The sequence below is a fragment of the Somniosus microcephalus genome, chromosome 8, assembly GCF_052327205.1.
Source record: "Somniosus microcephalus isolate GS21.2 chromosome 8, FLI_Smic_1.0, whole genome shotgun sequence".
Classification (NCBI taxonomy): Eukaryota; Metazoa; Chordata; class Chondrichthyes; order Squaliformes; family Somniosidae; genus Somniosus; species Somniosus microcephalus.
This window is the reverse complement of record NC_140994.1, coordinates 179666259-179738347: the sequence shown is the minus strand read 5'-3', so window position 1 is coordinate 179738347 and position 72089 is coordinate 179666259. Positions and strand designations below refer to the sequence as shown.

The 72089-nt window shown below is 46.6% G+C and overlaps 1 pseudogene; it reads left to right on the top strand.

Moving 5' to 3' along the window:
• The first annotated feature begins 27587 nt into the window (after window positions 1-27587).
• LOC147113956 (gastrotropin-like) lies at window positions 27588-55075 on the top strand (annotated as a pseudogene).
• The last annotated feature ends 17014 nt before the right edge of the window (window positions 55076-72089 follow it).

Genomic DNA, 72089 nt, shown 5'->3' with positions numbered 1-72089 from the left:
CTGGATACACTTCCCGTACACATGGTCATCAGGGACACAGGAAGTGTCCCTGATTCCCCACATAGTGCAGGAGGAGCATACCACGGCACCGAGCTGTACTGCCATGACTTACCCTTTAATTAATTCAAATTAAATTAAGTCAAATCAATCCCACCATTTACACTACAATTAAATGAAATACTCAAGGGCCCTTGTTTACCAGCAGTCCCCGCTACACAGAGACCCTAGAAACTATAAACCACAAAATTTAAGTTTGGAAAAATGCGAGAAAGAGAGAAATACTCACCAACCAATCACTTACCTGCTTTCTGATGACGTCACACTTCGATTACTTTTTACTTCTCTCTCTCCTCTCACTGACTCTGTGCCTCTCGCAGGTGCGCCACTCAGCTCCGGTCCCAGGCCTCCTCTCCGTGCTCTTTTTATCCTCCTCTCGCTGACTCTGTGCCTCTCGCAGGTTCGCCGCTCAGCTCCGGTCCCAGGCCTCCTCTCCGCGCTCTTTTTATCCTCCTCTCGCTGACTCTGTGCCTCTCGCAGGTTCGCCGCTCAGCTCCGGTCCCAGGCCTCCTCTCCGCGCTCTTTTTATCCTCCTCTCGCTGACTCTGTGCCTCTCACAGGTCCGCCGCTCACCTCCTTCCTTTTATACTCTATGCCTCTATTCATGAAGCCCAGGATCCCATATGCCTTTTTAACAGCCTTCTCAAGCTGCCCTGCCACCTTCAACAATTTGTGCACATATACCCCCAGATCTATCTGTTCCTGCACCCCCCTTTAAAATTGTACCATTTAATTGGTACAATTATTGTCTCTCCTCATTCTTCCTACCAAAATGAATAATTTCACACTGCCATGTGTCTGCCCATTTCACCAGTCTGTCTATGTCGTCCTGGAGTCTGTTACTATCCTCCTCACTGTTAACCACATTTCCGAGTTTCATGCCATCTGCAAAATTCAAAATTATGCCCAGCGTACCCAAGTCCAGGTCATTAATATAGCACAAAGAGCAGTGGTCCCAACACTGAGCCCTGGGGGACACCACTGCACAGTTCTCTCCAATCTGAAAAATAACCACTCACCACTACTCTCTGCTTTCTGTCCCATAGCCAATTATGTATCCACGCAGCCACTGCCCCTTTAATCCCATTGGCTTCAATTTTGCTATTATGTGGTACTTCATCAAACGCCTTTTGAAAGTCTATGTACACAACATCAACAGCACTACCCTCATCAACCCTCTCCGTTACTTCATCAAAGAATGCAATCAAGTTAGTCAAACACAATTTGCCTTTAATAACACGGGTTAAGTTTCATTTGGAGGTCAGTGGCGGACTCCTTAGCTACGCCACCAACCGCAATTTCTGGGCCAATTTTATTTTAAAACCTACGTGAGTAAATGATAACTGAACTAACTCTGATCTTCTGCAGCTTTAAATGATGTACCTTTTGACCATGTACAAACAGCCTCCCAACTGTGAATGGTGGCAGTTAACCACACCCAGTAAAGTTTTTTCCTCTTTATCCAATATTATGTATTAGCCATTGCAATGAAACTGCAAGCTGTAAATTGGTACTTTAACAGGAAGCTACTTTTGTGCTCTGGAATTTTATTGGACAAAATTAAAAGATAGATGATGGTGTCCACTCATTGTTAATTCAGGCAGGTAAAACCTAACATTGATCCTTCCTTAAGTTTGTGGCTTTCTGTGTGTTCTAAATTCATTTTATTTTAATGTAATAATCAGATTTAGCATCAAGTTTTGGGACTATGGCACAATAGTGTAAGGTTTAGTAACCATGATGAATCCATGTAAATAATAATCAATAGTTTAACCCCATTTTATCCCATTGTTCTGATGTGTCACAATACTACTACTGGTTTAGCAACTGCAACACCAACCTTAAAGTTAATGATAAACACTTGTAACTTTTGGAGAACAGAAAGCTATTGATGGAGACATAGTGCAAGGACTTTGCAGACGCTTTCTCTCCTTCCCTGCACATTTACAGTTATGGTTATTGTCATCAAGATAACACACATTCAAAAGTCATGGTTTAATATCTTTGATGTGTAATTCACCTGCATATAAAATATAAAAATATCCTGTTACATCCCATACCACACAGTGGAAAATCCAGTATAAGATTTGTGAAATTCTATTTCAATTTCTTTGATGTGTGACTTACCCGCATATAAATTAGAAGGAGAACTAGAGGGGAAATGAGGAGAAAGTTATTTATACAGAGGGCTGTTAAGATCTGAACGCACTACCTAAAAGGGTGGTGGAATCAGATTCCATAGGAAATTTCAAAAGACAATTGGACATGTACTTGAAGAGGACTAATTTGCGGGGTTATGGGGAAAAAGCTGGGATGTGGGACTAAATTGGACAGCTGTTTCAAAGAGTCAGCACAGTCGCCAAATGGCCTCCTTCTGTGCTGTAAGATTCTATGATTCTATAAAGTATAATAATGACCCACACAGTGGAAAATCCAGTGTATGAAAAATACAATACAAAATCAGGTAAAGCAGAAATAATAAACACATAAATTAAAAAACTAAGTAAGAATTAAGTCAGCTTAGTTAAAATGTCAAAAGGTTATGATTATGGTATATTATAAAAATTAAGTGTTCCTATTTGTCAGCAGAGTTTTTTGGCGATTATACTTTACCCTGGTTTTCCATAAAAACACAATATATATGTTTTGTACAAAATAAATATTTTTTATAAAGCCATTTGGCTCAGATTACACCTGGTACAATCATATGCACGGTAGTCACTTTGGTTTCCACCCCCGTCACAGTACTGAAACAAGCTCTTACCAAGGTCACAAATGACATCCTAATTGACTGCGACAAAGGTAAACTCTCCTTCCTTGTTCTTCTCAAACTGTCTTTGACACGGTTGACCACAAAATTCTGCTCCAAAGCCTCTCCAACGTCACTCACCTCGTTCCATTCCTATCTTTCCATCCGTAGCCATAGAATCACCTGCAATGGCTTCTCTTCCTGCTCCCGCACCGTCACCTCTGGTGCCCCCAAGGATCTATCCTTGGTCTCCTCCTATTTCTCATCTACATGCTGCTTCTTGGTGACATCATCAGATGACACAGCATGAGTTTTCACAAGTACGCTGATGATACCCAGCTCTATCTCTCCTCCACTGTCTCTATACAGTCAGGATGCTTATCCGACGTCCGACATCCATCCGATGACCAGAAATTTCCTCCAATTAAATATCGGGAAGACCATTGTCTTCAGTCCAGCTTATCTGCTGCTGAAACCCTCACCCATGCCTTTGTTACCTCTAGACTTGACTATTCCAACGCATTCCTGGCCGGCCTCCCTAGATCTACCCTCCAAAGCTTGAAGTCATCCAAAACTCTGCCACCATTGTCCTAACTCACATTAAACATTGGCTCCCAGTTAAGCAACGCCTTGATTTTAAAATTCTCATCCTTGTTTTCAAATCCCTCCATGGCCTCACCAGTCCCTCTCTCAGTAATCTCCTCCAGCCTTACAATCCCCGAGATCTCTGCGTTCCACCAATTCTGGCCTCTCGAACATCCCCAATTTTAAATCGCTCCATCATTGGCAGCGTGCCTTCAGCTGCCTAGGTCCCAAGATCTGGAATTCCCTCCTTAAACCTCTCCACCTCTCTTCTTCTCTTTCCTCCTTTAAGATGCTCCTTAAAACTTACCTCTTTGACCAAGCCTTTTGGTCATATGCCCTGATATCTCCTTATCTGGCTCGGTGTCAAATTTTGTCTTTGATAATATTCCTGTGAAGCACCTTGGGATGTTTTACTATGTTAAAAACGCTATATAAATGTAAGTTGTTGTTGTTGTTACTGCCTAACTTGAAATTGTTTTTATAATTAGAAGTTTTGTCCTAGATGTCTTTAATGAACATTGTAATTTTAACATTTATATGTTATTGTTGGCCTTGCCGCCTTCTGAGATAGGTGAATTATTCTACCTCAGTTCCATTCTCCTGTCTAGTATCTGCTTCATAGCAATTATTCAGTTAAAACTGTGTACCTGGGTTTACATTTGTGTCTGGGTGATGTCAGCCTACCACTATATCTTGATTTACCGCATCTATTACCTACTGTTTTCAAACTTGATGGGCACCTTGGCCGTTCATCTAGGTTTTGTAGGATTTTTTTAAAAACGGTATTAGGATCATTTAAGAGAATTGAGATTTCATAACACAAATGATTGAGTTTTGAACACAGTAACTACTTTGGTATAAAAGCAAAATACTGCGGATGCTGGAAATCTGAAATGAAAACAGAAAATGCTGGAAATACTCAGCAAGTCAGGCAGCATCTGTGGAGAGAGAAACAGAGTTAACGTTTCAGGTCGATGACCCTTCGTCAGAACTACTTTGGTATGCTGTATCTAATAGCCGCTAGGGGCTTTACTTGAAAAGTAAGGAAATGCTAGGTGTATTGAGAGTTTAACAGAGCACAGTTTGATCTTAATCTACGTGAGTAAACTGTGAATGGTGTCAGTTAAGCAGGTCAGTTACTGTGAAGCTGCAGCCTGTAAAAGAGCATCGTAACAGGAAGCTGCATTTTAAACTCTAGAATTGCATTGGGCAAAATTAAATAGGGATAATGGTGTCTTTTCATTGCTGAGCTAGGCTGATAATTTCTAAGATTATGTTTTTGTGTGTTTGTAGTTCATTTTATTTTAATATTTATCATTCGGTCTTCAGGATTGTGGCAAAATAATGTTAAGTTTAATAATCACAAAGATAAATCTATGCAAATAATAACCAGCAGTATACTATATTACAGCATTGTAACCCATTGATCTGGTCCCACCACTCCCCTCGTTCAATTGGAATCTCCAGTACGATTTGGACAGGTTGGGTGATTGGGCAGAAACATGGCAAATGCACTATAATGTGGATAAATGTGAGGTTATCCACTTTGGTGGCAAAAACAGGAAGGCAGATTATTATTTGAATGGCAATAGATTGGTAGAAGGGGAAGTGCAAAGAGACCTGGGTGTTCTTGTGCACCAATCGCTGAAGGTAAGCATGCAGGTGCAGCAGGCAGTTAAGAAGGCAAATGGTATGTTGGCCTTCGTAGCAAGAGGGTTCGAGTACAGGAACAAAGATGTCTTGCTACAGTTGTACAAGGCCTTGGTGAGACCGCACCTTGAGTATTGTGTGCAGTTTTGGTCGCCTTACCTGAGGAAGGACGTTCTTGCCATGGAGGGAGTGCAGCGAAGATTCACCAGGCTGATACCTGGGATGGCAGGAATGACGTATGAGGAGAGATTGTGTCGATTGGGCTTATACTCACTGGAGTTTAGAAGATTGAGAGGGGATCTCATCGAAACCTATAAAATTCTGTCAGGCCTGGACAGACTAGATGCAGGAAGGATGTTTCTGATGGCCGGGGAGTCCAGAACCAGGGGTCATAGTCTAAGGATAAGGGGTAAGCCATTTAGGACTGAAATGAGGAGGAATTTCTTCACCCAGAGAGTGGTGAACCTGTGGAATTCTCTGCCACAGGGGGCGGTGGAGGCCAGTTCATTAAATATATTCAAGAAAGAGTTGGATATATTTCTTAAGGCTAAAGGGATCAAGGGATATGGGGAGAAGGCAGGGTCAGGGTACTGAATTTAGATGATCAGCCATGATCTCATTGAATGGCGGAGCAGGCTCGAGGTGCCGAATGGCCTACTCCTGCTCCTATCTTCTATGTTTCTATGTTTCTATGTTAATGGTTCATCTCAATAAAACAACTTTAAAATAAATGATAAACACATAGATTTTGCAGAATACGCTGCAAGGAATTTGAAGACGCATCTTCTTCTTTTCCCCCTGCAACTTATTTTATGGCCTCGAAGGTTCACGGGATGTGGTCCCCGTATCACTGCTGGGATCAGGCCTGCTGGGGCCCTCTAACACGGATCCAGTCAGAGATTGCAGGCTATGGGGAAGGGCGCCTCGTTCCCTGGGGGCTGGCAGGTGCCGCACAGAGGCATCTCAGGTGCCCACCTGTCCTCTGCCACCAGAAGGAGCCTGGGCACTATTGGAGAGGCGGGAATGACAAGTCAACCTTCCCCGCCACACCCCCACCCCTCGCAGGCTCCATACTGTCCCCGTTTGGCCCCTGAGGGCCCATTTCTTCCCATCCGAAGGCTGGCATTCTGCATCTCACTGAGATTTCCTAACAGGATGGAGAAGTGGGAACTCCTAGTTTGAGAAAGCCTGGAGAACAATTGTGGCCGGAATCTTTATTTTGGAGTCAGGTCGGTGCATGCAGGCTGCATAGCGTGTCAGGAACCTGAAGATTTGAACAGCGCGTCCTGCACTGTGCGTTTAACTTAATGGCGCATTTCCTGGCCCAATTAAATGGAGCGGGTCTGATGACATCACCGATGCCTCATTTTCAGCATGGATATTTAAAGCAGGCTTGCACACATCTTATTTGAAGGTTGATTCAGGAGTGTAGAAGGTGGTTTCAAGAGCTCTAATTTGCAGAATAAGACTGACAAATCTGTGGATCATGGAGATAAGACAGAGGTCAGCGCCAAGATTCACAGATGCCTCCCTGGAAGTGCTGGTGCAGGCAGTAAGAGCACGCAGGGAGGCCCGCTCCCCTGGGGATGGACAAAAATGACAACCCAAAGAGACAAAAAGGGCATGGCTAGTGAACGCAAAGGAGGTCAGTAGCGGGGATGACATGAGGAGGACGTGGATCCAGTGCCGCAAAAGATTCAATGATCTCATGAGGTCAGGAAAGGTGAGTGCAATGCCACACTCACCTAAATCCTGATGTATGTGTCACCCCAATCCCATCAGTCTGCCTTCCCAAGCCTACTTCTGCACGTCACTCCTCACACCAATATACCTTCCAGGTGCACCCATCCCTCTCTGTCTATGTACCTACTCACATCCCCATCTGACTAGCCACCCCTGACACTCACCCTCATCCTAATGCAATCATAGCAAGTAACAGCACAGAAGGAGGCCATTTGGCAATGTCACACCACTCCCTCATAGTCACCCTCTACCCTCTATAGCCCATCCATTCCTCACACTCATTCCATCATTCTCACTCAAAGTTCTCTTCTTTCCCTACTTGCAGGAGAAGAAAGCCCAGAACTATTGGAAGGGGCAAAGAACCGGAGGTGGCCCTCCAGTCTTCAGTAATTTGACACCAGCAGAGGAGGAGGGGCGAGAAATCTCTGGAGTTGCAGAGCTGTTGGCGGTGGGAGACGGAGAGAGGGGGGCCTCTCAGCAACCTGGTGACAGAATTAAATCTCATACAGCCACATGGCATACAGCAGTCACTCATAGTGATTGATGTCAGCAGCCAGTGAAATGTCATCATGTGAATAATGGTAATGTTACCCATTCTTATCATAAGACTTCTAATTCATCTCTTTACTCTCCCACAGGTCCATCAAGTGCTCCACCCACTGTCCAGCCAGAGGAGGAAGACGATTCCTCAGAGGAAGCTCCATTCTCTGAAGGAACAGCGTCAACAGACCCAAGCACACCCAGCACCAGCACAGATACACACACCTCGGTGGGTCCTGTGAGAGATCGAGTAGTGTTGTCACTTGATGTCTCACACATCACAAGTGAGCAAGAGCAGGTGGTGTTGACAGGGACAGCAGTGGAGATTCCTTACCGGAGGGCGCAGGACACTCCCAGCTCTGCTGAGCTGCATGCAGACGCTGAACCTCGGGGGCCATCGAGAAAGAGGGTGATCTTGGAGGGGCAGCAACAAATGCGCGAGGCTCTGACAGCTTTTGCAGCCTCAATGTGTGCGACTGTACAGAAAATGGAGGAGTCAACATGAGCAGCACCATCTTGCAGGCATTGGCGATGATGTGCTGTTCCATGGAAAGGATGACCACCAGTATGGAGCAGCTAATGCGCCAGTCCAACGAGAACATGCTTGCTGTGAACAACAGATGGCAGACACTCTTTGACCTCATCTCAAGGAGGGATATTAACGTAGACTTGGGCCTTCATCGCCCCACTGATGTGCAGCAAGGTGCTCTCCAGCTCCTTGCTAGCAGGGAAGTGCGGGTGGCCCATGAGAGGGATGATGGTGAGAGGGGACATGGAAGTGGGGGCTCTTCTCAAAGTGCTCACACTTCTCCCCCATTGCCTCCCCCTCAGTCAGAGTCCCACATGCTTCCTCGGATCCCGATGGCCAAGTCTGCCCTGCACAATTGTCAGAGGAGCAGACTTTGCTGTTGCCCTTACAGGTTCCAAAACCCAAAGGGCATCCGCCAAAAGTGTCAAAGCAGTTGGAGCAGGGAAGTGAGCAGCCTGTCTCTACCTCTGCTGAAGCCACATGGGTTGCATCTCGTAGATGCTCGCAGAAAAGAAAAAAGACACAATCCTAGATGCACAAGGGTATGCATGTTGGTGTATGAAAATATATTAATGTTAAGTTTCAGTTCTATTTATGATGCACATAAATTTATTTCTTTGCCCAACTTTCCCGTCTTGTCCATTATTGCCTGCTACTGTAAGCATCAACGCAGGCCCAAGGATTTTTTTTTGTATCGGACATTTTGAATGACTGTTACTGCCTGTTTGGAGAAGATGGGAGGGGCCCAGGTGTTTGTGATGGACAGGAGGTTCCAGCCAGGCCTACAAACTAATTATGGGAGAATGTCTGGGCAGCCAGAATTCTCTGGGAAACAATGGGCCCGGGTAGATGACACATACAAACGAGCAGCTAGATGCCCCGAAAGGCAGGAACTGGACAAAAGAGGGCCATTGTAAATTAATGGGAAGCCACTTAACCCAGGATCAGGTGAGAAGTGCGGCCCATCATCTGCCATTAAGACCAACACTAGATGGGATAGCCCCGAAAGGCAGGAAACCAGACAAAGAAGACAAAGAAGGGTGATTAAAAAGACATCACTGCAACTACACAGACCTGAATGAACTTTTAGGATATAGAGAAGGCAGCTTTGGCCATTTCTCTCTCTCTCTCTCTCGTTTGCTCTAAACCACCACGAGCGACAAAAGCCTTGCCTTGCGCTTCGACTGTAGGAACGAACCTCGGAAATGGGACTTGGATACCTCATCGGCGATACGGAACCAGGAGGCATGTTCGACACAGGAGAGCAGCGAGCAAAAAAAATGGACAATTGGGGTGAACATTGTCCAAGCCCACGTGCATCCTTAAGACCACCGGTACTGTGTGAGAGGGTATTGTGTGTCCCAACCAATCCAGAGGGGCTTAGTGGGGAGGTTCTGTGTGTATTTTATACTCTGTACGCAACACTGTGTGATTTTAGGCATCTTAATACGCGACAGGGGCCTGTTCGACAGGCCAAGTTGTATTGTTGTACTGTTTGTTTTACACCACCAGGCATTTTACATACTGGAGGCAGATGTGTGTGTTAACCTTATTAAACACCGTACGGTTGAGTCTGAAAAGCTTGTCTGTGTCCCAATCCTGTTCACCGTAATTCCTGTCGTATAGAACTAAGTAGGAGTGGTGATTTGGACCACCAAGGCAAACCACCTACAGTACCTGGGAAGTGGCTTTGTCACTTGGAGTGAATGGTGAGACATTAATTAACCTCAAGCTAGGGGGGTTTGGGTGAGAGGAATGGCTTGGTAATTGTGAGACTGCTTTGTGGTGTTATTGCGGGGGGTGGGCGGGAGGGCTGTAAGGATTCGCAATAATTTACAGTTCTGAAGATTAATTTTTTTGATTAAAGAATCCCTGGGCGTTGTGCTTTTAAATTTCCAGGGATAAAAATGGCTGTCACACCACATGGCCGAAGACAAAGGACTTGGAAAGCAGCTTTCTGTGTCTGGAAGTAAGATTCAATGGAGCTGCCAATCAAAGGGGAGTCCCCACCCCCCCTGCAGCAGGACAATCGATGCCTGTTTACAAAACGTTCTACAATGTTGACTCTAAGATCGAGTGCTTGAAACTGCCAGCATGAACAAAGGAACTTTGTTTGCTAAGCACTCAAGACTGTCAATCAATTGTGGTTCCAGATGACCACAGGACAATGCTTTGTTTACAAAGCAATTGAATGCTATTAGCATTTGTTTGTATATCGAGTGGATACATCTAAACTGCAGAAGAGACTTTTGGATCTTGAATGGGAACCGTTTAAGAACTGAATGGGCTTAAATCACCTAGCATTCTGGACAATAGAGCAGTTGTATTTCCCTTTTGTTTCAGCCCAGGGAGCTCCGGAAGACACATTAACCCAGTCCAACCACTCTGAGTTAGCCAATCACAGCTTTCTCTTGTGTATTGGACCCTTTGGGTGGGAACTTTGCACACAGCCCTTGCAAGGCAGAACGGCAGGACCTCACCAGGTATATAAGATAGCTGCTGAGAAGCTATCTCTCCCTTTTACTTCGCTGGACCACAGGTGAGCAGGGTGTTCTGACTCCTCGGCAAGGCAACCTAGCAGGAGTTTGGGGTGGTGATTTAAGGGAATTGCTAAGATTGTTTAAATAACATTGTAGTCATTTTATCCCTCGTTTTCGCCGTCTGCAACCCCCTGTTATATAGTTTTACTGTAATTACTGTGTTCATGTGGAATAGTTTATTCTTTGATTATAGTTTATTTAGGTAATAAAACTTGATTTTCCTCTCATCCAAACCACTTGTCCGTTTTAATATCATTAATTATAAGTTCCTCCACTCAGAGCTGAAGGAGGGGTAGCGATTCGAAACCGCTGTTTGTAAATTGGTTTAGAGTGCAGCAGCAAAAGGCTGCTGACCAGGTGAATTACCATAAACCAGGTAAAAGGTTGGAATTGGTCAGAGCTCAGAGGCAAAGGCTGCTGGCCAGGTAAATTACCATAAACCAGTTAAAAGATGCCCCCCTTACAAATGGCAAGCCAGGTAGGAGTGGAGGCAGTTTTTGATTTAATAAGTGGTCTGGATCTGGAGAAAGCATCAGCTTTAGTTTCTCTCATTTTCAGTATGTGGGTAGCCCTGCGGATGTTAGCAGCAGCGTGTAGGCTGACCTATCAGGGTATAGGTGGCTGGGTTAGGAAGGGTGAGATGAGCGTGCAGGAGGAGGTTAAAGAGGCCAAGAATCGGGAGTCCCAGTGTGAAAAATGCCAGGCGGAGGTAGAACACCTCATAAGAGAGGTGGATGAGGCCAGAGCTAGTGGGATGAGGGTGCGGGAAGAAAATGCACACCTCACACTAGGGGTCACGAAATGCCAGGCATTTATAGAGCACCTTGTGCAGGAAGTAGCAGAGGCTAGGGACAATGAGATGAGGCTACAAGAGAAGAATGCACACCTCACCCAAGAAGCTAGCAAGGGAGAGAGCCATGCGAGAAACAAGACAGAGTTCCTAAGGTATCAAATCATAGAAGCAAAGAGGAGCGAGATGAGACTGCGGGAAGAGAATGCCCGCCTCACCTCAGAAGTAACAGAGCAGGAGGAGAAGTTTAGGGAAGTAAAGGCAGCTTATAAGCTGGCCTCCACCCTAAGGTTTGAGGAAGCAGATTATGGCCCCTGTAGGGCAGAGATAGAAAGCCTTAACATGGCTTTAAATGCATCAAAGGGGATGATTTGTCTGATCAGCCCGAAGGCAAGTCAGCTGGAATTTACTGGCAGCCCAAGCAGAACCATCCCACAGGCAGCACCCAGAATGGTGCTGGATTGGGAATTAGAGACCCCAAGACCGCAGCCCACAGCTCCGAGTCTTGAGGAACTCTGGCAGTGAGGAGGGGTGGACAATGGGGTGGTAGGAGAACACCAGCAGGTCCCGCTAGGCAGGCGGGGACCAGGACCAGTGTACCCCCTCCAACAACGGAGGTACGGTCCGCCCGTGAGGAGTGAGCCTGAGAATAGGAATCCTCAGCCCATAGCAAGTTCGAGTTCACAGGCAAGCACTGTGGCTTGTGTGGGGGGAGGAACCATTCATGTTCAGAGTAAGCTGTTTAAGCCAGGGAAGGAGAGTTCTGGGACCCCTATAGAGCAGGTCCAGTAGCAGAAATCCGGGACAAGGGAGGCACACAGGGGATAGTTTTGGCCCAGATGAAAGGCAGGTCCAAAATTCCCCATTTAAAGCCACCTGGGTGAGGGAACATGAGTTTGCTGTCCATGCAAGTTCAAGTTCACAGCGTACAAAGACAGGCAATGTGGCTTGCTTCCAGGGACAGGTTGTCCTGCCCACAAATTGGGACACTTCCCCGCCCCAGTGGGACCTAAATTTTGGCAAAAGCTCAAGTTCGAACCAAAGTTTAAATTTGAGCAAGTTAGGTGGCTCAGAAACAAAGAAACAGCAGCCTAGGATTAGAAATCAGCAGGCTGCTGCCCATTTCATTCACTGAAACTGCCCGCGCATGCGCAGGCACTGGTCTGGAGACAGGAATCCCCCAGCCTTCCGAATAGCAGATTCACGCAGGTGCAGTGGCCTGTTTAAAGGGACCAGCTTCTCAGCCAGCTTCTAGAGTGGTACCCCCCATGATGTGGGACCCTGGTGGGCAGGGATAGCAATCCCTCTTGCAGGAGACATAGGGAGGAAGCTGACACCAGGTTTTAAACATGGGGAGGAAAATTTCCAGCCACCAGCAGCGGGTGGTGAGAGTATACCTGCCCCCAGCACAGGAGTGGGCAGGGAAGAGCAGACAAACCCAGAGAGAGATTTGCACCGGCAGGCTGCCAGGTACATTATACAGTGCGGGCTATTTGGGCATGGGGGAGAAGGTTCCCAGCCAGCTGGGGCTGTGACCCAAGCTCAGGGTCCGCCAGCCAAAGTTTCCCCCATAGAGACACCCCTCAGAAGGGCTCAGCGGGTGCCCCAGCCTAAGAAAGCATGGTCACCCACTTTACAGTGGAGTAGGGCAGTCTCCCGAGCCAGGGAGAAGCCAGAGAACAGAGGCCCCCACTCAACAGCCATAAGCTGCGAGGGACCAGAGACAGGAGGCAGTCCAGCTTCGCTGCAGCCAGCAGCAATCTGCGACAGTGCCAGAGATTAGCCTGGCCATCCAGAGACGGGCGGCATTTGTATTATAGCTATGTGTGTGCATATAGCTTGCTTTAAGGTGTAAATTTTAGTTTCATATAACCAGTTTGAAGTTTAAGTTTAAAGAGTTTAAGTTTACATGTGTGCCGAATGTTTGTATTTTGGTCCAAGGTCAAGGGACCCGACCATGTCTCCACCTAAGGCAGCAGGTCAGTGAGACCTGGCTGCGTGTCCTTTTAAGTTTTGCAGGAGATTGGACCATGAAGCAGCCATGTTCGCCCAGCCCGAGCTGGGCATCGAATGAAGATACGGATACAGAATGTTGGGGATCACCTCGCCACCGGACGAATCCAGGAGACCCCGCAGCGATCTTCGGGAAAAACTGGACAGGGTCCAGAGGAAGTTGCCTACTCCTCCTACGGGGAGGAGATGGCCCCAGCTGGGTGGGGCACGGCCCCCAACCCAGCACCATCCTGACTGAAGTTCACTTGCGTGAGACCTCGCTGTTGAGTCATGATGGGGAAGCGCGGGCACCTTGTCATAGGGACGCGTTCCCCGGGGGTGGGTGGTGATGGCCCAGGAAAGATTGTATAGGGAGGGGGAGACCCAAGAGTCACGTGGGTGTGTTTGGGGAAGGGAGGAACTCACCTGGGGGCCCACGGGCAAAGTTAGAGTGTAAGTGTGGCTGGGGAGGATGAGTGGGTGGCCGGATCTGGGATCCAAGGTTGAGTGTGGGGCCAGGGAGAGCTGCCACACAGGCACCCATCATTCTTCTGCAGCCAGTCAAGGGAAGACAGGAGGGGAGGGACTGGGAGTCATGAACCCATACTCCCCGGTCTCGATCTGTGCCAGGGAATTTTAAACATGAGGGGGTACCCCACCTCCACACAGGGACAAGGGAACGGCTCAGGGCTGGTGGAGCAGGCTGGTCTGTAAATCCATTCTGCCTGTTTTTAAAGTTTAAGACGATCAAAGGGGGGTGGAAGGTACATTTACTGCCCGGGTGGGAGGAGAAATACCCACTCGAATTTTGCAACCCATCATTGGCACATGATGGTCGGGGTTTATTTAAGCATGTTGTTTCAAATGTTTAATGTTTTTTTGTATTTTGTGTTACAGCCCCAAGTTGAGCAGAGGTGTAGGATCCTCTCTGTGCTTGGGATCATTTTGTGACAACTCCAAGTTGAGCAGAGGCATAGGACCCTCTCCATGCTTGGGATCATTTTGATTACATTTTGTAATAAGTTATAGTGGAAAAGGTGTTTGTAAATTTGGTTTACATTGTATAATTTTACAAGCGTGTAGGGGTATGAGACCCCTTATTGAAAACTGAAGTATCTGTAAGGTGCCTACCATACCATGGTTTTTTTTCTTGAATTTAAGGGGAATAGATGGGACTGGGATCAGTGGCAGATAGCTATTAGGTAAATACAGGGGATGGTTGTTTGTGAGGGGTCAGAAATTATTGCTCATTTCTTCAAGAGGATACTACAAGCAAGCTGGAAATATCCAAGGGCGGACTGTAAGGATTCGCAATAATTTACAGTTCTGAAGATTAATTTTTTTGATTAAAGAATCCCTGGGTGTTGTGCTTTTAAATTTCCAGGGTTAAAAATGATTGTCACACCACATGGCCGAAGACAAAGGACTTGGAAAGCAGCTTTCTGTGTCTGGAAGTAAGATTCAATGGAGCTGCCAATCAAAGGGGAGTCCCCACCCCCCCTGCAGCAGGACAATCGATGCCTGTTTACAAAACGTTCTACAATGTTGACTCTAAGATCGAGTGCTTGAAACTGCCAGCATGAACAAAGGAACTTTGTTTGCTAAGCACTCAAGACTGTCAATCAATTGTGGTTCCAGATGACCACAGGACAATGCTTTGTTTACAAAGCAATTGAATGCTATTAGCATTTGTTTGTACATCGAGTGGATACATCTAAACTGCAGAAGAGACTTTTGGATCTTGAATGGGAACCGTTTAAGAACTGAATGGGTCTAAATCACCTAGCATTCTGGACAATAGAGCAGTTGTATTTCCCTTTTGTTTCAGCCCAGGGAGCTCCGGAAGACACATTAACCCAGTCCAACCACTCTGAGTTAGCCAATCACAGCTTTCTCTTGTGTATTGGACCCTTTGGGTGGGAATTTTGCACACAGCCCTTGCAAGGCAGAATGGCAGGACCTCACCAGGTATATAAGATAGCTGCTGAGAAGCTATCTCTCCCTTTTACTTCGCTGGACCACAGGTGAGCAGGGTGTTCTGACTCCTCGCAAGGCAACCTGGCAGGAGTTTGGGGTGGTGATTTAAGGGAATTGCTAAGATTGTTTAAATAACATTGTAGTCATTTTATCCCTCGTTTTCACCATCTGCAACCCCCTGTTATATAGTTTTACTGTAATTACTGTGTTCGTGTGGAATAGTTTATTTTTTTGATTGTAGTTTATTTAGGTAATAAAACTTGATTTTTCTCTCATCCAAACCACTTGTCCGTTTTAATATCATTAATTATAAGTTCCTCCACTCAGAACTGAAGGAGGGGTAGCGATTCGAAACCGCTGTTTGTAAATTGGTTTAGAGTGCAGCAGCAAAAGGCTGCTGACCAGGTGAATTACTGTAAACCAGGTAAAAGGTTGGAATTGGTCAGAGCTCAGAGGCAAAGGCTGCTGGCCAGGTAAATTACCATAAACCAGTTAAAAGATGAGCCCCTTACAGGGCGGGGAGGTTAGTCCAGCATCTGGCAACCATATGGGTGCACTGGTGCAAGTTAAGTAAACCTGACCATTATGAGGCCACCCTGGGCCTCCCGGGCAGCAATGTGCACTACTGCTGGTGCCATCTCCACCTCATGTTTCTCCTCCTCCTCGTGTTCCACCTGTTCCTCCTCCTCCTCCTCTGAAGAGGCTGTGCGCTCTGCGCCTTGCTCCTCACAGCGCGCAGCAAATGATGATTCTGGAGACCCTGGCTGGTGCATACTGAAGGGCTCCTCCAGATCTGTCAAGGCATCTGAAATACATCTTCAGCATGCCGATTGCTTGCTCTATGACACATCTGGTGGACATGTGGCTGTCATTATAATGCGCCTCGGCCTCTTTACTTGGCCTCCTCAAAGGTGTCATCAGCCACATCTTCAGCGGATAGCCATTGTCTCCAAGCAGCCAACCGGTAAGTCTGTTTTGAGGTGCAAAGAGCTAAGGGAGGGTGGACTGATGCAGCACAAAAGAGTCATGACAGCTGCCAGGGAATCTGGCGCACACGTGCACGATGATCTTTTTATTGTTGCAGATGAGCTGCACATTGAGGGAGTGGAAGCCTTTTCAGTTCACAAACATTCCTGGGTGATGTGGGGGTGCCTTGATGGCTACATGTGTGCAGCCGAAGATGCCCTGCACCTGCGTGAAGTCTGCCAGAGCCACAAAGCTGAGCACCCACTCAGTAACACTAGCTTCCTCAGTGGAAAAGTTTACTTAAGTGGCTGACTTGTCAAACTTGGCATCGGTCACCTGGGTTGTGCATCTGTGGGCGGCCGACTGCAAAATCCTGCAAATGTCTGCTGCAGATCTCTGGAAGGAGCCTGAGGCAAAGAAGTTGAGGGCGGTGGTGACCTTGACAGCCACTGGTAAGCTGTGTCCACCCGTTCCTCTGGGCAGCAGGTTTTGTTCCAGCGAGCTACAAACATCAGCGACGACCTGGCATGAAAGCCTGATCCTCCTTTGGCACTGCTGCTCAGTCATGTCCAGGAAGCTCGTCCTCTGCCTGTATACCCTGTGTTGTGTGTATCGCCTCCGGCGTGGTACAGCCCTATGCTGACCCCCTCTCTCCTGTGGAGCATCAGGTCAGTGAGGAGAAGGCTGCTTTTGTGTTGGCTGCTCATGTGACTGGTGTTTTTGGTGCTGGGGCTCATCTTGGTCTGATTCTGAGGTCCAAGGTGAGACAGTATAAGCAGCACCCATACTGATGTAATAGATGTCAGGTAAAGTGGAGATGAGAGGCCCAATCCCTCAATGTTGTGATAGTGACTAGCAGTGTGATGACAGTGGCTTCCGAGGTTACAGAAATGACCTGCAAACTCCTGAAAGCTAAATCTCTGCACAAAATGAAGTCAGCAAGAGCCTTTCCATTAGGCAAGGAAGCAGGTGTAATGTGGGAGTATTTATGTGTTTTTTCCAGCTGTCATTTAATGGACTCGCGCAATGGCCACTGAGCCTCCGCCTCCCCTTCACAGGCAAGGTTCCCGAGGTGCGTGAATCCCGTGTGTAATAAGTTAAAGCCAAAACCTGATGTTAAAAAGCCTCTTAAGGATCTCTGAACAAGCAATTAAGTACTTTAATGAGGTTGCCCGCCTCTCCCGAGCGGGTCCGTGGCACGCTGGGAAACGCGCCCGAGTTAAATGCGGAAGACGGCGGGTTCGAGGCGCGCTGTCATTTCCCGCGAATTTAACTGCTGACCCGTCCCCAAACTCACAAGCTTGGCACTGGGAAAATTACAGCCTGGGCCCCTTTTCATTACAACAACGCAGTTTGCAGGCCGATATAATAGAAGTTTTTAAAATTAGGGAAAGATGGAATTCGATTCCTCTATTTTTACAGCTATAATTCCCTGTCCCAGATAATACACGTTGAAAAAAACGGATTCTCCTGTCTTGTGAAATAGGTGAGTCACCTGTATGATAACTTCCCATCCCATTACACACCTGTTGAATGTCCAGTGTAAGGTTTGTGATGTACTTTAAAAGTACAATAGCAAGTCAAGTTATTAAACACACAAAAATAAGCCAAGAATGAAGACAGCTAAGTAATTTTTAAAAAATCAAAGATTATGAATAAAGTTCATGATGAAAAAAATTAACTTCAGCCTCCTATCAGCTTTACATTGCTTTTTGGTTAAAAAGCAGAATTACACATTTTGTGCAACATAAAATATTGTTATTGTTTTAAACAAATTACATCTTTAACAAAACACAATTTGAATTTACATAATGAACTGTCTCTCAACGTTTCACAAAGGACTGGATACTGAGCAGCAGCTTTAAGATTTGAATTATCCAGTATTTTAAATTAAGCAATGCACATAATAACACAGAAAAGTGTGAATTTAGTGCTAACAAAAATTGGATTATCCTTTTTCATACCATCTACTATCTTGGATACATTTATAAAATCTCCTCTTAGACGCTGCTTTTCCAGATTGAAAAGCCTATTTGTCTCTAATCTTTCCCCATAACTCAGACCCATGACACTGGGGATTTGTCCCTGTGGCTTTTCACTGCAATGCCTCTTGAATGTCCCCTTGTATCTCAGTGACCAAAACTGGACACAGTACTCAAGGTGCAGTCTGACCAGAGCACTGTACCGTTTTATCACAACTTCCTTGGACTTGTATTCTGCTATTTTGGCTATGTAGTTCAACCTTCTATTGGCTTTATTTATTGTTGGTCAAAGAAATCAAGGAGGTTCGTGAGGCAGGATCTTCCCCTTCGAAGGCCACGTAGACTGCTGTTTACTATTAGGTGCGTGTTGTACAGAGAATTATCAAGTTTATTCCTGATAATCGATTCCATTATTTTACACTGAACTGAACTGGAATCCATTAGTGGGGCTGATATATTTCATGAAACCAGCCTTGCTGCTGCTCCACCAGCCATGCTACTTCTGCTGCTTTTCCCTGGGGTCATAGGTTGTAAGAATGGAATCAGAAGTTGTGGATAGGGCCAACGGTACACGAGTGGCAGGGGAGGTTGGGTAAGTATTCCTTCTCAACACATTCCACTTTAAACATTACATCATTACCAATGTTCCCCCTAATTTTTTTTGGGTGCACAGCCCCTTTAAGGGGCTGCACGGCCCATTCACACTGCGCGAAATTTAACATTGGAAAAGCCAGTCCCAGGCTGCGTGGGAACAGCAGAGAGCTGCGCGGTTAGAGGGAATGTTGATCATGACTTAAAATGACGAACAATGATAGAACCATAACTGTCAAAATTACGAATGAAATGACAACCATCAGATCAGTCATCTCTTACTAATTGGCAGCTGCAAGTTTCAACTTCTTGCACACATGATCCACAGGCCACTTCATTCATATGAACAAGAAAAAGCCGCATCTCAGCCATCCATTGTCTTTATAATAGTATGGGATTCATTGTTACATGATACGATTGTAAGACTTTTATTAGCTTTGTGATGGCATCTTTCAGAAGCTGGGAGGGAAAAGATATTTCCCAGAAAGTCTTGCTTGCCCAACCTTGGTAATGCAGTAGATGTAATTTATCTGGATTTCAAAAGTCCTTTGATAAGGTACCCCATAATAGACTGATGACTAAGGTCAGAGAATGCGGAGTCCGGGGACAAGTAGCAGAATGGATAGCTAGCTGGCTTCAAGACAGAAAGCAAAGAGTAGTAGTAAAGGGTAGCTATTCACAGTGGCAGAAGGTGGGTAGTGGTTTTCCACAAGGATCAGTGCTGGGACCACTGCTGTTCACAATATATGTTAACGATTTAGACTTAGGAATCAAAAAGACAATTTCTAAATTTACGGATGACACCAAATTGTGGGGGGAATAGTCAATACTGAGGAGGACTGCAACAAATTACAGGAGGACATTGATAAACTTGCAGAATGGGCATATAATTGGCAAATGAAGTTCAACACAGATAAATGTGAGGTATTACATTTTGGTAGGAAGGATAGGGAGGTCACTTATCACTTGGAAGGTGCGAGTCTAGGTGGGGTAGAGGAATAAAGGGATCTAGGAGTACAAATAGACAAATCACTAAAATTTGTGACACAGGTTAGCAAGGCCATAGAAAAAGCAAACTAAGCACTAGGGTTTATTTCTAGAGGGACAGAATTGAAAAGTAGGGAAGTTATGCTAAGCCTGTATCGAACCTTGGTTAGACCACACTTAGAGTACAGCGTGCAGTTCTGGTCGCCATATTATAAAAAGGATATAGAGGCATAAGAACATAAGAAATAGGAGCAGGAGTAGGCCAATCGGCCCCTCGAGCCTGCTCCGCTATTCAATAAGATCATGGCTGATCTGATCCTAACCGCCAATCCACTATCACAGAACCATCTCCTGAATCTAACAGAATTAGACACACGAAATAGGAGCAGGATCAGGCTACATGGCCCCTGGGCCCGCTCCGCTACCCACAGGGCCATGACCGATCCGAACCTAGACTCATGTCCAAATTCCTGCCCGCTCCCCGTAACCCTTAATTCCCTTTACTTCTAGGAAACTGTCTATTTCTGTTTTAAATTTATGTAATGATGTAGCTTCTACAGCTTTTTGGGGCAGCATATTCCATGGACCTACCACCCTCTGAGTGAAGTAGTTCCTCCTCATCTCAGTTTTGAAAGAGCAGCCCCTTATTCTAAGACTATGCCCCCTAGTTCTAGTTTCACCCATCATCGGGAACATCTTCCCCGCATCCACCCGATCCAACCCCTTCACAATCTTATATGTTTCAATAAGATCGCCTCTCATTCTTCTGAACTCCAATGAGTAGAGTCCCAATCTACTCAACCTCTCCTCATATGTCCATCCCCTCATCCCCGGGATTAACCGAGTGAACCTTCTTTGTACTGACTCGAGAGCAAGTATGTCCTTTCTTAAGTATGGACACCAAAACTGTATGCAGTATTCCAGGTGCGGTCTCACCAATACCTTGTACAACTGAAGCAATACCTCCCTATTTTTATATTCTATCCCCCTAGCAATGAAAGCCAACATTCCATTGGCCTTCTTAATCACTTGCTGCACCTGCATATTAACCTTTTGAGTTTCGTGCACCAGGACCCCCAGATCCCTTTGTACTTCAGTACTTTCCAGTTTCTTGCCATTAAGATAATAACTTACTCTACGATTTTTCCTGCCAAAGTGCATAACCTCACACTTTCCAGTATTGTATTCCATCTGCCAAATCTCTGCCCACTTACTTAGCCTGTCGATGTCCCCTTGCAGGTTTTTTATGTCTTCCTCACTCACTACTTTCCCTCCCATCTTAGTATCATCTGCAAACTTTGATATGTTACACTCGGTCCCCTCCTCCAAATCGTTAATATAGATTGTAAAGAGTTGGGGACCCAGCACTGGCCCCTGCGGAACACCACTAGTTACTGATTGCCAGTCTGAGAATGAACCATTTATCCCAACTCTCTGCCTTCTGTTAGATAGCCAATCCTCCACCCACGCCAGAATATTACCCCCAATCCCGTGATTTTTTATCTTAAGCAATAATCTTTTGTGTGGCACCTTGTCAAATGCCTTTTGGAAGTCTAAATACACTACGTCCACTGGTTCCCCTTTATCCACCCTATACATTACTCCAGCAAATTTGTCAAACATGACTTCCCCTTCATAAAACCATGCTGACTTTGTCCTGGAGACTGGAGGGGGTGCAGAGAAGATTTACAAGGATGATACCAGAAATGCGAAGGTATACATATCAGGAAAGGATGAACAGGCTGGGTCTCTTTTCTCTTGAAAAAAAGAAGACTGAGGGGTAACCTAATAGAGGTCTTTAAAGTTATGAAAAATGTTGATAGAGTGGATACAGAGAGAATGTTTCCACTTGTGGGGAAGAGCATAACTGGGGGCCATCAAGATAAGATAGTCACCAAGAAATCCAAAAGGGAATTCAGAAGAAACTTCTTTACCCAAAGAGTGATGAGAAAGTGGAACTCGCTACCACAGGGAGTGGTTGAAGCAAATAGTATGGATGCATTTAAGAGGAGGCAAGACAAGCATATGATGGAATAAAGGGTTATGATAGATTTAGATGAGGAAAGACGGGAGGAGGCTCGTGTGGAGCATAAATGCTGGCATATACTGGTTGGGCCGAATGGCCTGTTTCTGTGCCATATATCCTATGTAATCCTATGTAAGAACACCTTATTGTCAGGTTGGTGTGCTTGCTATTTTCAAGGTTCACTTGTGTCCTTTCTTTAGTGAAAACTGCATAAAGTATGTGATGCTCCTCAGACTCTACAAGAGTCAGGCTGGATCAGGCCGCCACCGTGCTCTACATCCCGCTAAAATTTGCCTCTATTGGGGATTTCTGTGAGTCACTTGCTCACCCCAGAACATTCATTTACCTTCCAAAAATTGGAGTACCACAGCCATGGCCCTAGCTTCCTGTTTTCAGCTTTCATTTGTAGATTACAACAACAACTTGCATTTATATAGTGCCTTTAATGCAGTAAAATGTCCCAAGAAGCTTCACAGGAGCGTTATCAGACAACATTTGACACTGAGCCACATAAGGAGATATTGGGATAAGTGACCAAAAACTTGATCAAAGAGGTAGGTTTTAAGGAGCATCTTAAAGGAGAGTGAGATGGAGAGTGTTGTGTATGCACCTTTAAGAGAGAACTGCTTTTACACTGTAGTACCGGCAGTGACCACACCTGTATATAAAGCCATAGCAGGCTTCTGTACTTCCAGTTCCAGCATACCCTCTGTTCAGTAAACACCTCTTATTACCGTTCTCCTGCAGTCCATGTGTTATTGATACGCGGACACTACAGTGGCAACGAGCAGGTTCGAACTCAACTGCAGTACTGCATCACCTCATGGGGATCCATCCCTGAAAAGAAGCTTCTTCGAGGTCAAAGCCAGAGCAACGGGCGTCGACCGTGGGCAACCGCCCAGTGATCCATCGGAGTTCAGTGAATCGCAGGAGAGTGATAATGACTCCGGGAGCAGGAGACTAAGTTGTCTAAAGTTACACAACGTGATCACAAAGGAGGATCACCGAACCATTTGGGTCACCCTCATGATAGCAGGGTCCCAAGTGAAGATGGAATTGGACACAGGATCAGCCCTAACAGTCATGAATCGACGAGACTATGAGCGGCTATTCTCACACATACCCTTGAAGGACACGTCCATTGTATTGAAGACATATACGGGGCAAAAAGTCTACCCCAGAGGAAAAATAAGGGTGCCCGTTAAATACAACGGCAAGGAAACACAGAAACTGTATCTCTATATACTACAAGATGGAGGACCGCCATTATTGGGACGTGAATGGATCCAAAAAATACAATTGGATTGGCATTCCATTCAGGCGCTAACTGTGGCTGACAAAAAGGATGACGACGTCACACCTGGTCAACTGTCAAAAATTTTACCTGACATGAAAGAGGTGTTCCAGCAAGGACTTGGGACTCTAAAAGGAGTAATGGCAACGATAAAAATTGAATATAACGCAAACCCAAAAATTTTTAAGGCCAGACCGGTACCATACGCAATCCGCCCAGCCATCGAAGCAGAGCTGGAGAGTCTGGAGCATTCGGGTGTGCTGTCCAAGGTGGACTGGAGCAAGTGGGCCACACCCATCATTCCTGTAATGAAGAAATCATTGAGCAGCACGCCTGGGGAGCCGAAGAAGGTTCGCATCTGTGGGGACTTTAAGGTAACTGTGAACCCAGTCCTGCACACAGTACAATATCCACTTCCGTGGATAGAAGATATTTTCGCCTCACTATCTGGAGGGAAACGCTTTACGAAGATTGATCTGGCCCAAGCATATCTACAAATGGAGGTAGAAGAAGCATCTAGAAAATACCTCACGATAAACACTCACAAAGGTCTTTACCAGTACAATCGACTGGTATTCGGGGTAGCATCAGCTCCGGCTATTTGGCAGAGGGCGATGGAACAAGTCCTGCAAGGGATCCCGGGGACCCAGTGTTATTTGGACGACATCCTGGTTACGGGCGAAAATGACCGTGAACACCTTGCCAACCTGGAGCAGGTGCTCACTAGATTACAAGAATATGGGCTACGAGCCAACCGCCCCAAATGCAAGTTTTTCAGGAAACAAATCTCGTATTGTGGCCACATGATTGATGAAGAGGGGTTACATAAGTCCCCAGACAAGATTGAGGCAGTAGTCAAGACTCCAGCACCAGAAAATGTGTCGCAACTGAGGTCGTTCCTCGGGTTGGTGAACTACTACCATAAGTTCTTGCCAAATTTATCTACAATTCTGCACCCACTGAACGCCCTGCTGCAAACTGGAGTAGCATGGAAATGGAGTGATGAGTGTAAGCGTGCCTTTCAGAAATATAAATGCCTAATCACTTCAAAAGAAGTATTGGCCCACTACAATCCAACACTACCGATTCGGTTGGCATGTGATGCGTCTCCCTACGGCATTGGAGTGGTGCTGTCACACAAATTCCTTGACAGTTCAGAGAGGCCAATAGCCTTTGCGTCGCACTCGTTAACCTCAGCCGAGCGTAACTACGCCCAGATTGACAGGGAGGCCCTCAGCCTGGTGTGGGGGGTGAAGAAGTTCAATCACTATCTGCACGGGCAGAGATTCACCCTACTGACTGATCACCAGCCTCTTGTCTCCATTTTTAACCCAAAGAAGGGCATTCCGGTGATGACGGCGCAACGGCTGCAAAGATGGTCCCTTTTTCTAGGGGCACATCAATACGACATAGAGTACAAGGGTACGAAACAGCATGGAAACGCTGATGGGCTGTCGCGAACGCCGTTGCCTATGGTGGAGGAAGCACCTGCAGTGGACCCTGTTGAGATATTCCATTCGACCATAGTCGAATGTCTACCTGTTACAAACTCAAGTATAGAGAAGGAAACCCGAAATGACCCGACACTCTCTCGGGTCTATGATTTGACGGTGAAGGGATGGCCAGCACATGGCGACTCACTGTTGCCAGCATTCTCGCCAAGGAGAAAACAGCTGTCAGTGTGCCGGGGGACCTTGATGTGTGGATCCCGAGTGGTAATTCCACACAAGTTGAGAGATAGAGTGCTCAATGAGCTTCATGAGGGTCATCTGGGAGGGGTAAAAATGAAGAGCCTAGCCAGGGCGTTTGTGTGGTGGCCGGGAATCGATAAAGAAATCGAGGATATGACCAAGAGATGCACAGGATGCCAGAAAGTCCAAAACGCTCCACCACAGGCCCCGCTACACCCATGGGAGTGGCCCTTATCTCCATGGCAACGGGTACACATTGATTTTGCTGGTCCATTTATGGACTCAATGTTTTTAACCGCTGTGGATGCACATTCGAAATGGCCAGAGGTCATCAAAATGTCCTCCACCACCACGGAGAAAACTATTGCAGTCCTACGGGCCATCTTCGCCAGGAATGGCTTGCCAGAACAGATTTGCTCCGACAATGGACCACAGTTTGTGTCCGAGGATTTCCGGAGGTTTTTGAGGAATAATGGGGTAAAACATTACACATCTGCCCCACATCATCCAGCCACAAATGGATTGGCTGAGAGGTTTGTTCAGACCTTTAAAAAATCAATAAAGCCGATGTATAATGACAACATACCACTACAACACAAGGTGGATAATTTCTTGTTTGCTTACTGGAATGCGACACATGCAGTCACCAACCAAGCTCCAGCCATAATGTTCTTTAACCGAAGGTTAAGATGTCGCCTGGATTTGCTCAAACCAAACATAAGACGAGATGTTGAGGATAAGCAATTCCAGCACATCAATGAGAAGTCAACCAGGAGCTTCAAGATAGGGCAACCAGTCTTGGCCCGCGACTACCGAACAGAAAAATGGCAGCCAGGAACGATATGCACACAGCAGGGACCACTAATGTACACAGTGGACGTTGGAGGGAGCATCGTGAGATGCCATGCTGACCAGATTCTAGAGTCACAGGAACAAGTCAAACCCATACCACGAGCATGCGCACCTGGTGATGAACCCGAAATACAGATTGCGTCTACCTCAGAATCAGTGGTATTGGAAGCTGACGAACCAACCAATGACAACAAGCCAGAATCGACTCCGCCGCAAGAACAGGATACTCGAGAAAGGCGCTATCCAGACAGGATCAGGAAGCCTCCTCAAAGACTGAATTTATAAATAATTACTTCAGTTGATGTATATAGTACAGAGAAAATTGTAATTGTAATTAGTTATTATTTAATTGTTAAATGAATGTTATGTACTGTTTATCTAAAAGGGGAGGAATTGTTGTGTATGTACCTTTAAGAGAGAACTGCTTTTATACTGTAGTACCGGCAGTGACCACACCTGTATATAAAGCCGTAGCAGGCTTCTGTACTTTCAGTTCCAGCATACCCTCTGTTCAGTAAACACCTGTTATTACCGTTCTCCTGCAGTCCGTGTGTTATTGATACGCGGACACTACAGAGAGGTTTAGGGAGGGATTTCCAGAGCATAGGGCCTAGGCAGCAGACGGCATGGCCGCCAATGGTGGGGCAAAGGAAATCAGGGATGGTCAGAATTGGAGGAGCGCCGAATTCTCGGGGGGCTGTAGAGCTGTAGGAGGTTACAGAGCTAGGGAGGGGCCGAGGCTATGGAGGGATTTGAACACAAATTTTTTATTCTATGCATTGTTGGACCGGGAGTCAATGTAGGTCATTGAGCACAGGGGTGATGGGTGAACTAGACTTGGTGCGAGTTAGGATACGGCCTTTGTCATTACTTTTCCCAGCTAAGTGTTAAAGAATTATTGAAGCATGAACCTGGCTGTCTTGGGACTGGCCAGTTTTCTGGCACTAACAGCTGTAACAAAATGAGAAAAGAACATTCACAATCGAAAATGAGGGATTTTGTAAGTAACAACGTTAACATAAAATACTCCAGATAAAAGGACTATCAACATCCTGTTTCTAAAAGCCAAAAATATAGTCACTGACCACTGTTTCCTGATTTACCTAGTTTTTCTTTCTATTCCTTTTAGTTACATGATTTCCTGTTGTAGTACTGAATCATACAGACTAGTTTGATCCCGAGTGTCCCAGCGTTATTGTGTGGAAAAATCAGACAGAGTTGCTGTTCCTGATCATTAGCCAATGACCTGGAATTTTGTGCCTGTGGATGATGGGTGAGAACAGAATAGGACTAGGCCGTGATGCCCTATGCATGAACAGTCTGTCAACATTCACTGTATATACTTAAATAAGGACAATGGCTGTTTGAGTAAAGTAGTGGAAGACTTCCAGCACGAGTAGAACCATAGCCCAGCCTGAATCAGCACCTTCATAAGAGATAACAAAATTAAAGGTGGAGAAAAGAAAATTGAAGTGGATATAGAGTCAGTGATAACCTGGTCCATCAGACCAGCAGTTTTCCACTTAAAATTCAGTAAAGAAATTTCCTGAGTTGCTAAATCGTTATGCATTGCTAATTTGGGGCAGCCATGCTAATAGTAACCAGGTCCTTGTCACTGCAGAAAGTTAGCTGCTTATATTCCCACATACAATGTTTCAAAGAATTGCTGTTTGCTGCATTCAAACCAATTTTCACTTTCTTCTGATTTGGACCAGGTTACCTGCAGTCCCTGCCAACTCCCACAGTTCGGGGCTCACCCTTGTGTTCTTGGTGCGCCTCAACTGGGCAGCAACTATTTAGCCGCTTAGATTCTCAGTACTAAGAGTGATAAGAGCCTTTATTGGCCCAAGCCACACACCACACCTTGATAAAATAGTTTAATAACTAGCGCTGAAACAATTTATGGTTAAAATTTAGTGAACAGTCTAGCTAATGATTTATCACAGGGTGCAGGTGGAATATATAGACACTGAATGTATCGCACTGTTCCTGCTGCTTTCATTGTCACTGCACTTATTAAATCTTTGATTCCACTTTTACAACAAAATGAATTTCATTGGCAAGTATTAATTCGGGAGTCAGGAGAACTATGAACGGTTTATGAAGGCTTTAGGTAAGGGATTGTTTTACATAAGAACATAAGATAGGAGCAGGAGTAGGCCATTTGGCCCTTTGAGCCTGCTCTGCCATTCAATGAGATCATGGCTGATCTTCTGCCTCAACTCAATTCACTGGCCCTATCACCATATTCTTTGATGCCCTTACTAGTCAGAAATCTATCGACTTCTGTTTTGAATATATAGTAATCTCGGATGTTATGATTAATGTTATCCACCAAGTGGTGCTGTAGCCAGTGCTGCCACTAGTTAAGGTCAGGGGGTTGCTTCCTGTCAACGTCAGCAAAGGTGGAATGCCAGGATGCAGGATGCAGGCCTGTATGGTTGCTACGCAGTTGTTAATAAAGTACCTGGACTAATTCTAAGATATCGCCTCTTCGAGTTCCTTGTTTCACTACATGGATTTATCACATTTGGCGATGAGGTAAAAAGCACCCTGAATAAAGAAGAGAAGTCTGCCGGGACTTTTAAACAACAAAATCATGAGATAAGTTAGCTACCAGTTGGAAGAGAGCATGGCTGCCATGGTAGGAATGGTCTCCACTTTTGATATTCAAGCACAAACCTGGGAGGAATACTGTGAAGTGTTGGGTTATTTCTTCGAAGCAAATGAAATAAATAATGCCGGAAAAAGGAAAGCCATTCTGCTTAGTTCAGTGGGAAGCCAGACTTACAGTTTGATGAGGAATCTGCTCAGTCCTGAAAAGCCTGGAGGCAAATAATTTGTTGAATTAGTGGCCTTGCTCAAAGAACATTTCAACCCCAAGCCTAGTGAGATTGTACAGCGGTTCAAGTTTAATTCAAGGAACAGAAAAGAGGAAGAGAGTGTAATGGACTATGTAGCAGTGTTGCGTAAATTGGCACAAGATTGCAATTATGGGAACAACCTGAAGGAAATGCTCAGAGATAGGCTAGTTTGCGGAATAATGGACGACCGAATGCAGCGTAGATTATTATCCGAGACTGGGCTTACTTATGAAAAAGCATTGGAACTTGCTCAAGCCATAGAGACAGTGAACCGAGATGTAAAAGAAATACAGGGTTGTGGTAAACCACTTTTATCGTTCACTATCATTACACTATGGTTATCACTGTTATATCGTTACACTATGGTTATCACTGTTTACACTGCTGTATCACTACACGAGGTCGCCTCTTGTCACGCTGTTATACCTGGGCTGACCACTGCTGACTCCGCCTATGGCTCCACCTACTTGCCCAGGTATAAAGGTGGTCGACTGGCTGGTATTCCTCCTTGTTGGATCCGATCACCCACGAGGGTGGGCTCTGTTATTTAGCCAATAAAAACCTATAGTTACTGTCTTAACTCGTCGCTTTTCATTGGATGAATTGATAGGTATATCAATTTTATTGGCTAAATTTTGAAATGTCTTTAACGGAACAGCCAAACGACCAGTCAGACGCCCAGCTACAACAGCCACAGCAGCCGGCCTGGCTGTGAGCCCTCCGACCGCCGTACCTGGATCTAAACCCACAGGCAGCAAACTCAGCCCTCGACTTCAAACACTGGCTGAGCTGTTTCGAATCCTACCTGGGAGAATCCGGCGTGCCTCAGAGATCCAAACTAAGAGTTCTGACCGCCCAAGTGAGCCCTAAAGTATTTGCACTCATCCAGGACCTTACTACATACGAGGCCGCCCTCAACCTGCTGAAAGAGCAGTACCGGAGCCCAGTAAATTCTATGTATGCCAGACATCTCCTAAGATCCCGCCCGCAACAGCCAGGAGAGTCTGTAGATGAATTTTTACGGGTGCTACAAACACTCGGCAGGGACTGTGACTTTAAAGCTGTAACGGCTGCAGAAAATACTGAAGAGAATATCCGCGATGCCTTCGTGAAAGGCCTTCGGTCCGACTACTCACGGCAAAGACTGCTCGAATCAAAGGACCTCGACCTGAACACAGCTGCAGCCCTCGCTCGCTCTCTGGAAGTGGCCCATTGGGACCTCGAGGTGTATTCCAGGTACTGTGCTGCACGACCCTGGGACTCGGGCCCGACCCCGACCGCAATACCCCTCGCACCGCCGCCTCTGGGACCTACCTCAGCGTCGGCATCCCGGACCCGATCGGGACCGCCACCCCCGGTACCGGCTGCGACATCGGAGCCCCGCGATCGGGCCGCCGGTTGCTTTTTCTGTGGCCAGGCGAAACACCCGAGGGCGCGCTGCCCTGCAAGAAACGCGACCTGCTCCGACTGCCACAAGAAAGGCCACTTCACGAAGGCCTGCAGGGGGAAAGCCACAGACGCCAGCAGTGCCTCATGCGAGTTGTGGGGGCGGCCATCTTTCATCAAGGCCACAGATGCCAGTATCCCCTCGTGTGAGTCGTGGGGCGGCCATCTTTGATCAAGGCCACCGACACCGGCAGTGCCTCATGTGAGTTGTGGGGGCAGCCATCTTCTCCGCCATTTTATGCAACGTCGTGGGCACCGCCATTTTGTTCACCACACTCGACCGCCACCTTGTCTCCAGACCCGACCACAGCCTCACCCGCAGACTACAGCAGCTCGCTCAGCCATACACTAGCCTCCGTCACACTGGACCAAGCTCGCCCGCATCACCTGTCCAAGTCCATGATGGACATCAAAGTAAACGGCCACGCCACGACCTGCCTGTTCGACAGCGGAAGCACGGAGAGTTTCATCCATCCAGACACGGTGAGCCACTACTCCCTCATTGTCCAGCCAACGCGCAACCGGATCTCGATGGCGTCGAGGTCCCATTCAACAGACATCAGCGGATACTGTGTTGTGACCCTGTCGGTTAGGGGCACGGAGTATAAACATTTTAAACTTCTCGTCCTGCCCCAACTCTGCGCTGCTGTCCTACTAGGGCTGGATTTCCAATCCCACCTTCAAAGTGTCACTTTGGCATACGGTGGACCCCTCCCCCCACTCACAGTCGACAACCAACAGCCTTTAAACCGCCCACCACGTACCACCTGCGGCCTATCCACCCTCAGGGTTCCGCCCCCCTCCCTGTTCGCCAACCTCACCCGCGACTGTAAACCCGTCGCTACCAAGAGCAGGCGGTACAGCGCCGGGGACAGAGCTTTTATTAGCGCTGAGGTGCAGCGTCTCCTGAAAGAGGGCATCATCAAGAGGAGCAACAGCCCCTGGCGTGCCCAGGTCGTAGTCGTTAAGACCGGCGATAAAAACCGCCTAGTCATCGACTACAGACAAACCATAAACCGGTACACCCAGCTGGACGCATACCCCCTTCCCCGCATATCTGATATGGTCAATCAGATTGCACAGTACCGAGTATTCTCTACCATCGACCTTAATTCGGCCTACCACCAACTCCCTATCCGCCCTGAGGGCCGCCAGTATACCGCCTTCGAGGCGAATGGCCGCCTCTACCACTTCCTTAGGGTTCCCTTCGGCGTCACCAACGGGGTTTCGGTCTTCCAAAGGGAGATGGACCGGATGGTTGACCAGAACGGGCTGCAAGCCACGTTCCCCTATCTAGATAACGTCACCATCTGCGGCCGCGACCGGCAGGACCATGATGTTAATCTGGAGAGATTCCTCCGTACGGCCCAACGGCTGAACCTCACCTACAATAAGGAGAAATGTGTGTTTAACACCTCGCGCCTTGCCATCCTCGGCTGCGTAGTAGAGAACGGAGTCATCGGCCCCGACCCCGAAAGAATGCGCCCCCTCATGGAGCTTCCCCTCCCCCACTGTCCAAAGGCACTGAAGAGGACCCTGGGGCTCTTCGCCTACTATGCCCAATGGGTGCCGAATTATGCGGACAAAGCCAGACCCCTCATGAAGTCCGCCTCCTTCCCCCTGACGGCAGAAGCGTGCGCAGCCTTCTCCCTCATTAAGGGAGACATTGCTAAGGCCACAATGCACGTGGTGGATGAGTCTATCCCTTTCCAAGTGGAGAGCGATGCATCCGACTTCGCCCTAGCCGCAACCCTTAACCAGGAGGGGAGACCGGTGGCCTTCTTCTCAAGGACCCTCCAGGGCCCTGAGATCTGACACTCCTCGGTCGAGAAGGAGTCCCAGGCGATCATGGAGGCTGTACGACGCTGGAGGCATTACCTGGCAGGCAAACGATTTACCCTCCTCACCGACCAGCGTTCGGTCGCTTTTATGTTTAATAGCAAGCTGAGGGGCAAAATCAAGAACGACAAGATCTTGAGGTGGAGAATCGAGCTCTCCACCTATGATTATGAGATCTTGTACCGGCCTGGTAAACTGAACGAACCCCCAGATGCTCTATCACGAAGTACATGCACCAACGCGCAAATTGATAGACTGCAGACCCTCCACAACGACCTCTGCCACCCCGGAGTCACCAGACTTTACCACTTCATTAAGGCCCGCAACCTGCCCTACTCCATCGAGGAGGTCAGGACCATGACCAGGAACTGCCAAACCTGTGCCGAATGCAAACCGCATTTCTTTAGGCCGGACAGAACAAGCCTGATCAAGGCCACCCGCCCCTTCGAGCGCTTGAGCATCGATTTTAAGGGGCCCCTCCCGTCCTCTGACCGTAATGTGTACTTCCTCAACATCATTGACGAGTACTCCCATTTCCCCTTTGCCTTCCCCTGCCCAGGCATGACCAGTACCACGGTCATCAAATGCCTGAACGACCTCTTCGCCGTGTTCGGGTTCCCGAACTATATACATAGCGACCGGGGCTCCTCCTTCATGAGCGAGGAACTTCGCCAGTTCCTACTAGCGAGAGGTATTGCTGCAAGCAGGACCACCAGCTACAACCCCCGAGGGAACGGCCAGGTGGAAAGAGAGAACGCGACTGTCTGGAAGGCCGTTCTCTTAGCCTTAATGTCCAAGGGCCTCCCAACCTCTCGCTGGCAGGAAGTCCTCCCGGCAGCGCTGCATTCCATCCGGTCACTGCTTTGCACTGCCATTAACGCCACCCCCCATGAACGAATGTTTGTTTTCCCCAGGAAGTCGACTACGGGAACCACGCTACCAACTTGGCTGACCTCTCCGGGGCCCGTCTTGCTGTGAAAGCACGCGAGGGCCCATAAAATGGACCCCCTGGTCGAGAGGGTGGACCTCCTGCACGCCAACCCCCAGTACGCCTATGTGGCATACCCAGACGGGCGGGAGGACACAGTCTCCTTACGAGACCTCGCACCCTCGGGCATCCCTGAGACACCACCGTTACCCCCCACCACCCCCCCAAATCCAGCCCAGGTAGGCGGCATGCCGGAACCCCACGAGCCTTCGCCGACCACGCAGACACCAGCATTAACATCGGATACTGCATCACCGCCGCCGCTGCTGCGACGATCGGAAAGGCTTACGAGGCCTCCGGACAGGCTGACATACCCGAACTGGTAGTACACTTCACCCCGCCGGACTCAAATCTAAACAAGGGGTGAATGTGGTAAACCACTTTTATCGTTCACTATCGTTACACTATGGTTATCACTGTTATATCGTTACACTATGGTTATCACTGTTTACACTGTTGTATCACTACACGAGGTCGCCTCTTGTCACGCTGTTATACCTGGGCTGACCACTGCTGACTCCGCCTATGGCTCCACCTACTTGCCCAGGTATAAAGGTGGTCGACTGGCTGGTATTCCTCCTTGTTGGATCCGATCACCCACGAGGGTGGGCTCTGTTATTTAGCCAATAAAAACCTATAGTTACTGTCTTAACTCGTCGCTTTTCATTGGATGAATTGATAGGTATATCAAGGGTTCAGACAGGGCTAATGCTAAGCAAGTTGCAGGTCAGGTTGTTGTGCACAAGTTAAACATGCATCAGAAACGTGAGCATGTGAAGGCATGTTATAGATGCAAGGGTGATCACCTGGTGAGTGAATGCCGGTTTCTGGAGGAAAAGTGCCACAAGTGTGGGAAACAAGGACACATAAAACGAGCGTGCAGGGCAAAATCACCTGTGGAGGAATCCAAACCAAAAGGGGGAGGAAAGCAAAACCAAGGAAGAGAAGTGAAAAAACATGGAGCACACCACATCAGCGGGGAAGCTGAGGAAGAAGAGGACATGTTCATAATGTATAGCATGTTAGAGAACATTCCAAAAGTGGCTCCTATCACATTGCAACTGACAGTAAATAACTCTAAGGTGAACTTTGTAGTTGATACAGGGTGCGGTGTAACCATAATGAACAAGGCAGAGTACTCAAAATTGTGGAACCGTGCAAAAGTTCCAGAGTTAAAGTCTTGCTCTCTGCATCTTAAAACATATACAGGTGAATGAGTAGCGACATTGGGTGCAGCTAATGTGACCGTGCAGCACAGGGACACAGTGAAACAGCTACCTGTAGTTATAGTTTCGGGTACCGGACCAAACCTGTTAGGTCGGGGCTGGATAAAAGAACTTAAATTAGACTGGGGAGCAGTAAATCAAATAGATGCGAGCAAACAGTTGACTTTGCAAGAAGTGTTGAGTGAACATGAGAATGTGTTCAAGGAGGAACTTGGCACATTTAATGGCCCCCCAGCTAAGATTTATGTAGACAAGGAGGCACCGCCAAGGTTTTTTAAACAACGACCTGTGCCTTATGCCATGAAGCCAAAGGTAGAGGCTGAGCTTGACCGTCTATTGAGAGAGAACATACTGGAGCCAGTGAAATGTTCAGAATGGGCAGCTCCCATAGTACCTGTTTTAAAACTGGACAATTCAGTAAGACTCTGTGGAGATTATAAATTGACAGTCAATCGGGTGTCCAAACTATAGCAGTATCCTATTCCCAAAACAGAGGATCTCTTTGCGAACCTGGCTGGAGGGAAGAAATTCACAAAGTTGGATATGAGTCATGCCTACTTGCAGATTACACTGGATGATGAATCAAAGAAGTATGTTACCATAAATACACACAAGGGCTTGTTTACATATAGCCGCTTACCGTTTGGTGTCTCATCTAGTCCAGCTATCTTCCAGAGGACAATCGAAGGTGTACTGCAAGGGATGCCACATGTTTCCATCTATCTGGGTGACATTCTGGTGATGGGAAGAACCGACCAGGCGCATCTGAGCACTCTGAGAGAGGTACTACAGAGATTGGAGAGGGCAGGATTACGACTCAAGAGGAGTAAGTGCACTTTCCTGGGGAATAAGGCAGTGTTCCTGGGACACAGAGTGGATGCCACCAGGCTCCATCCACTCAGGGAGAAGGTACAAGCACTGCAGGACGCCCCTGCTCCTACCAATGTGGCTGAGTTAAAAGCTTACCTGGGACTGTTGAACTATTATAACAGGTTTTTACCAAACTTGTCAACAGTGTTAGCACCTCTTCACAAACTACTGCACAAAGAGACACAGTGGCAGTGGGGAGAGGAGCAGGGGGTTTCATTTGAACAGTCCAAGAAATTGATGCTGTCGTCGGATGTGTTGGTTCACTACAATGAAGAGAAAGGCATAATTCTCTCTTGTGATGCTTCACCTTACGGGGTGGGGGCAGTTCTTTCACACCGCATGGAAGATGGGACTGAAAGACCAATAGGGTTTATGTCCCGAACTCTAACACCAGCGGAAAAAAACTATTCCCAGTTAGACAAAGAGGGGTTAGCAGTAATGTTTGGGTTACAGAGGTTCCACAAGTACATATATGGCAGGAAGTTCACCATATGCACTGATCATAAACCTCTTATCTCTTTTTTCAATGAAATGAAAGCAGTTCCACAGATGGTGTCACCCCGGATCCAGAAGTGGGCCGTGACGTTGAGGGCATATGAGTATGTCATCGTCTACAAGGCGGGCAAGTACCATGGGAACGCAGATGCCTTGAGCCATCTTCCACTGCCAGACACACCTATCCTTGCAGCTCCAGAGGACAGAGTTTTGATGTTGGAGGACACTGACACGGCACTTGTCACTGCAGAGCAAGTAAGAACATGGACAGGTAACGATCCAGTACTGTCTAGAGTTTGAGAATATGTGGTGAGGGGATGGCCACAACATCCGGAAGGGACTGACTTCACACCTTACAGTGTCAGGAAGACAGAGCTGAGTGTGCAGGATGGTTGCGTGTTGTGGGGAGCATGAGTGATTATTCCACAGCCAGCATGACAGTCTATCCTAGAGCAACGACATCAGTGTCATCCTGGGGTCTCGCGTATGAAAGCCTTGGCTAGGAGTTACTTGTGGTGGTCAAAGCTAGATGAGGAGATAGAAAATCTAGTCAAGATGTGCAGCACTTGTCAGGTACACAGGAAGGCACCAGCAGCGGCTCCTCTCCACCCCTGGGAGTGGCCGGATAAACCATGGAGAAGATTGCACTTAGATTATGCGGGTCCATTCATGGGGAAGATGTTCCTCATAATCATTGATGCACATTCCAAATGGATGGATGTTTATCCTGTAAATTCTGCTTCCTCCACTACTACTATAGACTGCCTGCGTCAGAGCTTCAGTAATCAAGGGCTACCGGAGATCATGGTAAGTGACAATGCCACTTGTTTTGTGAGTACAGAGACAAAAGGGTTCATGAGGAAAAATGGCATAGTGCAGGTGACCTCAGCTCCATATCATCCATCCTCAAATGGACTTGCGGAGAGAGCCGTACAAACATTTAAAGAGATGATGAAAAAAAGTGCAGAAAGGAGTTCAGCAGCCAAAGTGTCACGGGTTCTGTTCAGCTACAGAATAACACCTCAATCCACCACAGGACTCTCTCCTGCTGAGATGTTATTAGGTCGTAGACTATGCTCCACTCTTGACCTTGTCCACCCAGACCTAAAAAGGAAAATGGAAAACAGACAAAACAAACAAAAAGAGAACCATGACAAAAGAACAAAGAGCCGAAATTTTGGAGAAGGAGATGCAGTCCTTACCAAGATTTTCAGTTATGGACCAAAGTGGATTCCTGGCTTCATAGACTCAATGACAGGTCCAGTATCATAAAAGGTCATGTTGGGAGATGGTAGGGTAGTACGCAGACATGTAGATCAGATACTTACCAGACAAGGGGAAATTGAAATTGAGGTTCCAGATGCAATGGCTGAGGACAGGGTTGCCCCCAGTTATTCAAGTGCATCTGTGGTGCCACCACCATGGACAGAGACAATTCCACAGGAGCCTATTCATCAAGTGGAAACCATCGTTGCAGAGTCAGATACTCTGAGCACTGCTCATGAGCAGCTGATGGCTGCACCACAAACAAGCAGGGACTTTACTGTTAGACATTCACAAAGGCCTCGCAAGCCACCAGAGAGATTGATACTGACCTGTTGGATTCGTCAAGTATGGAACATAGTGAATGGAGACTTCTTATGTGACCCTTAGGAATGGTTGGTTGTTAAGAAATTCATACTGAAATCTTAAGGGGGGAGGAATATAGTAATCTGGGATGTCATGATTAAGGTTATCCACCAGGTGGTGCTGTAGCCAGTGCTGCCACTAGTTAAGGTCAGGGGGTTGCTTCCTGTCAAGGTCAGCAAAGGTGGAATGCCAGGATGCAGGATGCAGGCCTGCATGGTTGCTACACAGTTGTTAATAAAGTACCTGGACTAATTCTAAGATATCGCCTCTTCGAGTTCCTTGTTTCACTACATGGATTTATCACAGAATATACCCAATCAATGAGCCTCCACAGCCCTCTGGGGTAGAGAATTCCAAAGATTCACCACCCTCTGTGTGAAGAACTTTCTTTTCATCTCAGTCCTGAATGGCCTATCCTTTATCCTGAGGCTGTGGCCCCTGGTTCTAGATTCCCCAGCCAAGGGAAACATTCGCCCAGCATCCACACTATCAAGCCCTGTAATAATTTTGTATGCTTCAATGAGATCCCCTCTCATTCTTCTGAATTCAAGAGAATACAGGCCTAGTTTACTCAATCTCTTCTCATATGACAGTCCCGCCATCCCAGGAATCAATCTCGTGAACCTTCGTTGCACTCCCTCTATGGCAAGTATATCCTTCCTTAGGTAAGGAGACCAAAATTGTACACAGTACTCCAGGTGTGGTCTCACCAAAGCCCTATATAATTGGAGTAAGACTTATTGGCCTAGAAATTCAGTGCAGCCACGTTTGGGGCGCTACAGCCGGGCGTTCGCGAAATTTTGCGCCCAGCGCAACTTAGCGCCACCATCGCCAATATTCAGTTGCATCACCCCAAGAGGTTGCTGCTGCGCTAAAGCAGGTGATGCACGACTATCATAAGGCGCTAAGCCGGCGATCAGGGGCGTTACCACCGAGGGCGGGCGCAGCGCAGGTGCGGCGAGTTGCTGATTGAAGGCAGACACGCTGGCGCCGGTCAGCTCTTAAAGGGGGAGGGTGGATTTGTTTGGCTGCCATGCCCTGCACACTGCAGCCCTGAAGCAAAGCCTGACCATTGCAGCTTGAACAGTTCAACGCCCAGGACAATGGAGAAGGCCAGGGAGAGAGTTTCAGCGCTTCAGCGAGGGTGACCTGAAGGTACTGGTTGGCGCAGTGGAGCGCAGGTGCCTTGTCCTCTTCCCTGAAGGTGGCAGGAGGCCGCTGCCCAACGACTATCGAAAAGCCTGGAGGGAGGTGGCAAACAAGGTGACCTCCAACAGCGTGGTTGGCAGGACTCCTGTCCAATGCAGAAAAAAGTTCAACGACCTCACTCGGGTTGTCAGGGTGAATACCCTTTCCAGTATCCTCATCCTCCCTGAATGTGCACCTCACTTTATGGCCAAAGGGACCTGAAAGCCCTAATGCCCAGCCCTCATCCAGCAGCTCTGGGATTGTCATGAAAATCACTTGCACATTCAGGGCTTCACACACTGTCAGGGCTATTCCACCATGGGAGGCAGTGCAGGCAAGATCAGGGCTTCACACTGTCAGGGCTATTCCACCATGGGAGGCAGTGCAGGCAAGATCAGGGCTTCACACTGTACTTAGAGGCCGTCCTTTCTCTTGCAGGGCAAGCTGCCGCACAACCGAAGGCAGCAGCGACAAACCGGGGGAGGCCGTCCTGACCTCAAACAGCTCAGCGACCTGGAGCAGCATGTGGAGTGCATTATGTCAGGCTGGCTGACTAGCCCCATCGCCAGTGAAGATGCTGACCCTGTTCTGGGCCCCAATGGTAAGGGCATCACCTTTTTGACCTCTCTCTTTCCACTTGTGCCTCATACCAGCATCCTTTGCCACTATCGAACCAATGCAGTGCATAGCAGCACTCATGCCTCCCTCGCTGCCACCCTGTCCTCACTCTAAAGCAACTCTTGTGCCTCCCTGCTTTCAGATGGTGAATCGCCAGGTGAGGAGGCGGGCCCTCAAGCTGGCACTGTGTCTGAATCAGAAATCGAGGAGGAGGAAGAGGAAGCCGGCCCATCAGTGACACCCTCAGCCGAGGCAGCCCATGGCCATGATGGGGACATGTCTTCCCTGGAGGGGAGCAGGGGGGAAAGGTCGGAGGAGAGTGAAGCTCCGGGGCCCAGCGGGCTGCAGCAATGCGGGAGGGGTGGGGAAGCTCGACGGTCTTCTCCCCGGAGGGTGAGTGTGGGCTCCAGTCCCGCTATGGTGAGCGCAGAGGAGGTGCAGCTCCTTGCTGAAATGGGCGCCCAGGCTGAGCGCAGGCACACTGAGCTCATGGCTGCAGTGGTGAGGATGCCTGACTCCATAGAGTCACTGGCAAGGAGTGTACAGGAATTCGGGGCAGCACAGGCCAGGAGTCTGCAAGAACTCAGTGCAGCACAGGCCAGGAGTCTGCAGGACTTCGCGGCAACACAGGCTAGGAGTCAGCAGGACTTCGCTGCATCAGAGGCGGCTTCCAGCCAAGTGCTCAGTCGTGCCGTGCATTCACTGGCTGGTGTCATGCAGACACAGACCAGGGCCACACGGGCACTAACTGCTGCCACCCTCGCTGGATCAGCCAGGCATCGTCGGGGCACTCGCCGCGCCGCAGCAGCCCAGCAGTCTGTACTTCAGCAGATTGCTGCGCATGCTGCATTACTGGCCCGTGCGAGTGCCAGTGTATCAGCTGACCAGGGAGTGCCTGTGCTCTGTCAGGTTGGCAGCATTCCTGCAGCCAAAACTGTCACTCCTCCACTGCAGCTGCCACCACCCGTAGGACAGACTGCTGCTGCCCAAGCAGAGTTGGAGCAGTCAGCAGCCGGCCCCTCCAGGCCCAGAGCTGGTCCAGGCCGACCCCCAAGGGCATCTGCCATCTCACCATCTGACCCTCAGCAGCCTTCCCCCAGCCTTGCTGCAGCCACTGGGGTCCCATTGAGGAGGAGCTGCAGGGCGGGAAGGGGCCACTCATGGAAGCAAGACGGATCACCCTCGCAGGGGAAAAAGTAGGTGTGGCCAAATGATTTTTTTATATATGAGGCCGAGAGGGTTTTTTTATATATGAAGGCCGAGACTGTTGTGTTCTTTTATTTATGAAGGCCGAGGCTGTTGTGTTCTTTTATATATGAAGGCCGAGACTGTTGTGTTCTTTTATATATGAAGGCCAAGACTGTTGTGTTCTTTTATATATGAAGGCAGAGACTGTTGTGTTCTTTTATATATGAAGGACGACACTGTTGTGTTTGTTTTTTATAAAGGCCGAGGATTATGGTCATTTTTGTTTAACTGTTTTTTGCATTTTCTGAAGGTTGTGAGAGCCAGTTATGTCTCTGACTGTTTTTTGGGGGGTTCCTCTGAATTAGTTTGTCATGCGGGAAGGGCATGACTGGCACTCTCTCACGGCGTCTCTGAGCCCTTTGAATGCAATGCAGTAAGCTAACGTTTCCACCCATTGCAGATCCCATTATATGTTTCGAATCAAGGCTATGGCACTGAAAGTTAAATCCAAGTGCAAAGCTCTGGCCTGAAGCCAGAAGTACCTGTGCGAGTGTTGAGTCAAACCAGAAAGCTCTCTCCCTTTGTCTCTCTCCAAATCTCTCTCTCTCACACAGAAGGAGTGGAACAAAATGGCTGCCACTTATACTGCAGGAGGAGTCCCCTTTAATTAGCGCCCCCCGCACCCCGCAGCGACTGGGAACCGTTCCCCTCTACCAGTCGCTGGGAGCGCCAGGCACAAAGAAGGGGGGCGCCACTGAAGTTCCGGTTCGGGGCGCACCAAGGGCGTTGCACCATGAACTGACATCAGGATCTGCACGCGCAGCTGAGCGGGCGCTGCAGTTTTGCGCCACCGCTAAATGTTAAGTGAAGTTCACGAGAGGCGCAGATCGTGCCGCGCCCGGGCGCTAGCCGCTTAGCGCCCCACTTCTCCTCCTCCTAAGGCGCTAGCGGCTGGCGCTAACAACTGAATTTCTAGGCCATTTACTCCTGTACTCAAATCCTCTTGTAAGGAAGGCCAGCATACCATTTGCCTTCCTAATGGCTTGCTGCACCTGCACATTCACTTTCAGTGACTCATGTACAAGGACACCCAGGTCCCTTTGAGCATCTGCATTCCCCAATCTTTCACCATTTAGGAAATACTCTGCCTTTTGTGTTAGTACCATCATTTGGATCAAATGTTTATCAGTTTTAATAAAGGATTCTCTGTCCTTTTTGCTGGAAAAACTTAGGAAAGCAAATTTAATGGGGTACCACTACATGAACAACTGGTACAGATGGTGTCTTTACAAAGGCACAACATGGGCCCAAAATTTCTGTCTGTGCTGATTTTACTGAAACAGTAGGTGTGAGTAAAAAAAAATATTTAAAGTTAATCATCTCAAATATTTTTTCCCCATTGAGTCATCCTGGTGACTCAGTTAGTTTAGCCAGTGAGTATCTGACCCATACAAACCAGAAAGGTTTCAGTTTGATCCCCAGTCTGTGCTGACTTAACTGATCTCTGACATAGTAGTGTTAGGGATGCTACAATTGGCCTGCACCCCTAGGGAAGGGAGGGTCAATTTTGGCCATGGGTTTCAGTCCTAATAGCTGTCAGTGGTCCCTGCTGGAAGTGAACATATATAGATGTTGAATCAGGCATGGCTAAGATGCCCTGGGTTGAATAGCTTATCAACATTTGCTGGCACATGAAAAATGGCCACTTGAGCAAAATAGCAGCATGCAACCATGGAACTGTCAATAAGTCTATGCCTTCAGCAGAGGAGGAGAAAAAAATCAGTGAGATGAAAAAAGGATTCATTCAGACCTCTTTTAGATATAACTGGTTACTAAATCTGGTCATGGGGGCTAAATGCTACTTTTTAACTCAAGTATATGGGCAAAGAGCTGGGGAGTGGGACTAATTGGATAGCTCTTTCAAAGGGCCAGCATAGACATGATGGGCCGAATGGCTCCTTCTATGCTCTATTAATCTATGATTCTATACTTTTTCACAAAAGTGAACAAAGACAGGAACTTCAACCCTACAATGACATAATTTTTGTCAAGATGTTGAGAGGAGAATTTCCTCTGTTACTATATGTAGCAATAACTTCAATGTGTTCAAAAAGGAGACAGGGCAACTGCACACAGCAGCAAGAACAATTTTCCTATCTTTGTATTACTTTCGCAAAATCAATGTGACCAACATTATGGACCTTTTATTTTCCTCTCTCTTTCCAGATAACAAAGAAGCTTGCCAAACTTTAGGATCATGGGAAATTTAGGAACGTGTGAGGACCATTTGGCCCAACAAAGCCTGTCCCTTTTTGATTGCTCTCAATCTCACTTCACTGCCTTTCCATCATATACCTCAATCCTTTCTTCAGAAATATAAATAGTGTTTCTCACGCTCATTTATATGACTTAATTCAATGGCCTTCCCTGGTTTTAAATTATGTCCCACAGTTCATACGCAGGGAAAGAAAAGATAAAGGGATTTAATGCACTCACAGAGAGAAAAGAATCTTACTTTAGTCAAGAAAGCTCTGTTTTCTATTGTTTCACCTTTTCCACAATTAAAGTTTTAAAAACCGCCTGAGGAACAACAACCTCATACCATAAAATAATAAGTCAGGAACCAGTTCCACTTACTTGACCTTGTGAAGGGGAATTTAACAGATAATCATTTGGGAAATATACATTTTTTTTATAAAATATAATAAAACCATAATATCACCAGTTTTATTATAGTTTTGTCCGGTTAGAAATTTCTGTATTTGTAATTTCATTTTCTAGATCCCCTGAAGCCATGTTCTAGGGTGACGGTGCCCTTTAATATGAACTGTATAATAATTAGGCCGAATATGAAAACATGCTCATATAGAGCCAGCAACACAGGCAATGACTCAAAATACTCCTGGGGCTTGTGATAAGCTGAGGCAACAACAGTGAACACTTCAATCCTCAGAGTGCTGCCAGGTCTAGGCCAGCCAGCCTTGGTTAAAAAAAAAACATGTTTAGCTCATATATGTATGCTGAAACAAATCTGATGGTATAGCAATAAAAGTATTTAACTGTCACGAGTAGTTTTACTACTGTAATATTAACCCTCTACTACAGAAATAATCCTTTTTAAAAACATTTTAAGCGCGGATATTTTTGCATCGTCTTCCCCTTCCACATTTGTTGTTTGCCCCGGCATCCTTTCCTTGTCTTTGCTTGCTCCATCCTCCTCCCTGTCTCTCTTTTCCCCCATCTCTCTTCCCCTTGAACTGCCTGTTCTGTCTATCCTCCCCACTCTTTGCTTGCTTTACTTCTCTCCCTCCCTCCCTACCTCTGCTTGCCCTGCCTCCCCCTCTAATTATCTCTTATTAAAAATACATGTGTACAGGTCGATTAATTATTTTGCCTTTGTGCACATGCGGCTAGTTTTCTTTTAGATCCGGAAACTAATGTTTCTACCTCCCCATTCATAGAGAGATATATATCCAAGTATGCCGATGACCCAAAGATTGCTGGCAGAGTAAATAGTGTAGATGGGAGCAAAAAATTACAAAAAGACATTGATAAAGTGAGTGGCCAAAACTGTGGCAGAAGGATTTCAATGCAGGTAAATATGAGGTCATCCATTTTGCAACAAAAAAAATAGATCCGCGTATTATTTAAATGTGTAATGAGACAGGATTAATAAAAAATGTCCTAGTAAAGGATCCCCTAGGAATGAGTGACCATAATATGGTTGAATTCCAATTTCAGTTTGAGGGTGAGAGAGTTGGATCTCAAACCAGTGTACAAAGCTTAAATAAAGGAGACTATGAAGGTATGAGAGTAGAATTGACTAAAGTGGACTGGGAAAACAGATTAAAGTGTAAGACGGTACAAGAGCAGTGGTCTACATTCAAGGAGATATTTCACATCTTTCAAGATAAATATATTCCTCTGAGGAAAAAGGGGAGTAAAAGAAAAGACAGCCATCCATGGTTTAGTAAAGTAATAAAGGATAGTATTCGACTGAAAACAAGGGCATATAAAGTAGCCAAATCTAGTGGGAGGATAGAAGATTGGGAAGCATTTAAAAGCCAGCAAACAATAACTAAAAGATTAATTAAGAAAGGGAAGATAGATTATGAAAGTAAACTAGCAAAAAATATAAAAACAGATAGCAAGAGTTTCTACAGCTATATAAAAAGAAAAAGGGTGGCTAAAGTGAACGTTGGTCCCTTAGAGAATGGGACCGGGAAACTAGTGGTGGGGAACATGGAGATGGCAAAGACGCTGAACAAATATTTTGTATCAGTCTTTACAGTAGAGGACACTAAAAATATCCCAACACTGGACAAACAGGGGGCAAAGGGGGGGGAGGAGCTAAACACGATTAAAATCACTAAGGAGATGGTACTCAGTAAAATAATGGGACTTAAGGCGGATAAATCCCCCGGACCTGATGGCCTACATCCTAGGGTCTTGAGAGAAGTGGCGGTAGGGATTGTGGATGCATTGGTGATCATTTTCCAGAACTCCCTGGACTCAGGAAAGGTCCCGGCAAATTGGAAAACTGCTAATGTAACACCCTTATTTAAGAAGGGAAGTAGACAAAAAGCTGGAAACTATAGACCAGTTAGCCTAACATCTGTGGTTGGCAAAATGTTGGAGTCCATTATTAAGGAAACAGTAACAGAGCATATGGATAAACATAATTTAATTGGACAGAGTCAGCATGGTTTTACGAACGGGAAGTCATGTTTGACAAATTTGCTCGAATTCTTTGAGGATGTAACATACAGGGTGGATAAAGGGGAACCAGTGGATGTAGTGTATTTGGACTTCCAAAAGGCATTTGACAAGGTTCCACACAAAAGATTACTGATCAAGATAAAAAATCACGGGATTGGGGGTAATATACTGGCATGGGTGGAAGATTGGCTATCTAACAGAAAACAAAGAGTTGGGAAAAATGGTTCATTCTCGGGCTGGCAATCAGTAACTAGTGGTGTTCCGCAGGGGTCAGTGCTGGGACCCCAACTCTTTACAATCTATATTAACGATTTGGAGGAAGGGACCGAGTGCAACATATCCAAGTTTGCCGACGATACAAAGATGGGAGGGAAAGCAGTGAGTGAGGAGGACATAAAAAACCTGCAAAAGGACATAGACAGGCTAAGTGAGTGGGCAGAGATTTGGCAGATGCAATATAATGTTGGAAAGTGTGAGGTTATGCACTGTGGCAGAAAAAATCAAAGAGCAAGTTATTAGCTAAATGGAGAGAAACTGCAAAGTGCTACAGTACAAAGGGACCTGGGGGTCCTGGTGCATGAAACACAAAAAGTTAGTATGCAGGTGCAGCAGGTGATCAGGAAGGCCAATGGAATCTTGGCTTTTATTGCAAGGGGGATGGAGTATAAAAACAGGAAAGTCTTGCTGCAGTTATACAGGGTATTGGTGAGGCCACACCTGGAATACTGCGTGCAGTTTTGTTTTCCATATTTAAGAAAATATATACTTGCTCTCGAGGCGGTTCAGAGAAGGTTCACTCGGTTGGTTCCAGAGATGAGGGGGTTGACGTATGAGGAAAGGTTGAGTAGGTTGGGACTCTACTCATTGGAGTTCAGAAGAATGAGAGGCGATCTTATCGAAACATATATAAGATTGTGAGGGGGCTTGATCGGGTGGATGCAGTGAGGATGTTTCCACTGATGGGTGAGACTAGAACTAGGGGGCATAATCTTAGAATAAGGGGCTGCCCTTTCAAAACTGAGATGAGGAGAAACTTCTTCACTCAGAGGGTAGTAAATCTATGGAATTTGCTACCCCAGAGAGCTGTGGAAGCTGCAACATTAAATAAATTTAAAATGGAGATAGACATTTTCCTAGCAGATAAGGGAATTAGGGGTTACGGGGAAAGGGCAGGGAAGTGGACATGAGTCTAGATTCGGATCAGCCATGATCCTATTGAATGGCGGAGCAGGCCCGAGGGTTGTATGGCCGACTCCTGCTCCTATTTCTTATGTTCTTATGAAAAGCTAGGAACAGTGGCGGTCCAAAGAAATTTAGGGGCCTATGTACACAGATCATTAAAATGTAGTGATCAGGTACAAAAAAATATCAAGAAGGCTCATGGAATGTTAGCCTTTATAACTAGAGGGCTAGAATATAAAGGGGAGGAAGTTTTGCTACGGCTATACAAAGCCCTGGTTAGACCACATCTAGAGCACTGTGTACAGTACTGGGCACCGCACCTTAGAAAGATTATATTGGCCTTGGAGGGAGTGCAGCACAGATTCACCAGAATGTTACCAGGACTCCAAGGGTTAGATTATGAGGAGAGATTACATAAACTAGAAATAACAACAGAAAATGCTGGAAAAACTCAGCAGGCCAGGCAACATCCGTGGAGAGAGAAATAGAGTCAACATTTCAGGTCGAAACCCTTCGTCAAGACTTGTATTCCCTGGAATGTAGAAGATTAGGGGGTGATTTGATTGAGGTTTTTAGGATTTTAAAAGGGCAGATAGATTCGATAGAGAGAGAGTTTTTCTTCTGGTGGGGGAAGTCTAGGACAAGGGGACATAACCTTAAAATCAGAGCCAGGCCATTCAGGAGAGAAGGAAACACTTCTTCACGCAAAGGGTGGTAGAAGTGTGGAACTCTCCCCCACAAAAAGCAGTGGATGTTAGCTCAATTAGTAATTTTAATTTTGAGATCGATAAATTTTTGCTAGCCAAAGGTATTAAGGGATATGGAGCCAAGGCAGATAGATGGAGTTGGGATACATCAGCCGTGATCTTACTGAATATTGGAACAGGCACGAGGGGCTGAATGGCCTATTTCTGTTCCTACGTTCCCCTGAAAAGCACTGTGCCAGTCCTCCAGGCCCAGGTGTGTCAGAACTAGCTTGGCATTGAGGCACTTTGGCACAGGCCAAACCCTCGGCAAGATCTGCTTTGACTGTAGAATGGTGTTAGGATTTAGCACTGCTAACAAGGTGATGCACATTATCACACTATCCATAAAATGAGTGAAAACTTTGATATATATGCAACTAGCAATAGCTAACCGTTATTTCTAAAATCAGTAAAAATGTTCATTTTATTCAACCATAACCCATTGTCATCCCTTTTCATGTACCTGGGTATAGTATAGGGTTGCCAACTTTAGTTGGATGTATACCTCAAGGTTTCATTAAATGGGCTCCCGCCTCCGACCGCCTGGCCCAGTCAAACAGCCTTTTCTCCCCCATTTCCAATATTTTTACAACTAATAAATAAAAGTGTTCAAAGAAAATAAAAGACACACAATTTTTTTACGCCCCTATGATTTTTCTCCTGGGTTTGCTCACAGCAGCATCCAGGAGATTAATCTTTAATTCCTGGAGACTCTGGGACAATCCAGGAGAGTTAATAACCCGACTTAGGCATGAAGAATTGCTCATACCTGTGTGACGAATTAAACATGAGGAGATTGGGTGGGCAGTCATATTGGGGCATTTGTATGCACCTCCTTAAAGATGGTTATATGATAGAGACCTGAGGGGAAAAAATGTCTTGTCTGTCGTGTCCGTGTATAATAAGACACAGACTGCAGAGAACGGTACAACAGGTGTTTACTCAACGTGGCTCACACTGCAACTGATCTGTACAGATTACTACTCAGTGTTATATACAGGTGTGGTCACTGCCGGTACTGCAGTATACATGAGCTGTAAAAGATAGTTCCCCTTAAAGGTATATACATTACAATTCCTCCCCTTTTAGATTAACAGTACCATAACACTCATTTAACAATTAAATATCAAACTAATTACAATTAACACTTTTAACATGCAACATTAGCTGAAAATAGTCTATTTATATATTCAGTCTTTGGGGAGGCTTCCTGATCCTTTCTGGATAGCGCCTTTCCCGAGTGTCTTGCTCTTGGTGCGGAGGCGATTCTGGCCCCCTGTCGTCGGTTGGTCCATCAGCTTCCGATGCTACTGTTTCTGGGGTAGATGCGACCTGTACGTCGGGTTCATCACCAGGTACGTATCGGCGAGGCATGGGGTTGACTTGTTCCTGTGACTCTAGTATCTGGTCAGCATGGCGTCTCATGATGCTCTCCCCAACGTCCACTGTGTACATTAGTGGGCACTGCCGTGTGCATATCGTTCCTGGCTGCCATTTTTCTGTTCGGTAGTCGCGGGCCAAGACTGGTTGCCCTACATTGAAGCTCCTTGTTGGCTTCTCATGGATGTGCTGGAATTGCTTACTCTCAACATCTCTTCGTACGTTTGGTCTGAGCAAATCCAGGCGAGATCTTAACCTTCGGTTAAAGAACATCATGGCTGGGGCCTGGCTGGTGACTGCATGTGTCGCATTCCGGTAGGCGAACAGGAAATTGTCCACCTTGTGCTGCAGCGGAATGTTGTCATTGTACATAGCCTTTATTGCCTTCTTAAAGGTTTGTACGAACCTCTCAGCCAATCCATTTGTGGCTGGATGATACGGGGCGGATGTGTAATGCCTTACCCCATTCTTTTTCAAGAACCCCCGGGACTCTTCGGACACAAACTGTGGTCCGTTGTTGGAGCAAATCTGTTCTGGCAAGCCATTCCTGGCAAAAATGGTCCGTAGGACTGCAATAGTTTTCTCCGTGGTGGTGGAGGACATTTTGATGACCTCAGGCCATTTCGAGTGTGCATCCACGGCTATTAAAAACATTGAGTCCATGAATGGACCAGCAAAATCAATGTGCACCCGTTGCCATGGAGATGAGGACCACTCCCATGGGTGTAGAGGGGCCTGTGGTGGTGCATTTTGGACTTTCTGGCATCCTGAGCAGCTCTTGGTCAGGTCCTCGATTTGTTTATCGATTCCCAGCCACCACACATAAGCCCTGGCTAGGCTTTTCATTTTTACCCCTCCCAGATGACCCTCATGAAGCTCATTGAACACTCTATCCCTTAACTTGGGTGGAATTACCACTCGGGATCCACACATCAAGGTCCCCCGGCACACTGACAGCTGTTCTCTCCTTGTCGAGAATGCTGGCAACAGTGAGTCGCTATGTGCTGGCCATCCCTTCGCCGTCAAATCATATACCCGAGACAGTGTTGGGTCATTTCGGGTTTCCTTTTCGATACAAGCGTTAGTTACTGGTCGGTATTCAACTATAGTCGAATGGAATATTTCGAAAGGATCCATTGCTGGTGCTTCCTCCACAGTAGGCAGTGGCAGGCGTAATAGCCCATCAGCATTTCCATGCTGTTTCATGCCCTTATATTCAATCTCATAGTGGTGCGCCCCTAGAAAAAGTGACCATCTTTGTAGTCGTTGCGCAGTCATCACCGGAACGCCCTTCTTCGGATTAAAAATGGAGACAAGAGGCTGGTGATCAGTCAGCAAGGTGAATTTCTGCCCGTGCAGATAGTGGTTGAACTTTTTCACTCCCCACACTAGGCTGAGGGCCTCCCTGTCAATCTGGGCATAGTTACGCTCGGCTGAGGTTAGTGATCGTGACGCAAAGGCTATTGGCCTCTCTGAGCCGTCCGAGAATTTGTGCGACAGCACCGCTCCAATGCCGTAGGGTGACGCATCACATGCCAACCGAATTGGTAATGCTGGGTTGTAATGGGCCAATACCTCTTTCGATGTGATTAGTGTTTTGCTCTTCTGGAAAGCTCATCTACATTCGTCACTCCACTTCCATGGCACCCCAGTTTGCAGTAGGGTGTTCAGTGGGTGTAGTATTGTAGACAAATTTGGCAAGAACTTATGGTAGTAGTTTACCAGCCCGAGGAACGACCTCAGTTGTGACACATTTTCCGGTGCTGGAGCCTTGACTACTGCCTCAATCTTCTCTGGGGACTTATGTAACCCCTCTTTATCGATAACGTGGCCACAATGCGAGATCTGTTTTCTAAAAAACTCGCATTTGGGGCGGTTAGCTCGGAGCCCATATTCCTGCAATCTAGTGAGCACCTGCTCCAGGTTGGCAAGGTGATCACTGTCATTTTTGCCCATGACCAGGATGTCGTCCAAATAACACTGGGTCCCTGGGATCCCTTGCAGGACATGTTCCATTGCCCTCTGCCAAATAGCCGGAGCTGATGCTACCCCGAATACCAGCCGGTTGTATTGGTAGAGACCTTTATGGGTGTTGATTGTGAGGTATTTTTTTGATGCTTCTTCTACCTCCATTTGCAGATACGCCTGGGCCAGATCAATTTAGTGAAGCGTTTCCCTCCAGATAGCGAGGCGAAAATATCTTCAATCCGCGGGAGTGGATATTGTACGGTGTGAAGGACCGGGTTCACTGTTACCTTAAAGTCCCCACAGATGCGAACCTTCCTTGGTTCCACAGGCGTGCTGCTCAACGACTTTTTCATCACAGGGACGATGGGTGTAGCCCACTCGCTCCAGTCTACCTTGGACAGTACACCTGAACGTTCTAGACTCTCCAGCTCTGCTTCGATGGCTGGGCGGATCGCATAAGGTACCGGTCTGGCCTGAAAAAATTTTGGGCTTGCGTTTTCTTCAATTTTAATCGTCGCTGTCATGCCTTTTAGTGTTCCGTGTCCTTGCTGGAACACTTCTTTCGCGTCAGTTAGGATCTTTGACAGTCGCCCAGGTGTGACGTCGTCATCCTTTTTGGCAGCCACAGTCAGTGCCTTTATGGAATGCCAATCCAGTTGTATTTTCTGGATCCATTCACGTCCCAGTAATGGTGGTCCTCCATCTTGCAATACATACAGGTCTAGTTTTGGTGTTTCCTTACCGTTATATATAACGGTCACCCTTATTTTTCCTTTGGGGTAGACATTTTGCCCCGTGTACGTCTTCAAAATAATTTTTGTGTCTCTCAAGGGTATGTGTGAGAATAGCCGCTCGTAGTCCTGTCGGTTTATGACTGTTAGGGCTGATCCTGTGTCCAATTTCATCTTTACCTGGACTTCTGCTAACTTGAGAGTGACCCAAATGGTTCGGTGATCCTCCGTTGTGATCACATTATGTAGTTTCAGACAACTCAGTTCCCTGCTTTTGGAGTCATTATCACTCTTTTGTTCGTCTGAACTATTCTCCGTCATCTTATGTACCTTCTTGTACTTTCCTTTGGTAGGTTTCTTATTGCTGGTTTTCTTTCCCGACCTGCAGACTCGTGCTATGTGTCCTAATTTTCCACACTGTCTGCACACTTTGTCTTGAACCAGCAATCATTCTGGTCGTGTGTTGTTCTTTCGCAGCGATAGCACTTCTCTGTTCCATATGACATTTTGTTTGTGCCATATTCTTGCAGTCTCTGTTGCATCTCTGCAGCGCCCCGTGCTGCTGCTTCATATGATACCGCAATGCTGAAAGCCTTTTCCAGCGTAAGGTCCTTTTCAGATAAACGCCATTTCTGGGTTCCTTCACTTTGAAGCCCACACACAAACTTGTCCCTTAAGGTATCTGCCAGTCCCGCTCCAAACTGGCAGTGTTTCGATAGTTTGCGCAGTTCTGTTAAATAATCAGCATTGCTTTCATCCTTATGCTGGTTCCGTTTGTGTAACTTGAATCTTTCTGCTATCCGCAGCGGTGTGGGGTTTAAATGTTCCTTTAGTATCGTTACTATGTCTTCAAAACTCTTTTCCATTGGCTTCTTTGGGGTTACTAGATTTCGTAATAACCCATACGTCTTTGCACCCATTAAATTTAACAATACCGACGCTTTCTTGTCATCTGACACCTCATTTGCCTTGCAATACACCTCTATTCATTCGACATATGTAGTCCAATCTTCGACTTCATTGTCAAATGCGGTGATACTGCCACTCTTCGGCATTTTGGGTGTGGTTTAAAATGGCGTCTCCCAATGGCTTAACATGGTGTCTCCCGCGCTTTCCTTCCTCCCCCGCTGCTGCCAACGCCTCTCCCAGCGGTTCTCGTGGCAATGGCGGCACCCTGTAGGTTTCGCGCGCTTCTACTGCGCTGCTGCCAACGCCGCTCTCGGCGGTCCTCGTGGCAATGGCGGCGCCTCATGGGTTTCTGCGCGTCTCTCTCTCCCTCTCTCCGACACTGCTCGGCCCCTGAACACCGGCTGCGCCCTGTGCGCTCTGCCCTCTCTCTCTCTCCCCGTCGACGCTGCTCGGCCCTTTGCTGTGCCGCTCGGTCGGGCTCTAGCCCGCCGCTGTCTGGGAAGGGTCTGCGCACTACCTGTTGCCAGCCCGCTTCGCTGGACCACCTCGACTGGAAAGCCAAGCCTGGCACTTGACAGCCTCCCCCGCATTTCTCGAGTCTCTGCTGGATGGCTGGGCGGTTGCCCGTGGTCGACACCCGAGTCTCTGGCCTTGACCTCCAATCCACTGATCTCCAGGAACGAATCCCCGGGAGGTGATGCAGAGTTGCAGGTAGGTTCGAACTTGCCTCATCGCCAATGTCGTGTCCGTGTATAATAAGACACAGACTGCGGAGAACGGTACAACAGGTGTTTACTCAACGTGGCTCACACTGCAACTGATCTGTACAGATTACTACTCAGTGTTATATACAGGTATGGTCACTGCCGGTACTGCAGTATACATGAGCTGTAAAAGATAGTTCCCCTTAAAGGTATATGTAAAGTCCGCGCCTCAATAATACACGGACTTCGGGAGAACAGTTTAACAGGTACTTTACTGAACAAGAGGCAGCTTGAAACTGAAACTACAGAAGCCTGCTAGGGCCTTTTATACAGGGGTGGTCACTGCCGGTACTGCAGTCTAAGACCAGTTATTCCCTTAAAGGCACATACACAACAATTCCTCCCCTTTTAGATAAACAGTACATAACATTCATTTAACAACTAAATAATAACTAATTACAATTACAATTTTCTCAGTAATATATACATCAACTGAAATAGTCATTTATAAGTTCAGTCTTTGAGGAGGCTTCCTGATCCGGACTGGATAGCGCCTTTCTCGAGTATCCTGTTCTGGCGGTGGAGTCAATTCTGGCTCATTGTCATTGGTTGGTTCGTCAGCTTCCAATACCCCTGCTTCTGAGGTAGCCGCAATCTGTACTTCGGGCTCATTACCAGGTGCACATGCTTGTGGTACAGGTTTGGCTTGTTCCTGTGACTCTAGAATCTGGTCAGCATGGCGTCTCACGATGCTCTCTCCAACGTCCACTGTGTACATTAGTGGTCCCTGCTGTGTGCATATCGTGCCTGGCTGCCATTTTTCTGTGCAGTAATCGCGGGCCAAGACTGGTTGCCCTATCTTGAAGCTCCTGGTTGGCTTCTCATTTATGTGCTGGAACTGCTTATCCTCAATCTTTATGGTTGCCTTTACTCCTTTTAGAGTCCCAAGTCCTTGTTGGAACACCTCTTCCGCGTCAGATAGAATTTGTGACAGACGTCCAGGTGCGATGTCATCATCTTTTTTGTCAGTCACAGTTAGTGCCAGAATGGAATGCCAATCCAATTGTAGTCTTCGGATCCATTCACGTCCCAATAATGGTGGTCCTCCATCTCGTAGTATATACATGCATAGTTTCTGTGTTTCCTTTCCGTTATATTCAACTGGCACCCTTATTTTTCCTCTGGGGTAGACCTTTTGCCCCATGTATGTCTTCAATACAATGGACATGTCCTTTAAGGGTATGTGTGAGAATAGCCGCTCATAGTCTAGTCGATTCATGACAGTTAGGGCTTAGATGTTCCTGTAAGATATGAACAATCTCCTCAAAACTTTTCTCCATTGGTTTAGCTGGGGTAATTAAATTCTGCAATAGGCCGTATGTACCCACACCCATCAGATTTAATAATACCGATGCCCTCTTTCCATCAGCCACCTCATTTGCCTTGCAGTACACTTCAATTCTTTCCACATACGTGGTCCAGTCTTCTACCTCGTTGTCAAAAGCAAGTGATACTGCCACTTTTCGGCATCTTGGGCGATTTAAAATGGCGCCTCCCACGCTTTTGCTTCTTCCCCAATGGAATAAAATGGCGCCTCCCGTGCTTTTGCTTCTTCCCCAACGGGATAAAATGGCACCTCCCGTGCTTTTGCTTCTTCCCCTTACTGCCACGCTGCTCCTAGCGTTCTACGGGGTAATGGCAGTGACCCGCAGCTTCGGCGCGTCTCGCTTTCCTTCCCCCCCGTTTAGTTTCTCTCTGCTGTCCTATTCTCGAGCACTGACCACGCCCTGTGTGCTCCACCCTCTCTCTCTTGTTTTCTTTTCCCGGCGACGCTACGCGGCCCGATTTGTAGAGCCGCTCGATCGAGCTTGAGCCCGCCGCAGTCCGGAAGGGTCAGCGCGCTACCTGCTACCAGCACGATTCGCTGGAACCACAGTCTCTCCCGCAATTCTCCAAACACCGATGGATTCTTTGGGCGGTTGCCCTCGGTCGACGCCCGTTGCTCAGACTACGACCTTCCAGGACCTTCCTTTCAGGCGAGATCCCCGTGAGATGATGCCACACTGCAGGTGAGTTCGAACTTACTCATCGCCACTGTAATGTCCGCGCCTCAATAATACACGGACTTCGGGAGGACAGTTTAACAGGTACTTTACTGAACAAGAGGCAGCTTGAAACTGAAACTACAGAAGCCTGCTAGGGCCTTTTATACAGGGGTGGTCACTGCCGGTACTGCAGTCTAAGACCAGTTATTCCCTTAAAGGTACATACACAACAGTATATACATTAAATTGTCTGTCTATGTTTGTTGTATGTCTCGTTTCTTTATATTTTGCACATCTGGAGCAGCAGCTTGAACAGCTGATTGACTTCTGACGAAGCCTCCATTACTGAGTGAGCAACATGCGAGTGAGTAGTTTTTTGTACAAACTAATTTAGCCCTGAACAATCTATCATTAACTTCTGTAGGACTGTTAGAAGCTGCTATTTATGATGCTTTAAAGATAAATTCTAATATTTAGAAGACCATCTCCATGACGCCAAGCCCATCAGTACTGATTTAGGTCAAATGAAAATGAATTAGTGCCTCATCATGGGATGTGCCCAAATCTTTGTATTAACATGACACTTATTATTCACTGTGCAGGTGTGCCTGCTGATGCCATTGAGCATGGGAGAAATTTAAAGTTTGACACCGAGGCTGTCCAGAACGGGAATTACTTTACTTGGTCTCAGATTTATCTGTGCCACACTACAACAAATAAATTTACTGTCGGGAAGGAATCAGAATTTGAGATACTGAATGGCGATAAAGTCAAGGTAAAGCTGCAAGTTACTAGCTGAAGAACTGAATTTCCCTGGTGTTTCTATATTGTGTTAAACTTCAACAAGTTTGGAAATCCCTGCTGTTGGATCCATCATTCTTAGAGTATGATGTTTTCCAATAACTACACGGAGGCTGTAACTTAACAATCAACAGGTGTTTACTGGAGTAGGGTAGTCTCAAGACTGGCAGTACAGAGGCACGCTCAAGGCTTATATACAGGGGTGGTCATTGCCGGTACTACAGTATACAGGAGCTGTAAAAGTAGCTCTCTCTTAAAGGTACATACACTACAATTCCTCCCCTTTTAGATTAGCACTACCCATAATATTCAAATAACAATTAACACTTTTACATGCACATTAAACAGAAATAGTCCATTTATAGATTCAGTCTTTGGGGCGGCTTCCTGATCCTTTCTGGATAGCGCCTTCCCTGAGGTTCTTGTTCTTGGTGCGGAGGCGATTCTGGCCCCCTTTCGTCGGTTAGTTCATCAGTTTCCACTGCTACTGTTTCTGAGGTAGATGCTACCGGTATGTCGGGTTCATGCCCAGGTACGCGAGACACGGGGTTGACTCGTTCCTGTGACACTAAGATCTGATCGACGTGGCATCTCACAATGTTCTCCCCGACATCCACTGTGTACATTAATGGCCCCTGCCGTGTGCTTTTCGTTCCAGGTTGCCATTTCTCTGTTCGGTAGTCACGGGCCAAGACTGGTTGTCCTACATTGAAGCTCCTTGTCGGCTTCTCATTGATGTGCTGGAATTGTTTATCCTCAACATTTCTTCGCACATTTGGTCTGAGCAAATCCAGACGAGATCTCAACCTTCGGTTAAAGAACATCATGCCCGGGGTCTGGTTGGTAACTGCATGTGTCGCATTTCTGTAGGCTAACAGGAAATTGTCCACCTTATGCTGTAGTGGAATTTCATCATCGCACATGGCCTTTATCGCCTTTTTAAAGGTTTGTACGAACATCTCAGCCAATCCATTTGTGGCTGGATGATACGGGGCGGATGTATAATGCCTTACCGCATTTCTTCTCATAAATTTCCAAAACTCTTCGGACACAAACTGTGGTCCATTATCAGAGCAAATCTGCTCTGGCAAGCCGTTCCTGGCAAATATGGTCCGTACGACTGCAATCGTTTTCTCTGTAGTGGTTGAGGACAGTTTTATCACCTCAGGCCATTTCGAGTGAGCATCCACTGCTATTAAGAACATTGAGTCCATGAATGGACCAGCAAAATCAATATGCACGCGTTGCCATGGAGAGGAGGGCCACTCCCATGGGTGTAGAGGGGCATGTGGTGGTGCATTTTGGACCTTCTGGCATCCTGAGCAGCTCTTGGTTAGGTCCTCGATTTGTTGATCGATCCCCGGCCACCATACATAGCAAGGCTTTTCATTTTCACCCCTCCCAGATGACCTTTGTGAAGCTCATTGAGCACTCTCTCCCTGAACTTGGGTGGAATTACCACTCGGGATCCACACATCACTGTCCCCTGGCATACTGACAGCTGTTCTCTTCTGGATGGGAATGCTGGCAACAGTGAGTCGCCATGTGTTGGCCATCCCCTCACCGTCAAATCATATACCCGAGACAGTGTCGGATCATTGCGGGTCTCCTTCTCTATATCCGTGTTAGTTACTGGCAATCGTTCAATTATTGACGAATAAAATAACTCGATAGGGTCCACTGCTGGTGCTTCCTCCACAGTAGGCAGTGGCAGGCATGATAGCCCATCAGCGTTTCCATGCTGTTTCGTGCCTTTATATTCTATTTCATATTGGTTCGCCCCTAGAAAAAGGGACCATCTTTGTAACCATTGTGCAGTCATCACCGGAATGCCCTTCTTTGGATTGAAGATGGAGACAAGTGGTTGGTGGTCAGTCAGCAAGGTGAACTTCTGCCCATGCAGATAGTGGTTGAATTTTTTTGCTCCCCATACTAGGCTGAGGGCCTCCCTGTCAATCTGGGCGTAGTTGCGCTCGGCTGAGGTTAGTGACCGAGACGCAAAGGCTACTGGCCTCTCCAACCCATCTGGGAATTTGTGCGACAGCACCGCTCCAATACCATAGGGTGATGCATCACATGCCAAACGAATTGGTAGTGCTGGGTTGAAATGGGCCAACACCTCTTTTGGTGGAATCAATTCTTTGCACTTCTGGAAAGCTCATTTACATTCGTCATTCCACTTCCATGGTACCCCCATTTGCAGTAGGGTGTTCAGTGGGTGTAATACTGTAGACAAATTTGGTAAGGACTTATGGTAGTAGTTCACCAACCCGAGGAACGACTTCAGTTGTGACACATTTTCCGGTGCTGGAGCCTTGACTACTGCCTCAATCTTTTCAGGGGACTTATGTAACCCCTCTTCAGCAATAACGTGGCCACAATACGAGATCTGCTTCTGGAAAAACTCGCACTTGTGGCGATTAGCTCGTAGCCCATATTCCTTTAATCTAGTGAGCACCTTCTCCAGGTTGGCGAGGTGATCACTGTCATTTTCGCCCGTGACCAGGATGTCGTCCAAATAACACTGGGTCCCTGGAATCCCTTGCAGAACTTGATCCATCGCCCTTTGCCAAATAGCCGGAGCCGATGCTACCCCGAACACCAGCCGGTTGTATTGGTAGAGACCTTTGTGAGTGTTGGTCGTGAGGTATTGTTTCGAGGCTTCTTCTACCTCCATTTGCAAGTACGCCTGGGCTAGATCAATTTTGGTGAAGCGTTTACCTCCAGATAGTGAGGCGAAAATATCCTCAATCCGTGGAAGCGGATATTGTACCGGGTGAAGGACTGGGTTCACTGTCACCTTAAAATCCCCACAGATGCGGACCTTCTTTGGTTCCCCAGGCATATTACTCAACGACATCTTCATTACAGGAACGATGGGTGTAGCCCACTCGCTCCAGTCTACTTTGGACAGTACTCCTGAATGTTCCAACCCTTCCAGCTCTGCTTCGACGGCTGGTCGGATCGCATAAGGCACTGGTCTGGCCTTAAGAAACTTTGGGCTTGCATTTTCCTCTATTTTAATCATTGCTGTTATGCGTTTTAGTGTTCCGAGTCCCTCCTGGAACACTTCTTTTGCGTCAGTTAACATTTTTGACAGTCGTCCGGGTGTGACGTCGTCATCCTTTTTGGCCTCAACCTTCAGTGCCTGTATGGAATGCCAATCTAATTGTATCTTCCGGATCCATTCACGTCCTAGTAGGCCTTTGTATATCACTTTCACCCTTATTTTTCTTTTGGGGTAGACTTTTTGCCCCGTGTACGTCTTCAAGACAATCTCTGTAGCTTTCAAGGGTATATGTGAAAATAGCCGCTTGTAGTCCCTTTGGTTTATGACTGTTAGGGCTGATCCTGTGTCCAATTCCATTTTCACTTGGACTCCACCTATCTTGAGTGTGACCCAGATAGTCTGGTGATCCTCCATTTTGGTTACCTTATGTAGTTTCAGACAACCCAGCTCCTTGCTTCCGGAGTCTGTATCACTTTTCTGTTCGTCTGAACTACTGTCCATCACCTTATGTACCTTTTTGTACTTCTCCTGTGGAGATTTCTTGCTGTTGGTTTTCTTCCCTGACCTGCAGACTCTTGCTATGTGTCCTGCTTTTCCACACTGTCTGCACACTTGGTCCTTGAACCAACAATCCTTCTGGTCGTGTGTTGTTCTGCCGCAGCGATAACACTTCCCTGCTCCATATGACATTTCATTGGTGCCATATTCTTGCAGTCTCCGTTGTATCTCTGCAGCGACCCTTGCAGCTGCTTCGTGTGATACTGCCATGCTGAAAGCCTTGTCCAGCGTAAGATCCTTTTCTGATAGAAGCCGTTTCTGGGTTCCTTCACTTTGAAGCCCACACACAGACTTGTCCCTTAACGTATCTGCTAGTCCCACTCCAAACTGGCAGTGTTTCGATAGCTTGCACAGTTCCGTTAAGTACTCAGCATTACTTTCGTCTTTATGCTGGTTCCATTTGTGGAACTTAAATCTTTCTGCTATCAGCAGCGGTGTGGGGTTTAAGTGGTCCTGTAGGATTTCTACTATGCTTCTGAAATTCTTATCCACGGGCTTCTCTGGGGTTATTAGGTTTTGCAGTAAGCCATAAGTTTTTGCACCCATGGAATTTAACAAAACCAGTGCTTTCCTAGCATCTGGCACTTCATTCGCCCTGCAGTACACCTCAATGCGTTCCACATATGTTGCCCAATCTTTGACTTCATTGTTGAACGCAGAGATATTGCCACTCTTCGGCATCCTCGGGTGTGATTTAACTGTCAAAAATGGCGTCTCCCGCGCTCTCCCTTCTTCTCCGCTGGCACAAAATGGTGTCTCCTGCGCTTTCCTTTCTTCCTGCGCTCACCCTTCTTCTCTGCTGCGGCTTCTAAAAATGGCATCTCCCGCGCTCTCCCTTCTTCTCCGCGGCTCAATGGCATCTCCCACGCTCTCCCTTCTTCTCCCCGCGGACGCTGTTCAGCCCTTGAGCCCTGGCTGTGCTCTGCGCGTTCTCCTGTGCGCCTTTCCCGTTTCCGCCGCTCGGTCCTGAACCCGGCTGCTGCTTTACACTCTCTCCCTCTGTTTTTGTTTTTCCTCGACGCCGCTCGGTTTTCAACCCCCGGCTGCGCCCTGTGCGCTTCACCCTCTCTCTTACCCCATCGACGCTGCTCGGCTTTTTCTCTGCCGTCGGTCGGCTCCAGCCGCCGCTGTCTGGGAAGGGTCTGCGCTGTACCTGTTGCCAGTCTGTTGCTGGATCGTTGTGGCTGGGGAACCAAGCCCGGCTCTCAACAGCCTCCCCTGTGATGTTCACTCTCTGCCGGATGACTGGGCGGTTGCTCGTGATCGACGCCCGTGCTTCTGGCCTCGACTTTCTTCCACCGCCCTCCCGGAGCGAATCCTTGAAGGGAAATGCAGAGTTGCAGGTAGATTCAAATCGACCTCGTCGCCACTGTTGGATCCGTGATTCTTAGAGTATGATGTTTTCCAATAACTACACGCAGGCTGTAACTTAACAATCAACAGGTGTTTACTGGAGTAGGGTAGTCTCAAGACTGGGGTTACAGAGGCATGCTCAAGGCTTATATACAGGTGTGGTCACTGCCGGTACTACAGTATACAGGAGCTGTAAAAGTAGTTCTCTCTTAAAGGTACATACACTACACTTGCACGGTGCACTTCCTCATCTAAGTAGCCATCTTTCATCTGTAAGCCTGGGCAGTGGGCATCAGCAGGCTCAGTGGGGTGTAGTGGGCTATTTTACCATGGGCCTGATCTGGACTTTACCCAACATTCACACACAGGCACCTTCAGTACAGGTCACTGGGTAGTGATTAGGACGGGGAACACTAGCTGAAATGTTATCCCCGCACTAGTGCAGGGAATGGTAAGGGTGACCCCGAGCTTCCGGTCACCTGTCACTTTAATTCTCTGCTCCACTCCCACTCAGACCTCACCATCCTCGGCCTCTTACACTGTTGCAATGAAGCTCTATGTAAGCTCGAGGAACAGCACCTCATCTTTGGATTAGGCACTTTACAGCCTTCTAGACTCAATGTAGAGTTCAACAATTTCAGACCATAACCTCTGCCCCTATCCTTTTTTTCCCCATTTGTTTTATTTATTATTTATTTATTTTTCTCTCTCCCACATGGCAGTTATCTTTCATTCTGCCAGTGCCATTTACACTTCATCTAGAGCCATCTTTTGTTTCTTAACTTGTCCCATTACCATCTCTTTTTGCCTTGCACCATCTAATGTCTCTTAATCTCTCCTGCCTTCCATCCTATCACAGACTGTATTGATTTCTTTGTGGGTTCAATGATGAGACATTTATGAAAGAGAATGTGTTTTAATCTAAAGTCTGTTCAACTCTTTCATACAGCTTTTACAGGAGACACGATGCTGTGATGCATCTAGAACGAAACTGAAACTAAACTAACTGCCTTGCTTCTCTTGGTCACATGCCCTCTGCTGGTCAGGCACAAGCAATCAATACATGCAATCATGCTATTAAGGCATCATAATCGAACAGGCAAATACCATCTCTATTTGCTGATATCATTACATCTCCTTTTCTTAAAACAAAAGTATTTTACTTTTAACTAACAACATGTTTTCTTTGTATTAATCTGCATTTTAACTGTAACACTTAATGAACTTACATTATCATTATCATGATCAAGGTTTTTTAACCTTGCTTTGTGTGTTCACATGAAATATGTCAATACACTAGAACTTGAAGAAAGAATAAGATAACATTACTTCCTTCTATAACAATAGTCCTTAAATTTGCTCAATGAGTCTCTCAGGAGGCTTCACGTGTCTTGAGGATTTTCTGATTGATTGTCCTTGAATCTGAGTTGTTGCCTCAGATGATTGGTTCTCAGCTGTGTGATCAGGTTGTTCAACAGTATCAGTCTCTTGACCTGCTGTGGCTGGTCCCATGAGAAGATCCCGACGATTTCTTCTCTGAACAGCACCCTCATCGGTCTGAATGGTGTATGCTCTTGGTTGAACTTCACTCAGGACAGTTCCCTTCTGAGTCCATGTGTTTGTTTTGTCTTTGAACCTTACTTGGTCACCAGTGTGGAGTTCAGGTAAGTTTTGTGTTCCTCTGTCATAGTAGTACTTTTGCTTTTCTTTCTGTTGCTCTTTGAACTTCCTCACTTTCTCCCCCTCTTCTGTTTTCAGGAGGTTCTCCGGGATGGGTAGGTTTGACCTTAGCCGACATCCCATCAGGAGTTGGGCTGGTGACATACCACACTCGAGCGGCGTTGTGCGGTATACAAGCATGCCCTGGTAGAAGTCAGTTCCACTGTCTTTTGCCTTGTACATCAGTCTTTTCACTGTGTTTGCGGGCTCTCCTGGGTCAACAGCTCTGGACAACGTGTCTGCTGTATACATCAGCTTACCCGGTGTGTACGCAACATTCAGTTCATCATAGACTGTCTCTCCTTCGCTTTCCACAACGAGGACTCTCTTTACCAGGTTCAGTCTCTCACAGGCTTTTAAACCTAGTATGGCTTGCACATCCTTTGGCACCACGATTAATGCTAGCGTGTGCTCTCTGTCCTTGTGTGTTACTTTGACAATGCATCTTCCTTTCACTGGTATATCAGTACCTGTGTATCCTGTCACTTTCACTTTTATTCCATGTATCTTTGGTCTGGGTCTAATTTTCTTAAAATCAGTCTCTGATATCACATTAACTTGTGCTCCAGTATCCAATTTAAATGGAATGTGTATGTCATTCACTTTTAGTGTCAACATCCAGTCTCTTTCTTCTTTTTTGTTTTCAGACACAACATCTACATTGAACTCCTCTATGTCGCTTTCATCTACTGCATGTACCTTGCTTTGTTGCACTTGGTTCTTGCAGCAACGGGCATAATGGTTGTTTTTGTTGCAACTATTGCATGTTTTACCATATGCTGGACACTTTTTTGGTGGATGCTGTGTACCGCATCGACTACATGGCTTTCGATTGTCCCTTTCATTTTCGTTCGCTGGCCACACCTCTTTTTTCACATTGGCGCCCTTTTTGTTAAACGGTTTGTGTCCGTTCTTACTCACTGCATCCACGTTGCAGCTACTGTCACTGAACAGCTCCTTTGCCTGCAACTTCACAGTCTCTGTAGCCCTACACAGTGCTATGGCTTTTCCCAGGTCTAGATCTTGCTCTCTTAGCAGTCTTTCCCTTAGACCATTATCTGGAATACCACACACCAGTCTGTCTTTTATCAGCAAGTCTGTCAGTCCCCCAAATTCAGACGATTTGCTTCTGTTTCTCAGTTCAGTCACATACTGATCAATAGTCTCACCCATTTTCTGTACACATGTGAAAAATCTGTGCCTCTCAAACGTCACGTTACGTTTAGGTATGCAGTAGGCCTCAAATTGTTCCATTATTTTATCTAGTTTCATTTTGTCTCCATTAGCAACGAATGTGAAGTTATTATACACCTCCAGCGCTTCATCACCCACGACATGTAAGAACAGTGACGATTTCCTTTTATTACTTTTCTCGTCAGCTCCGATTGCTGATAAATACAACCCCACACATTGTTTGAACCTTCTCCAATTTTCAGCCACATTACCTGTCAACTGAAGCGTCGCCGGTGGGAGTAAACCTTCCATTTTTCACTTCGTTAGCTATTCTCTAATGGTAAGCAACGATGTTCTCTTTTGGCTTGCTAATCTGTGGAGAGCTGATCTAACTTCAGAATTTTTCTCTTCATCTCTTTCAGCCACTTCTGACACCATGTATTGATTTCTTTGTGGGTTCAATGATGAGACATTTATGAAAGAGAATGAGTTTTAATCTAAAGTCTGTTCAACTCTTTCATACAGCTTTTACAGGAGACACGATGCTGTGATGCATCTAGAATGAAACTGAAACTAAACTAACTGCCTTGCTTCTCTCGGTCACATGCCCTCTGCTGGTCAGGCACAAGCAATCAATACATGCAATCATGCTATTAAGGCATCATAATCGAACAGGCAAATACCATCTCTATTTGCTGATATCATTACACAGACCTTCCCTTTTGTTCTTTCCTCCCCACCCCCCTTTCCCTGCTCCTGCACTTGCTTAAAAATCTGTTCAATCTCCAGCTTTTTCCAGTTTTGACGGAGGGTCATCGACCTGAAACATTAACTCTGTTTCTCTCTCCACAGATGCTATGGATTTCCAGCATTTTCTGTTTTTATTTCAGATTTCCAGCATCTGCAGTATTTTGCTTTTGTATGAATGGTAAGGCTACTTCTAACATCCCCATTTGTTTGAATTGACTAACTCAGCACAGGGCAAGGATCAAACGTGGGACATTCTTGGTCTTTCTGCTCAGTATTACACCACACAGCGAACTTACCTGCTCAACCACTGGGAGCCCATCAATGCTAATTTTTTTGGATATGATGGGCTAATGGCTGGCTGGCAGGCGTGAGGTGCTCTGGCTGTCACTTGGCAGGTGTGTGCCTGGGAAGATCAGGCAGAGTTTCATCTCCAAAAAAGGTAAAGCCGTCATCCTCGCACTTTATTTTGTGTTCTGCTATCAAGCAATATTTTATCTATTTCAGAACTCCTGCTTTGCTGGAAACAGGAGTTCATTCGAAACTTTTAGACTTAATTTCTGCTCAGAGCCACGTTCATTGAAAAAAAAGCATAGAACAGTCAAGGTCAGAGATTGATGCAGAAGATGATGTGGGACATTTGAGCTGTTTCTAGGGCACCAGTTGAAGTTGAAATACGACAAAGCCAGAGGCTTTTTGATGAATTAGTAATCTTTCTGTAGTTCCTGTTCTGAAACCTCAGTGCCAGGAAGTTACATTAACATGTGGTGCCAAAGCATCCGTCACAAAGTCCTCTGGGACAGGGACACAAGTACCATCTCAGACTTTTTCCAAAATGATTAGTACCCGCACCTTGATCTGGAGGGTGTCTGGGAAACCAGGAACCTCCATTCTCAAAGCCGTGGTTGGCACTCATGGTTTCAGAAAGTCCTCGAGTCAGGCTCACAACTAAATTCCAGCCAATTGGTGCAAGCGAGAACCATACAGAGATTGTTTGTGTAATCCTGAATCCTCCCCTTTAATGGAGTCTCATGGCTGAAGAATTGGTCCATTCAGTATCAGCCACTCCGATGTCATCCGACATGATTTTCAGATAACATTGCAGCTTCCCAAATAGTCTAACCAGTCTAATGGCCATGATCATCCTGATAAGCAGGACAGCTCCTTGTGAAATGAAAGCTAAAATTTACACTTCAGTGCAAGTGGCAGATCTGAGGGCGGGGCTCATGAATACAATTTTCTGAGCTTTCCATGGAATAATCCTCAAGAAACTTTAAACTTATAATTAGGGAAAAACTACCTGTTTTATACAGGGTGTTTTGGAATCTCTTGCCGAGAAATTCCACTTGTGCCCACAACGGGTTTAAAATTGGCAGAGTGATCGCTCTGCAGAGCCACATACCAGCCTCAAGCCCAAATGAAAATTTGACTTCAGGTCTCATTTAAATGGCACCAACGAGCTGCAGTGGTAAATAGGTGTCACGCTGTCACTCGCGGTCAGGTAGGCTGGGAAATCAGCCGGCTCCTACACTGAGCTGATACCAGGAGGGGAGCCAGCTTAAAAACTGAAAATTTGCTGGGCCGGTTTTTGAGCGGCCTCCAGTGGTCCCTTTAAGGATCGCTGGTTGGTCCACAGCGCTTGATACAACTAGGTAGAGCATACATGGTGTAAGCTCCGCCCATTTGTACTTGAATTTTGCACTTGGTGTCTGAGAACTGGTGCAGGACCCCAATTTGCATATTTAAGGTGCCTAATGCTCGTTTCAGGTGGGCACTCTGGATGACTAAAAGTCACCTGAACCAATATGGTGTCCAGTGCAAATCTGTTATAATTATGACACGGCAGATTTGCATCACAAAATTCAAAGGTTTTACACTGATTTCACACCGGAAGAACAGGTGACTGTGAGTTGGATTTCTCCCTGAGTCAAAGTATAATTTCATTTTATTTCCATTTTTTTAACCAGAGAAAACTGAGTAAACCTAGATTTATGAAAGGTATAGGCTTGAGGCCACTGTTAAGTGCAGCCTTGGAGAGCCTAGGTTGAAAGTGAACAGTGCACAAAACCTATCAAAATTAAAGTCTGCTTCACTTCAAGTTATCTCAAATAAATGAGGGGCCAGATAAACAAAATCTTTAGTAAATAAAAAGATTTCTACTACTGGCTTATTGGATAGAGGCGACACCTAGCGCGGTACTACAGCATACAAACCAGAGAATTCCAGGTTCAAATCCTGAATGGTGCTGTTTTTAACCAGGGCAACAGTTGGCCTTAACTCTATAGGAAGGGGGTGAAAAGAATCAGCCAGGACTCTACTCCAGGATGGAGTGCTATTCAATAACATACATAGACATCAAATAAAGACCGGATCATATTCAGCTGTGAATAGCCTGCTGACACTACGGGCTGGATTTTGTGAATGGAGGCGAGTTGGAGGCGAGACTGCTGCTTGTCATGTCAATATCCCGCCTCCATCCTCGCCTGACCAACCAGAGGGATTTTCCTCTGATTGACCTTGTTAAGCTCGCCCTGCGGGCTCAGCAGGCCAATTAGAGAGGAAGTCACTGACAGAGCATGTCAACGTCAGACGTGCTATCTGTCAAGACTTCCTGAAAGAAGAAATGTCAGTATTTGACAGCTCTGTGAAGCTGTCAAACACTGACATTCTCTTTAGTTTGATGAGTCTTTGTGTTCAGGACTCATCAAACCTTTCAACTTTGTAAATTTCACATGGCTGTTGGTACGGAGGTTCTGTGAAATTGACAAGGAGGATGTTGGCTCTCCCGATCCACCGTGGCTGAAGGCTGTAAGAACAAAACAAGGTAAGTGAACACTTTTTAAAACTTATCACTCACCTTGCATACTTACCACTCCACACTTGCACCCATCACTCTCCTCTGCATCTTACTTCCAGGTGCCACCGACCGCCGCAGACCTCCTCCACGTCTTCTCCAACCTGGCGGGGTTCTCCGAGGTCGTGAGTATCCTGTTTAAAATGTTACTTTCATTTTTTTGTGAAGGATTGTTTTGTTTAAGGACTAAAGTTCTTCTGGTAAACAGACTTCAGTGTGTGGCGGGATCACTTTAAAGACTCCACAAGAAAGCAGCTTAAGAAGTTGACGATAACTATTTCCAAGAATCACTGTAGAGGATAACATAATTCCACAGGAAATAAAGAATTCAGCATGTCTGAAACATTGTATTTGTCCATATAAAGGAAACGATTATGCTGCAGATCAAAATGTACCATTGAATAAAGCTATAAAGCTATTTGAGGATCTTTGTGTGTTCCTTTTTGCTCTTTGATAATTAAATCATCACCAATGTTTCTGTCACTTGTATTCTCTCTTAGGCAGTCCCTCGGAACCGAGGATGACTTGCTTTCACATTAAAAATTAGTTCTCAGGTAACTGATGAGTCCAATGCGGGACCTACAGTCTCTGTCACAGGTGGGGCAGACGGTGGTTGAAGGGGCGGGTGGGTGGGGTGCTTGGGTTGACGTGCGCTCCTTGCGCTGCCTGCGCTTGGCTTCCGCTTGCTCCCGGCGAAGAGACTCGAGGTGTTCGGCGCCTTCCCGGATGCTTCTCCTCCACTTTGTGCGGTCTTGGGTCAGGGATTCCCAGTTGTCGGTGGGGATGTTACACTTTTTCAAGGAGGCTTTGAGGGTGTCCTTGAAGCATTTCCTCTGCCTACCTGGGGCTCTCTTGCCGTGTCGGAGCTCCGAGTAGAGCGCTTGTTTTGGGAGTCTCGTATCAGGCATGCGGACACTATGACCCATCCATCGGAGCTGATCGAGCATGGTCAAAGCTTCGATGCTGGGGATGTTGGCTTGAGCAAGAACACGGACGTTGGTGCGCCTATCCTGCCAATGGATTTGCAGGATCTTGCGGAGGCAGCGTTGGTGGTACCTCTCCAGTGCTTTGAGGTGCCTGCTGTACCTGGTCCATGTCTCTGAGGCATACAGCAGGGCGGGTATCACTGCTGCTCTGTAGACCATGAGCTTAGTGCCGGGTTTGAGGTCCTGGTCTTCAAACACTCTCTTCCTCAGGTGACCGAAGGCTGCACTGGCACACTGAAGGCAGTGTTGGACTTTGTTTTTGACGTCTGCCCTTGTGACAGTAGGCTCCCGAGGTATGGAAAGTGGTCCACGTTGTCCAAGGCCTTGTTGTGGATTTTGATAATCGGGGGGCAGTATTGTGTGGCGGGGGCAGGTTGGTAGAGGACCTTTGTCTTACGGATGTTCAGTGTAAGGCACATGCTCTCGTACGCTTCGGAGAAGGTGTTGACGATAGTTTGGAGTTCGACCTCCGAGTGAGCGCAGAAACAGCCAGACACAAAAGCTTTTATGTTAAGCTCAATCTCATGAAGTTTTAACCTCGCACCAGTGCTGTTCTGAAAGACAGAATTCGCTTCTTTTCTTTGCAGTCTGAGCTACACTAGTCATTCAGTGGAAGCACACCAGGTGAATGGGATGTGCACAGCTTGCACACGCAGACATGTTCCGTCATCTGACACGACTGCACTCTTCAATAAAATGAATAGATTGCAGGGTGCTCTATGGTCCTGTGCGATTTTACCCAGGGCTGCTTTCCCTTCAGTGTAAACGCACCAGGTGAGTGGCTTTGTACACAGCTCACACAAGTTCTATCAATTGAGACCAGTGTGTTTTGAAAACAATAGATTACAGGGTAGTCTGTGGTTCCATCTGATCCTATCCAATGCTGCGTTTTAATATTCAGCCTCAGGAATCTACTGAAAGCCATATTTGCAGATCAACTGACAGCAACAGTTCTTATTTTGAAAACTACATTCAGCGTATAAAAAAAAATTAGAAACACAAAATAAAACAGAAAATGCATAGCGGGTTGATTAACATCCGTGAAGATATTTTGGGTATGATTCTCCCCCTCAATACCAAGGAGAATGGATATGTCACAAAAGGAACAGCTGCCACCTGTCCACACTGTGGCTAAACCGTCCCATTCGTTTCTTTATTTTTGATATAAACCAGACATGTCCAGTTTTCAAAAATGTTCTCTGATTTTCTTGACAGATTATTTCACTGTGGTATTGCAAGATCTGGTATTGCAAGGTTTACAGTAAAAGATTGAACCTGAATTCATTCAAACACCAACACTAGGAGAAAGTGGAACAGCCAGTATGGGGGATGGATGTTAAGAGCACTACATTAAGGATGTATTTACACTACAAACTTAGCATCAGTGCAAAGCTATTTCAGTATTGCACCAACGCTAAACAGGCAATGCAAATCCAGAGCCAGGGCCTGGCCAACTACAGAGCAATGCAAGGGGTAGTTTTATATCTCTTGGGATTTGACAGACAGAAGCCAGGAAATCCTGGTACAACAGAGAGAAAGAACATTGAAATAAAGATACCCCCCATCAGTTGAGGCCACACAACAGTTGAAATTATTTGCTTTCATATAATGTTGAATGTATTTCCCCCACCCTCAAGCCTCACCATCAGTTCCACCCTCTGTCTGGTTTTTGAATTTGTGCAGACAGCAACCTTAGATGTGGCTATGGACTGTGTGGTTACTAGATTTTCTCATTCTTACTCATTGCTCAGTCAATAGTTTGAAGTGGAAATTAAATAAAACTATGAAAAAGTCAACAGTATTAAAAAGGTGCAGTGTGTGTAGGGAATATACTCGAATAGTATTTATATGGTTGTTGTTAAAGTGCTTGTGTACCACACCGCAGTACTGGTGTATATACTAAAGTGCTTGTGCACCATACTGTATTACCCACTCAACTTACCACTCCCGTTACCATTGTAGATATATTGGCCCAGAAATTCAGGTCTCCACGGGTGAGTACACACGGGGTACTCACCCGTAGGCCCGATGGAAGTGCCGGTTTCCTGCATGCACTGCGCATGCGTGGGAAACCAGCACTTCCGTTCCTCTGAACGAAGGGGTTCAGAAGTCGAACGCGTGCGCAGGAGGGGCTGCGCGTGCGCATGGAACTTCGGTCTTTTTTACAGGTTTTCCCGGGAACGTAAGCCTGCAGAATTTAAAAATGTAAAAAGCAGGTGTAAGGCCTGCTTTTTACAAGGTAAGTTGTGAATTAATTAAAATTAAAACATTTTTTCCACAGGTTTATTATTTTTAAATACTTTAAAGTAAGGTCAGTTTATTTTTAGCCCCGTTAGAAAATAAAATTATTTTTATCAAAAATTTAAATTATTGTTTAAAATAGTTATTTCATGTAATTTATAGTTTATTTAAAAAGTGTGATTTTAAAAAATATATATTTGAAGATTTAGTGCTATTTTGGGGCCATAGTATTTATAAGTCTTGACAGCACTTCCTGTCAGACTTAGGAATGGAGCATTCCCTGCTCCGATTGGCTCCCCATGGCCCACGTGATCCCAGGGGATGCATCGAACTAACTGTGCCCCTGGGATACGCAAGCACTGCGCACCGGCAGCTGGACCAGGCCCTGGATCGGAATTCCATGGGGGCCCACAGCTCAACGGCCGGCGCGCAAGGTAAGTGCAGGTCGGGAGCTTGCACCCGCGGGAAGCCCCTGACCCGAATTTCTGGGCCATTTTCTTTACAACCAGAGTCTACAACAATCCTGTAGTTTGATACTTAACAAATGCTGATATTGCTGAAACATTTCATTGGCTCTGGCACATTAAAGATGCCCACGCTGCCCTAATAACTGTGGACATTGGTGACCTGGTAAATAAATAACTTGGATGTCATTTTACCAGGATAGTGGACAGAAATTGGGGAGTCAACGGTGAGGGAGTTATCAATTTATATTGGCCCAGAAATTCGGGTCCCAACGCGTGAGTACGCATGGGGTACTCACGTGTGGACGCAATGGAAGTGCCGGTTCCTTGCATGCACTACGCATGCGCGGGAAACCGGCACTTCCGATCCTCTGAACGAAGGGGTTCAGAGGTCGAACGCGTGCGCACGGGAGTCTGCACATGTGCTTTGAACTTACGTTTTTTTACAGGTTTTTCCGTGAGGGTAAGTCTTTAGATTTTAGAAATGTAAAAACCAGGCGTAAGGACTGCATTTTAAAAGGTAAGTGGTCAATTACTTAAAATTAAAACATTTTTTCCACAGGTTTGTTATTTTTAAATACTATAAAGCAAGGTAAGTTTATTTTTAGCCCCGTTTTTTTATTAAATTATTTTTTTCAAAAATTTAAATTATTGTTTAAAATAGTTATTTAATGTAATTTATAGTTTATTTTAAAAGTGTAATTTTTTTTAAAATTTATTTGAAGGTTAACTACTGTTTTGGGCCCTCAGCATTCATACGTTTTGACAGGTCTTTCTGTCAATCTTATGAATGGGCTTTTCCCTCCTCCGATTGGCTGCCCATGGCTCACGTGATCCCAGGGGACGCATTGCATTAACTACACCCCTGGGACACGCAAGCACAGCGCGCCGGCCTCTGGGCCAGGCCCCAGAGAGGAATTCTACGCAGGCCCAGAGCTCAACTGCCGGCGCGCTGTAGGATTCGCAAAATTGAACTTTATATTATAAAGGGTCGAGTGGCAGAAGAGGCCATGATTTTAAAGGCTGTTTTAAAAGAAGCCTAGGAAAAAGGGGCATTCAAAATGACCGCCAGACTCCGTGACCAACTTATTGGGACACTTTAAAATGGTTCCTGCAATCCTCAGACAGCTTTGTGGATTCAGCCCACAGTAAGTTCTGGAAGCCGTTTCTGAGAGAACGAAACCAGACACCCACATATACATATAGATTGGATGCAGATCCAGTCAAGATCGGCCTGCAGATAAAGGCCATCTAAATGTTTACCCAGACAAAAGGGAACAGTTTCATATTCATGAGAAGAGCATCAAGGACCCGTTAAGGACATCACCAGGACATTAAAAACAATGAAAGTCATTCCAGACCAGAGATGGGCCTTTACCGGCCATCCCAAAGTATTTTAAAATATAATAACTATCCCGTTGTGCGATAAGCCCGCCAAAAGTTAAATAAAGACTAACCTGATTTGGGTGGGAGAAAAAGGCTTCTCCTGAGAAGTATATCTGGGGAACCCGGGGGTAGCAAGAAAGGAAGAGTCATCGTGGTGCTACCATCACATCGGTGGCGTCATCGCTAGAAGAAGGAGAAGAAGATGGTTCGAGCCGGCATCCCGCCCTGGGGTAAAACATCGGGAGATCATCGACCAACCCCGGGCCATTGATGAAATGGGAGGCCATCGATCCACTCTGGCTTGGGAGAAGAGACAACAAAAAAACTACAGGAGAAACTATGGGGGCCAGCCCGAGGCTCCTCTGACCGGGGTCGAGCAGACGATCCCCGACCCCGCCGACATCCAGGCCAGCCGGTGTCCAGCTGTCCCCGACCCCCACCTCAGGAGAGAGATGTGGCGCAGCTCGCTGGGGCTCCACTAACCATGTGGAGACAGGACGCCTGAAAGGATCAAAACACAA